Source organism: Humulus lupulus, chromosome 4 (genome assembly GCF_963169125.1).
Source record: "Humulus lupulus chromosome 4, drHumLupu1.1, whole genome shotgun sequence".
In the NCBI taxonomy this organism is placed as follows: Eukaryota; Viridiplantae; Streptophyta; class Magnoliopsida; order Rosales; family Cannabaceae; genus Humulus; species Humulus lupulus.
This window is the reverse complement of record NC_084796.1, coordinates 44,034,316-44,106,404: the sequence shown is the minus strand read 5'-3', so window position 1 is coordinate 44,106,404 and position 72,089 is coordinate 44,034,316. Positions and strand designations below refer to the sequence as shown.

The 72,089-nt window shown below is 40.0% G+C and overlaps 3 protein-coding genes and 1 long non-coding RNA gene across 4 annotated transcripts in view; 2 read left to right on the top strand and 2 right to left on the bottom strand.

The window, feature by feature from the left end:
- LOC133832129 (pentatricopeptide repeat-containing protein At5g66520-like) overlaps positions 1-2,808 on the bottom strand; it is a 3,191-nt gene extending 383 nt beyond the window's left edge. The window contains exon 1 of the mRNA XM_062262513.1: positions 1-2,808. This exon is cut by the window's left edge and continues 383 nt beyond it. Within this exon, the coding sequence (XP_062118497.1) occupies positions 862-2,808 (1,947 nt within the window). The 3' untranslated portion in view covers positions 1-861.
- Positions 2,809-3,168: 360 nt separating this feature from the next.
- Positions 3,169-6,698, top strand: LOC133830375 (uncharacterized). The gene is made up of 2 exons (XR_009892026.1): positions 3,169-4,487; positions 4,679-6,698. It is a non-coding gene; the product is annotated as an uncharacterized LOC133830375 (long non-coding RNA).
- Positions 6,699-13,969: 7,271 nt separating this feature from the next.
- On the top strand, positions 13,970-15,082 carry LOC133832128 (uncharacterized mitochondrial protein AtMg00810-like). Its single transcript, XM_062262511.1, has one exon. The coding sequence runs from the start codon at positions 13,970-13,972 to the stop codon at positions 15,080-15,082; it is 1,113 nt and encodes a 370-aa protein (XP_062118495.1).
- A 632-nt stretch (positions 15,083-15,714) lies between these two features.
- LOC133830373 (LIM domain-containing protein WLIM1-like) lies at positions 15,715-18,072 on the bottom strand. Its single transcript, XM_062260348.1, has 5 exons — positions 17,797-18,072; positions 16,879-16,975; positions 16,732-16,769; positions 16,461-16,550; positions 15,715-16,272 (listed from the first exon to the last, which is right to left on the bottom strand). The coding sequence occupies exons 1-5, from the start codon at positions 17,941-17,943 to the stop codon at positions 16,015-16,017; spliced, it is 630 nt and encodes a 209-aa protein (XP_062116332.1). The 5' UTR covers positions 17,944-18,072; the 3' UTR covers positions 15,715-16,014.
- Positions 18,073-72,089: the final 54,017 nt, after the last annotated feature.

The following is a 72,089-nucleotide window of genomic DNA, read 5'->3' as shown; positions in this document are numbered from 1 at the left end:
TCATGATGGACAAAACGGCAGAGCCCTAAAGAAAAAGTAGTATGAGAATTTATCTTCATAATGCATGATATATAACGCATTCATTAGCACAAAGTATGCTTTTTTTAGCAGAAAAGAGAGCCATAAAATTAGCAAGATTACCTGTAATCAATCATTAGAATTGTAGTACTACTGCTTTTTTGACCTTTTATAGAGTAAGAGAGTGAGAGACACCATCAAAAAGATCTTTTTTTAGTGCGCTGGAAGTAGCAGAAACTTCTCATACCCGTGCCATTTTGTTTTCTCCTTTATAATATTCCTCTTTCTTGCCTTCAGCATCCAGGAGCAAGAAAAACAGAGGCTAACATAGCTAAAGATACCATCTTTTTTGCCTCTATTTCCCTTTTTCCATTTCATTTGTTATTAACTTTATCACTTTAGGAATATTGCTCCACTTAATGGGCAACTTTTTTAGAGTAAGACAATCCAGACCAGCTCACCAGAGAGCTTTTTCTAAGCATGAAACTTCTGTCAATTATGCATTTGGGTCTCTTCAGATTCCAACAATAATACATAATGATCTTTCCTGCGGGCCATCTGATGTTTGCCACTGTTGAACAAACTTATAGCATCACGTAAGAGTTGTCTGTATTCTGAACACATCACCTGAAATTTTAGATCATTGCTTCGAGATGCAGTATATACTTTCTTAATATTCTAGCCTTTACAGTAGTTCCTTTTTATAACCTCAATGGATAAAATCTTATTATTTTCTGAAATAACTTTCCAGCTTGGTACATAAGAAGCAGCCTCAGACATGGTAATTCTCATATCAGTAATAATCATTCAACTTGGATTTGATTATATTACAAAAAGTGAAAACTACCAATAATCATTGCATGAGCATGTCCCCTCTTTGAAAGTGTGGAAACGAGAACGGTCTCTGATGATTAATTCTCTCTTATAAACTAGGGATATGGCCTTCAAAGCTGAATGGCAATCATCACATGTCCTTAGATTTTTAACAATCCTAATTGAAGTCCCAGGCTCGGTACTCATTAGCCCAAAAGCCACGGCTAACTTCTCACTATGGTTTGTGACTGCTTGCTCTTTGTCTTCTTCACTCAAATCAAAGGAAACTTGACTTGTATTAGAATTATAGCCTCCTAATTGAGCCCGTTTCAGAACTTCACTTAACTTTTCTTGAATCTGTGCAATCCGAGGATGTGATCGGTCGGCAACTCGAAACTCGTGAATTACTCCATTGACTTCAATCAAGCTATGCCCCGGGCTGGACTGGTTTCTTTTCTCACCCATCAAATGTCTCAGTTCTGCAACTCTCTCCCATTTACCAAGAGAGGCATTCAAATTTGAGAGAAGCACCTTGCCTTCACTTTGTCCATTATGGTCTAACAGCTCAATCTGCCTTGAAATTCGCTCCCCTAGTTTGACATCACGATGGATTTTACAAGCGCTCAGCAAAGACCTCCATATAACTATGTCAGGTTGCATTGGCATACTCTTGACAACTTCATACGCCCTTTCCAAATGCCCAGCGCGGCCAAGTAAATCAATATAGCACCCATAGTGTTCTATCTTAGGAGTGATTCCCCATGAGCTTTCCATACGGAAGAAAACTGAAGAACCCTCATCTACTAAACCTGAGTGACTACATCCATTTAGTAGTCCTAGAATTGTAATGCCATTGGGCATAACATTTTCCACCAACATTTGAATGAAAACTTGAACAGCATCTTTACCACGTCCGTGAATTGATAAACCATTGATCATGCTTGTATAGTTAAAGACATCCCGTTTGGGAATTCTACAAAAAACCTGGTTTGCTCGGTCTATTTTTCCACACTTTGCATACATATCAATTAGAGCAGTAACTATATTATTGCTAAATGAGATTCCAGTAGCATCTATATATTTGTGTACCCACTTCCCTTGATCTAAAGCACCAAGATGAGCACAAGCAGACAGAACTGAAACAAGGATAGCCTCATTAGGCTTCACCTTGCCTTCATACAACATGTCATGAAAACAATCGAGAGCTTCAATATGCCTCTCACAGCCAACAAAACCGGATATCATAACAGCCCACGACACTTCATTGCGCAATGGCATCCCATCAAACAGTTCACAAGCTTTGCTAATCTCTCCACGTTTCGCATACCCACGTAAAAGACTAGTCCACGTGAAAGCATCTCTCTCAGACATTTCATCAAACACTTTCCGGGCGTCCTCCATTCTTTCAAAAACAGCAAACATGTTAATCACCGCATTGCCCACAAACAAATCAGACTCGAGCCCATTTTTCACCACCAACCCATGAAATATTTCTCCATGGTGTGAAGATATCTGATGCGAACAGGAAGTGAGCACGAATGTGAACGTGTACTTGTCAGGCAAAGAAGAGGTCAGCATTTGACTGAAAAGAAAAATGGATTCTTGGGAGTTGTGTAACTTTGAATAAGCTCTAATCATGAGGTTCCATACAAGAGTGGGGGCCAAAGAAGAAGGGTAGCCATCAAATAGTGTTCTAGCACTATTGAGGTCCTTCAAAGAGAGATAACAGTTAATAAGAGAGGTGGTCAAAGAAGAGTGAGATGAAAGTGCCACGGTGAAAACTCTGCCATGGATTTGCTTAAGCTGAGGGAGTCGAGGACGCTGCTTTAGTAGCTGAAAAAGTGTTTGTGGGATTGGATGGTCAAAAGGGATTCTGATAAGACTTGGTTTGGTTATGGCGGACAATGTAGTTGATGAAGAAGAGAAAGGGAACGAGGGAAAATGTTTGAATTTGGGTCTTGTTGTGATCGCTTTCATTTCAACCTTTTTGAAGGGTAATGAAACACGAATGAGAATGTTATATAGTTACTCCTTTGTAGTAAGAAGAATGCTGTTATATTATATTTTTAAGTTTCTTAATATAAATATTTATTTTTTATAATAAAGAAGGAAAAAACTATGTTAAAATGTGACATAATACAATAAATGTTTATAGTAGATTTCTAAGTGTTAAGGAGTAGCTGCTGAATTAGTTGGTTACTACTGTTTGTATTAGTTAGTTAGTTGTTGCTTAACAACTTAATTCTATTTTCAGTTGTAACTAATTCTTTTCTAGTGCTCGTATATAAGGAGTTGATCCTTCTTTAATCAGTTAAGTCAATAATACACATTCTTTTCAGTTCATACTTCTTTGCTTAGAAACCTATTATGGTACCAGAGCCCTCTCTTTGACCCTTTGTCTTTCTCGATCTTTCTTCTTCTTGTTCTTCCGTGGCTCAAGCTTCAAATTCAACCAATGGCGCCTCTTCACAAACTACTTTCGCTACTGTTTCTCTTCCAAAAATAGGTCTCTTTCAATTCTCCCACACCTTTTCCATTCGATTAGATGATCATAATTTTCTTCCATGGAAACACCAAGTTTTTCATGCCATCCGAGGCAATCGACTGCACAAGTTCTTGGATGATTCCAACATTCCACCAAAGTTCTTGACCGATGCCGATAAAGCTGCAAATCGTCCGAGTATAAAATATCAAGATTGGGAGACACAAGATAGTTTACTCATCACTTGGCTTCTTTCATCGAGGTCTGAGAAAATGACCAATCAAATGATTGGTCGAGACACCACAGCTCAGATCTGGTCTACCCTTTCCGATTATTATACCTCTCAAAATCGAGCCAAGATAAGTCAATTTCGAATTCTTCTTCGCAATACTCTCATTACTAGTTCTTTAAGTGAATATCTTCTCAAGATAAAACCATTGTTGATACTCTTGCCTCCATAGGCCATGTTACTTCTGAACAAGATCATATTGAAGCCATTTTTAATGGCTTACCCAAAGATTATGAAGTTTTTATTACCTCTGTTAACACCCGAACTGATCCCTATACTGTAGTTGATATTGAACTCTCTTGATGGCTCAAGAAGTTCGGATTGATAAAGTAGCTAAGGAACTTGATATTGTTACTGCAAAGGCCAATCTTGCTTCTCAGTCCCGTCCAACTGGTTCTCGTGGAGGGTTCTTGAATGGCAGTTCTTGTGGTGGATACTCCAGAGGCAACTATCCTCAATATGGGTATAATGCTCAACAATTTGGGAATTCCCCGTCATTCCCAAACCAAGGTGGTCGTGGTTCATCCTACACTGCTCGTGGTACTCCTCCTTCTCCATTTGGAAGTGCTCAAAGTTACCCAGGTGCTGATCGTGGTTCTTACAACTCTTGGGGACAAAAACTTCAGTGTTAACTTTGTCACAAGCAAGGTCACAATGTCAAAACTTGCCTCTACTTGTTTGACAAATCATTTCATGGTCCTGAATCTTTCCAGAATTTTTCCCAAAATCCTTCAAGTGGTGATATGCAAGCTATGTTAGCTACGCCTGAAACTGTGTCAGATGGTAGTTGGTACCCTGATTCAGGCGCAACCCATCACCTTACTCCAGACCACAGCAATCTCATTCACACATCTGAATACTTTGGTGAAGAACAAATTCACTTGGGTAATGGTACATGTTTGTATATTAAACATGTTGAGCAATCTTATTTTCATTCTCCCTTGCATCCCAAACCTCTTTACTTACGCAACTTACTTCATGTACCACAAATTACCAAAAGTCTTCTTAGTGTATCTCAATTTGCTCAAGATAACCATGTATTTTTTGAATTTCACTATGATATTTGTTGTGTGAAGGACCAAGCTACATGAAAGATCTTGCTAGTTGGGAGACGCCACAAGGGTCTATATCGATTTAACCCCATTTAACTTGCTCAAATTGCCAAATCTTCACCATTTGCCTCATCTGCTAGTTCTTTTTCACCTCACGCAAACTGTCATGAACTTGATGATGTTACTTGTTTAAGCACTTCATCCTTTGTTTCTCCTAGTGTGTTTACTCTATGGCATAATCGCCTAGGACACCCTTCCACAAAGATTGTAAAGTCTGTACTAAATTCTTGTAACATTCAATTCAGTAATAAAAATGTTTTAGATTTGTGCAATTCTTGTTGCCTTGGTAAACATCATAAGCTGTCATTTCCTCTTTCTACCACTGTCTATACAGAACCTTTACAACTCTTGCATTCAGATTTATGAGGTCCTGCCCATGTAACATCCTCTAATGGCTATAAATACTACATTAGCTTTATTGATGCATTTTCTAGACATACTTGGATCTATTTACTAAGAACCAAAGCTGAAGCTTTACCCACTTTTATCAAGTTTAAAACTCAAGCTGAATTATAACTCAGTTGTCAAATTAAAGCCATTCAATTTGATTAGGGGGGTGAATATCGTTCATTTACACATTTTCTTGAAACTCATGGCATTATGCATAGGCTTTCTTGCCCACATACACGTGAACAAAATGGTATTGTCGAACGTAAACATAGGCATATAGTGGAGAGTGGTCTTACCATGTTAGCTCAGTCATCTATGCCTTTAAAGTATTAGGATGAAGCCTTTAGGATTGTTGTTTTCTTGATTAATCGTATGCCAACACCTGTACTTACTAATGTTTCTCATCTTGAAGTTTTGTTTCAGGTCAAACCCGATTATTCAAAACTTAGAGTGTTTGGCTGCCTTTGTTTCCCTAATCTCAGAACTTATAACAGAAACAACCTCAATTATAGGTCAACCCCGTGTACATTTCTTGGTTAGTGTTTGACTTACAAGGGGTACAAGTGTCTCTCCAAAGAAGGGCGTTTGTATCTCTCTCGGGATATTCTGTTTCAAAAGGATTTGTTTCCCTTTGCCTCCTCACATGTCTCATTGTCTTCGTCATCACCATCATCACCAAAGTTGCCCTCTGCCAAGCCTCCAACTATGTTTGTTGCTCCCCAATCTGAACCTTCATCCAATGCAGCCATAAATCCCTCCCCAAATCACTCTAGTCCTTCCACTCCAATAGTTTATGTCTCATCCCCCCCACCTCAAGCTAACCCATCTATACCTGCTTCCTCGTCCTCACAGCCTCATGTTGATAATGTTGCCTAGCATACTTTAATATCTACTCCTGTCTCCACTGACAATACTACCATGAATACTAATCTTGTTCTTGCAGGCACTAATACACACCAAATGGTCATTAGAGCTTAAGATGGGATCCACAAGCCCAAAGTTTACATTGCTTCAGTTGAACCAGAGAATCTTAAAGATGCTATGCAGACAACTCATTGGCATGATGCTATGACAGCTGAGTTTAATGCTCTCCAAACAAATTATACTTTGTCTTTGGTGGATTTATCTGCTGGAAGAACTCCAATAGGCTGCAAGTGGGTGTACAAAGTAAAAGAGCATCCGGATGGTTCCATTCACAAGTACAAGGATCGACTTGTTGCTAAAGGGTTCCATAAAAAAAAGATTTTGACTATAAAGAAACCTTTAGTCCAATTGTGAAATCGGTTACAATTCGGATTGTGTTGAGTATTGCTCTTTCAAAAGGTTGGTTTATTCGTCAACTAGATGTCAACAACGCTTTCCTCAATGGTGATTTGCAAGAGGAAGTGTATATGACACAACCTCCGGGGTTTGAAGATAAACTTCATCCAACGAAAGTTTGTCAGTTACACAAAGCATTATATGGTCTCAAACAAGCACCACATGCTTGGTTTGACAAGCTTTCTGGTACAGATTTTTCTACCGCAAGTGTACGGTGTATTACAATATAGTTTTAATTTAAAGGATGTCGAACCCACATGGATTCAATATTTAATTCACCAATTACTATAACTTTTTAAGTCTATAATTTTAATTAGAAAATTCCACAAATAACTCAAACAATAAAATAAAGAAAATGAAATAGCAAAATAATGGCAGCTAATGATCTTGGAAATTGATTAGATAAAAGATAAATGTACTAGAGTAATGATTTCACTATATTAATTATGAACCATGGTTTCTTTATTATCCTAATTAGTTCTCCTCATTTGTAATTTCTAGAATTCTAATATAATGCATCTATCTTTCTCAAGCATAAATGCAATTAATCTCAATTAATCAATATGATATCTCTATTCGCTATTAATTAATCAAGAAGTCATTAAGCAAAAATTCTTTTAAGCCAAATTCATAGAGTTCAAGGAATCTCTCAATCTCACAATCACTCTATGTCAAATCTTCCTATGTCCAATCTAAGTTTATCTTTCTCAAGCATAAATCCTAGATCTCAATTCACAATAATGATGGCCAAACATTAATATGAGAAAATTAAATCAAGAAGATATGAACAAACAAGAAGAACTTCATAAAGATAATAATAATAGAAACCTTAATTCAATAATCAAAATAGATCCATCTAATACTATAGCACAAAAGGAATTTAATTCTCCATTACAAACTTAAACACAATAGCAATGTAGTTGTTCATAATTAAAAACTAAAATAAAAGGATGAAGAAAGAAACTAGATGTAATGATGGTGATGTTGATGTTGATGAATTCTAGCCTCCTTTTTCCTTTCCAAGCATGTAATCCCAGGTCTAATCTCCTCCAAAACGTCATTAGAACCCTAATTATGCTTTTCCTTTTATAACCCCTCAAAAAGACCTCTTTTGCCCTTCAAAATTCGTAACTTAAATTTTTCGTACGGATCTAGGCGTTGTTGCGCTACTGGAAGGCCAAATATATGCTCTCTGTAATAGTTAGGCATTGTAGCGCCTGATGATGGCGTTGTAGCCCTAATTTAAGTAAGAAATTGCGCTGCATCCCCTGATGATGGCGCTGCAGCGCCTAGGCAAATTCTGGAATGCTGAATCTTCAAGACAGGGCTACAGCGCTAGAACAAGGGGCTACAACCTTATTTCACTTTTTTTTTCATTTTTCTCCATTTCATTCCCGTTTTGTATGAACTTCGCACCACTTCTCCTTGGACCCTACACATACACAACACAAGCATAAAACCAAACAAAACAACTTAGACACCTACAAATTAGATATAAAATGACACGAATAAGTGAATCTAAAATTCACTTATCAAACTCCCCCAAACTTGACAATTACTCGCCCTCGAGTAACGACTCAAAACATACACTAAATAACAACTAAACACACTCACACAACGCGAATCAAACCAACAATAACCTTCAAGCATCAATTTCTTGAATACCATGCTTACATAAAGCTTCAGAAATTTCCCAACAACACAATCCAGATTTTCAATCTCAACCACTGCCATAATCAACTAATCATCATTCACATCCTTTAACTATTCACCATAGTGATTAAAACTCAAGCAATTGACATAGTTATGCACATCAAATTCTCACAGTCATACCACAATCAATATTATTCCATAAGTTTGCATTACTCGTTATTCTCCACTAATGTAAACAACGCATGCTTAAGAATCAATAGAATTTTAATGGCTTACAATGTATGGCTTAGGTAAGGTAGATAAGAAAGTCATTTAGGCACTAATACCATAAGCATACTAACCTCTCAAACAACCATGTACACATAAATCCTCAACACCCACATTGAACAACCTTGACATGAATGAGATATATATATATTTCTTTTTTTTTTCTCTTCTTCGTTTCTTCTTTATTTATTTTATATATATTTCTTTTTCATCTCTTTTTTTTTCAAAGCTCACTCCCCCAAACTTTGTGTATACAATATATTTCCTTAAGGGAGTGTATCTCCATGATATTTTTTTTTTCTTTTTCTCTTTCAAGAAGAAACTTTCTCTCATTCATCTTTTCTCTCTTGAAAACCCAAAATGCTTTCCATTACAAAACCTCATCCCAAATTATGTTTGTATGCTCATGATATTATTTTGGTTAGGATATTTGATAAGATTTTTGTTAAGTTTCAACAATTTGGGGTTTTAAAAAAAAAATAGGCCTAGGCTTAATTACGGTGACTAAAGATACAAATTTTTTCTCGGGTTGGCTAGAAAGGCTCAAACGGACCAAACAAAATTGCCTACATCTTCTTCTTAAGCACACATTATTTATGATTTCGTCTCAAATAACAAGTAACACAAATTCTAGAGCAATCAACCAAATCTTTCCACAAATCCTATTTAACATGCATAACACAATCAATTAGCACAAATTTAACAATCATGGCAAAAAGTTCAATCATTTCTCATGTATTAGTCAATCATGGCAGCAGAAAAATCAAGCACACGGATGCAAAGTGGTTTTATTTCCTAACTTTATGTACATAGCATTCATTACGTATCCTTAACTTTTATTATTGATTTGACTCAAACACGACTCACAACAACTCGACTCTAATCACATATTGACAAAATGAAAATGAAAATAAAATAAAAAAACTTTCTTAAAGTCCCTCCCCCAAACTTAAATCAAACATTGTCCCCAATGTTTAACTACAAAGAAAAGGAAGGAAACTTACAAACAGTCCATGCTCGCTAATAAGGAGGAGGTGGTGGTGGTGGTTCTTGCATCCCATGAAACAGAGGAGGATAAGCGAAATAATTATTCTGTCCTCTGTTCAATGTCCACTGAGCCACCAAAAAATTTAGCTGATCAACCTGATTATGCTCATATTCCCCCCAAGCAGCCAAATAATTATGAGTTATTGTGTTTTGTTGAACAATATAGCGCATCATGTCATGCGAGTATTGCATATTAAGATCAACTGGACCACCAATAGCCAAAGGAACATCCATATTCATTGGCCCCTCTTCATTCTCCGGAACATGGTCATCCTTTTGATTCTCAGGTACAACTTGCATAGGACTAACCCAACTACTATCAGAAATAGCATAAATAATCCCAGCATTCAACAACTTCAAAACTTCTGCCCTCACCACTTCTTTCATGGCTGGGTTCAATCTTCTTTGATGCTCAATGGAGGGCTTGTAATTCTCTTCAAACAAAATCTTTTGCATACAAACAACTAGGCTTATTCCCTTCAGATATGAAATTGCTCATCCTATTGCAGATTTATATTTCCTCAAAACTCTTAGCAATTTTTCAGTTTCACATTCCAAGAGTTTTGATGAAGTGATCACTGGGCAAGTGAAATTCTCTCCTAGATACTCATAGCGCAAATGATCTGGGAGTTGTTTCAAATCTTGCTTACCCACTACTTCCTTCTCAACTTCACCTTCTTTAACTTGACAAAGAGTTTCTTCAACATGAATACCAATAGCACTGGGAATAGCACTAAGAGCCATCACACATTCAACCACTTCATCACCCACAAACTCACCATTCACCTTCTCCAAATCAGATTGAGTAATACTATAATGAAGACAATGTTGTAAATGATCAGCACATAATTCTTTTCTCATTGTCTCTTCTGCTACTACCTCGATAGAATCCACACGGTGACATGTGCTTGTATTGTCATGCTGCTTTAGTGCTTGATATATGTTGAATTTAACCTCTTCATTATTAACCCTCAGTGTTAGATGACCACCTTGTACATCAATAAGAGCTCTTCCAGTAGCCAAGAATGGACGACCAAGAATAATGGGGATTTCATGGTCCTCCTCCATATCCAATACCACGAAATCAGCGGGAAAAATAAATTTGTCCACCTTAACCAATACGTCTTCAATCACTCTCCTAGGATAAGTAAGTGACCGATCTGCTAATTGAAGAGTAATGGTTGTGGGCTTCACCTCTCCTACCCCCAACTTCTTAAAAACTGAAAGTGGCATCAAATTAATACTCGCTCCAAGATCACATAATGCCTTGTCAAAGGATGACCCTCCAATAGTGCATGGTATAGTAAAGCTACCAGGGTCTTTCACCTTTTAAGGAAACTTTTTCTGTAAAATGGCGCTGCATTCTTCTGTTAGCTTCACAATTTCAAAGTCTTATAATCTTCTTTTCTTTGACATGACTTCTTTCATGAATTTCACATAATTTGGCATTTGCTCAAGAGCATCTGCAAATGGAATGTTTATGTGAATTCTTTTGAATATTTATAGAAACTTTGCAAACTGTTCATCTAATTTTTTCTTCTGAAATCGTTGAGGGTAAGGAATGGGAGGTTGATACATTGGAAGGCCATCTTTCTTAATGTCAGTCTTGTCACTTCCACTCTGCTTCTTGGCTTGCTCTTCCTTGTCTACCTCTCGTACCACTGGCTTAACTTTCTCCTTTGAACATGACCCTCATCAAGCACCTTACCACTTCTCAAAGAAACTACTTGGCATGATTCCTTTGGATTTACCACAGTGTCACTAGGAAAACTTCCCTTCTTATTAGAATTCACAGCAATAGCTAATTGGCCCACTTGAGTCTCAATTTTCTTCATTGAAGCACCCATGTTAGTCATATGGGTTTCTATATTGTCGAGTCTTGCTTCATTTTTTCCAAACCTCTTGTTAGACTCCATAATAAAAGTGCCCAAAATGTCTTCCAATGATTGCTTTTTCTCTTGTTGCTATTGAGAATTGAATCCCGGAGGTGGTTGCAGCACATTTTTGTTATTAGCATAAGAGAAATTTTCATGGTTGCGCAATCCTGGATGATAATAATTAGGCATGTTGTTGCTTCTGCAGTTATTGGTGAAGGAGCAGTTTGCCATAAACTGGGCTTGTTCTGGACTCGTATCTTGCCCCTGCATTGCAGCAGCCGCTGCTATACTCTCCATAACCGTTGGATTATTTTCCGCTGACAGAGCAACCATTTGGGTTTGTAAAGCAGCAATTTGGGCATGCATGACTGTCATCTGATCAACTTCATATAACCCATCAACTTTCCTTGGGCCTGACCTCTCATTGGGCCATTGATAACTGTTGGTAGCCATTTCCTCCATCAAAGTGAAGGCTTCATCAGCTGTCTTGGCTAATAGAGCACCCCCAGCAGCAGCATCAACTATTGTTCGTGTTGGAGCATTTAACCCTTGATAGAAAATTTGAACTTGCATCCAAATTTGATAACCATGCCATGGGCAACGTCTAGTCCTTAAACCTTTCCCAAGCCTCATAGAATGGTTCTTTCTCTAACTGTCGAAATTGCCCAATATCACTGCGTAATTAGGCTGACTTGGAAGGAGGGAATAACTTAATCAGGAAATTTCTTGCCATCTCATCCCATGTTGTAATTGTTCCAGGCTGCAAAGATTTCAACCAACTCCTGGTTCTATCCCTTAAGGAGAAAGGGAAGAGACGCAATCTGATGGCATCATCAGTAACGCCATTCATCTTCATTGTGGCACATACCTCCAGAAATATGGCCAAGTGAATGTTAGGGTCTTCAGTAGCTAAACTCCCAAACTGATTTTGCTGCACCATGTTGATTAGTGCAGGTTTCAATTCAAAGTTGTTGGCAGCAATGGCTGGATTTGCTATTCTAGTGAGATTTTCATTCACAATGGGCATGCAAAAGTCACGCAATGCCCGCTGCGTTGGATTAAGTGGAGCCCCACCAACTGCTGGTTGATTATTATTAATGCCATTGTCACCATTGTTGTTCACCCCGTTGTTGTCCATATTAAGCCCTTCAGTCCTTTTTTTAGTTCTCAACTGACAGAGTGTGTGCTCAATTTCAGGATTCAGAGGCTCAACAGGTGTATAACTCCTATTCCTTCACATACTGAGAATACAAGCACAATCTATAACGTTAGTAACAAAACAAATTAAAATCTAATTTAAAATCAAGACTTAAAGTTTCAATATTAGTAAAATTAATTTTAATCCCCAGCAACGACGCCAAAAACTTGATACAGATTTTTCTACCGCAAGTGTACAGCGTATTACAATATAGTTTTAATTTAAAGGATGTCGAACCCACATGGATTCAATATTTAATTCACCAATTACTATAACTTTTTAAGTCTATAATTTTAATTAGAAAATTCCACAAATAACTCAAACAATAAAATAAAGAAAATGAAATAGCAAAATAATGGAAACTAATGATCTTGGAAATTGATTAGATAAAAGATAAATGTACTAGAGTAATGATTTCACTATATTAATTATGAACCATGGTTTCTTTATTATCCTAATTAGTTCTCCTCATTTGTAATTTCTAGAATTATAATATAATGCATCTTTCTTTCTTAAGCACGAATGCACTTAATCTCAATTAATCAATGTGATATCTCTATTCACTATTAATTAATCAAGAAGTCATTAAGCGAAAATTCTTTTAAGCCAAATTCATAGAGTTCAAGGAATCTCTCAATCTCACAATCACTCTATGTCAAATCTTCCTATGTCCAATCTAAGTTTATCTTTCTCAAGCATAAATCCTAGATCTCAATTCACAATAATGATGGTCAAACATTAATATGAGAAAATTAAATCAAGAAGATATGAACAAACAAGAAGAACTTCATAAAGATAACAATAGAAACCTTAATTCAATAATCAAAATAGATCCATCTAATACTCTAGCACAAAAGGAATTTAATTCTCCATTACAAACTTAAACACAATAGCAATGTAGTTGTTCATAATTAAAAACTAAAATAAAAGGATGAAGAAAGAAACTAGATGTAATGATGGTGATGGTGATGTTGATGAATTCTAGCCTCCTTTTTCCTTTCCAAGCATGTAATCCTAGGTCTAATCTCCTCCAAAATGTCATTAGAACCCTAATTATGCTTTTCCTTTTATAACTCCTCAAAAAGACCTCTTTTGCCCTTCAAAATTCGTAACTTAAATTTTTCGTACGGATCCAGGCGCTGTTGCCCCTCGAACGGGCGTTGTTGCGCTACTGGAAGGCCAAATACATGCTCTCTGTATCAGTCAGGCACTGCAGTGCCTGATGATGACGTTGTAGCCCTAATTCAAGTAAGAAATTGCGCTGCATCTCCTGATGATGGCGCTGCAGCGCCTAGGCGAATTTTGGAATACTGAATCTTCAGGACAGGGCTACAGCGCTAGAACAAGAGGCTGCAGCCCTATTTCACAATTTTTTTTCATTTTTTCTCCGTTTCACTCTCGTTTTGTACGAACTTCGCACCACTTCTCCTTGGACCCTACACATACACAACACAAGCATAAAACTAAACAAAACAACCTAGACACCTACAAATTAGATGTAAAATGACACTAATAAGTGAATCTAAAATTCACTTATCACTTTCTAATGCACTATTCAGCTATGGTTTCGTCTCTACAAATGCTGACTCTTCCCTCTTTTTTTGTGCTACATCCACTCATTGCACCTATGTTCTTGTTTATGTTGATGAAATTTTGATAATGGGCAGCTCTAACAACTATGTTTCTCAACTCATTGTTGGTCTGAATTCATTGTTTGCTCTAAAGGATTTGGGCCGTGTCAACTACTTTCTGGGTATTCATGTAACTCATACCACTAATGGTTTTCACTTGTCTCAGAAAAAGTATCTCCAAGATTTTATTTGTAGAGCAAAAATGCAAGGTGATAAGAAGATTGCAACTCCAATGAATGCAACTTTGAAACTCTCCAACTATGGTAGTGATCCTGTCCAAGATGCCACTTTTTATAGGTCTATCGTTGGTGCTCTTCAATATGCCGCAATCACAAGGCCCAACATTGCATACTGTGTAAACAAGGTAGCTCAATTTATGCACAATCCCCTTACTTCACATTGGATTGTTGTCAAAAGAATATTGAGATATCTTGCTGGCACCCTTGATCATGGAATACATATGCAAAAGTCTTTCCATTTTACACTTGAAGCCTTTAGTGATGCAGATTGGGCATCGAACCCTGAAGATCGTTGGTCCACTACTGGTTTTTGTGTATACTTTGGAGGTAATCTTATTGGTTGGCAGTCCAAGAAACAAACCAACATCTCTTGGTCTTCCATAGAAGCTGAGTTTCGCAGCTTAGCTAGTGTTGTCACTGAACTAACTTGGATTCAATCCTTACTGCGTGAGCTTCATGTTTCACTTCGAGCACCACCAACCGTCTGGTGTGACAATTTAAGCTCTGTTATGCTTGCTTCAAACTTGGTTCTTCATGCTAGAACAAGGCACATCGAAATTGACCTCTACTTTGTGAGGGACAAAGTACTACATCATCAGCTTTTGGTCAAACATGTTCCAGCTCTTGATTTGGTTGCGAATTGTCTCACTAAGCCAGTTTCTTGCAATCGCTTCTCAGATTTAAAGGACAAACTTACTGTGGTCTCCTTATCCACATTGAGTTTGAGGGGGCCTGTTAAGGAGTAGTTGTTGTATTAGTTGGTTACTATTGTTTGTATTAGTTAGTTAGTTGTTGCTTATCAACTTAATTCTGTTTTCAGTTGTAACTAATTCTTTTCTACTGCTTGTATATAAGGAGTTGATCCTTCTTTAATCAATTAAGTCAATATTACACATTCTTTTCAGTTCATAATTCTGTGCTTAGAAACCTATTACTAAGTTTCATTAAAAAAAAGCAATAAATGAATATTGCATTTTGGACCACCATAGAAAAGATAAACCATAAGGCCTGTGATTGTGCTTGAAATGTAAATTGTCTACATGTTTTAAAGCCAAAAGAAAAATTAGCAATTTGTGTGGTATACAAACATATAATGTCAGAAAAATTCTCAAATTCTCTGACCCATGTTTGATGCAGACAAAGAATAAAGACATTATTCAGCCTCATATAACATTATTCCTTTGGTAAAGATGGAACATACCCATCAAAAAACACATTCTTGACACCCTAACACAAAACATGGACAAACTAGCTTTCATTCCATTCACAACAAGAACCACAAAAATCCCTGAAAAACCAGTTCATCTGTCAAGGGACTCTAGACATGAAAACTCTTTGCCCCCTTGGTTGAGATATCATTATGTTTTTGGATCCATCATTCAGAAATTTCTGTCCAAGATTTCAATTTTTTTGTAATGTATAAAAGTTATACATTAAAAAACAAGAAATGATTACAGACAGAAGACTTAAACTTTATAACAAGCCTCAAATCCGAAACGCATAAAACATTTGCCTAACACAGTTTTATTAAAACTCACTCATCAACGCATTCAAAATTTAACAGCAAAATGAAAAGAAAAGCTCAAACAAAGACTATTCTTGTATACTAGAAACAATTTGCTTTTGTTTTAGGTCGAGAAAATCCTATGATCAGAAGCAGATCATAGTATGGAATCAATTACTCGGCCACCACGGGAACTGTGTTAACTCTGTTCTCAGTCATCCCTTTCACATCTTCTATCTTCACATCTTGTATTTTCACATCTTCATGCTTGTCAAGTTGACTGAAGTTTCCCTTTGCCTTGAAGAGTTGGTTATGGTGATGCTTACAGTAGAGACGCTGCTCGTGCGCTACATAGTTCGATGGACTGATCACACAACCACCATGTGTACATCTGAAACAGGCTTTATGGTATGATGTACCATCCACAGCAACCTGAAAGCACACACACACCTCAGCTGTAGAAGCTCACTGACACAATTGCAGGGCCAAAAGTTACACAATTTCTTTTTCATCTCCATTGGTTGTAGCTTCTGGAAAATTAGGGTTGATTTTCCTAGAAAACAAAATTGGCAAAACATATCTCTTATTTATGTACAGACATCAAAGGATGAACTCTTTACCTTCTCAATGGGATAAACAGTTTTCTTGCAAGCAACACACTTTTCTTGTGTACCAGCAAACATGCGCGAAACTTTGCTGTTAGTTTGGACCTGAAAAGTTACTCACAATTAGTTACAACTAAAAAAATGGAAAATAGAAAAATTAAATATAAAAGATTTATAGAATAGGAGCAACCATCATCAAGCAAGTACTAAAAATGCTTTATTTCAACTACCAAATGTGATTTGGACAATTGAAAGAGATAACTTAGCATATAACAAGACTTGGTACCTGATCTGCTGATCTGTCTCTAACAGTTTTAGGAGTACCTACAGATAAATAAAACACAAAGAAAAAGAAAAAAACACAGATAGGATTAAGCTTCAGCATGAAGGATTCGATTGGTTGAAAATGCTTCAAGGGAAAGCGACTTATCACCTTCGAAACTTTTATCCAAACTACCAGTCCTCTTAAAGAGTTGGTCAAAGTGAGGTTTGCAGTATAGAACACCCTCAAAAGAGGAATAATCACTCAGCTGAAAAAACCAGAAGACAAAATGATAAGTTCTAAATTCAGAATGTAGCACTAGCAGCAGCAAGAACACAAATCCAAACCAAATTGCAGGTCTATCTTAAGAGACCAGGAAAATAGTGTTTTAATCTTTGTTTCCAGATATAAAGCTGATTGATTGAGCCAGGAGTTTTCACTTAGATTGGTAATATCTATCAGCTGAACAGTAATTAATAATACTGAGGAATGATATGATAGAAGTCCTTAAAAATGACACTTTTTTTAAACATTTTCTATTTACATGTCTCAAGGATCATTTGAAGACTTCTAAATTTACTGTTTCTTTATAAACCATCCTTTTAAGCTTAAAGAGGAAACTGAAAAAAATCGTATTAATTTATTTTTTCAGTTTTATAAAAATAAAAACTGAAACCGTACAATTATAAATACACCATTTATTGATAAATTGCTTTTCTAGAAAAAATAAAAATAAAAATGAAGAGAAACATTTGATATTTAATATACAATCAATGACACCAGAGACGATGCAGGACATTTATAATTCCATACTAATAAAATCCTCTTTCTTGTTTGAATGGTTATTCATTGAATCAAAAGTCCCTTTTTTATTTTCTTCTCTAAAGAGATCATACCAGTCATCCACAAATACAAAAGTTAAGCACTACGATCCATATCTCTAAACAAAACCCAGATAGAAAAGGCCATGATTGAGCTCAGTTTATACATGATCTCAAATAACAATCAAGATACACATAGATATACAAACAAATATATGATCAAAATAGACAGAAACCATGTTTACGATTATGATTGCTTTTGGGGTACCTTGAGGGTGCGTTTGCAGTGGTGACATCTGAAGCAGGCCTTATGGTAGACTCTATTGTCAGCAGTAAGCTCATCAACCAAATATACAGTCTTCTCACAAGCCTTACACTTCTGGGTAGTCCCTCCAAAGGTTGCCATCCTTACCATTCCCAAACCCAAAAAAAAAAAAAAAACAGGTTTATTGTAGTTGTATTGAAGAAAAAGACTTTCTTTTTTTGTCTCTCTCTTTCAAAATTTCAGCCTGAGGTTTACAGCTCAGACATAGTCAGAGGAAATATATATATGTGAAAAGAAAAAGAAAGCACTTTCATTTCATTACTGAAATTGTGTGATGGGCTTATTATTGTTTTCAAAGTTTAGACCAATGAAAGGAGCTAGCTGTACATGTCTGGGACAGTATGGTAATTTCACTAATAGGGTCTTAAAGTCATGTTGACTTTGGAGACAACCAACAAGTTGTCCAATTACCTTGAGGCCCTTAGGGTGACACGTGTCGTGTGTATATTCTTTGTGCTGTACGTTGTTAGTGGCTATATACTAATCGAGAAAATTCTTTACTTGATAGATTCGAACACGCCGCGGTTTTGTTGTAATAGGATATTTTATACCACTCGATATCGTAGCGCGTGTGTTTCGTTCTAATTTTCTGCTTCAAAAGTTTTCACCTGATTTTATTTTAAATTTATTAATGCTACTTAACATTCTCAATTGAAATCTTCTACTCCAATTTGTTACTGAGACGATATAGAAACTTTTTTTTTACAAAAAAGACAACTGTTTATTGATAAAAAATTTAATCAAATAAATTTATTATCAGTAGTAAGTATATATTTAATTCATAAAATATAAGATATGTTATAGAATTATACTTGAAATGAGAGATAATAAATTTCCAATATCACTCAAAAGATGATTTAAAAATATTATTTAAAATAGTTAAACAAAATTATTTAAAAAGTGTGCATTTAAAAGAAAAATCGAAACCCCCGGACAAAATAAAAAATCGAAACCTTCATATTCTATAGAAAGGCATTATTAAGAATATAGAAAGGCATTATTAAGAAAATAAAAAATAGTAAGTGTTTATTTATTAATTTGACAAATAATTGTATATTTAAATTGTAATAATGATATAAGTTAGTTGGTACACACCTTATTAATTTAAATTTTTCTGTAAAATTTATTCAGAAAATTCATAAATTATTTTTATTTCAATATAAGATTCTACTATTCAAAATTGTTATTATTATTTAAAAAATATACTATTTAAAAATGGTGTTATAAAAAATGAAATGTATTTAATCTTAAATTTTGGGAAATTGAGGATATAAAAGAGAGCATATAATATTATAATTTGGGAGGAAGTGAATGTGACGGTCGAGTGTAGCGAGTGTAGAAATGTTGAGGGGAGGCATGAAGTTGAAGATGACTATGAGTTTTATGATGATAATGATATTGATGATGATATTGGGTAAGAATATGATGCGCTTTTGGAGTTATGTTTTGTCACTATTTTATAAATACAAAATGGACTTGGGATCATGAGAGAGAGTAATGGACAAGTGTTGTTCTCTGCCTTTTTTTTTTTTTTTAAATTAAAGTTAAAAGAAATCAATATTTACATTCAATCTGCTCATGTTGAAGATTTATACAGCATGAAAACGAGCTCGCCACTCCCACACTCTCCTCTTCATTATTAGCATAGAAAAATAGAAAAAAAAACCCAACCTATCCCAACACCATGTTGAGTATTTAATGCTCGAGAGAAATTTGAGACTTTATGTTTTCTATTATTCCTTGTTAAAAAAAAGATACGTCAATTTTAATAATTATTGAAAAAATATGCATTTCTTTAAGGGAAATTTGACTTTTACTGCATGTAAGGGGATTGTATTTAAAAAATATTCTATTACTATATGAGTCTCATTTTGGTCCTACTAATTACCTTAGTACCAAAAATATCCATGATATTTGTTTCCTACAGACTCTCTGTATTTTCTCGGTCTCTCTCTCACTTTCTTAGTCTCAAAGGAAAAAACACTTAAACCCAATTTAATTCGTTAGAACCCAAGCAAATTGGAGAAGCATTGTCTTCCACGATCACGACCAAGCATCTGTGGCTCGGACATTGTCGGAGTTGACGATCGGAGAAGGCAAATGAGAAGAACGTCGAGAAAACAGACCAAACTTTAAGGAAACAACCCCAAAGAAAGCGAAGGTGAGGGATTTCCTTTTTAAACTGCAATATGTGTATGTGTCTGGTTTTTTTGTTGATTTTTGTTCATAGGATAGATCGGGGCTGGGGAATGAAGAAATATGGGTTTATTTTCGAGATTTTTTATGCACCTCGATAGAAATCGATAGGACTCGATAGTATATGTTAGGGTCTGGATTTCACTGTGCCTCGATAGGCCTCGATAAGACTCGGTGATATTTTAAGAATATAGAAATTTTTTAGCATATACCTCGATAGGACTCGATGCTATTGGCTATATGGCTGATTTAGCCTTTGCCTCGATAGGACTCGATGATATGGGGTACATGGTTGATTTTAGCACCTGCCCTGATAGGCCTCGATAGTAACAAGATGATATCATGCATATGGTTGATTTTAACACATGCCTCGATAGGCCTCGATAAGACTCGATAGTAACAAGATGATATCACACATATGGCTGATTTTAGCACCTGCCTTGATAGGACTCGATAGTAACCAGATGAGATTATGCATATGGTTGATCTTAGCGCCTGCCTCGATAGGTCTCGATAGGACTCGATAGTAACTAGATGATATTAAGCATATGACTGATCTTATCACATGCCTCGATAGTTACTAGATTGTTTTACATTTTTAACATTTTTTTTGTTTTTTTTTTCAGATGCCTGAATTGATTGTGCCATTGGAGAATCACTTTCCTAGTCGTGTCACTTATAGGGGTACTGCTTACTTGGAAACCCTTATAGAGCAATTTAAGAGGCATGGGCTAATTGAACAGGCACAGGCATGCCCGTTGGGACAATTCTTCAAGGCTAAGTCGTTTAATTTTTCTGGGGTTCTGCTGCATCAATTTATGTTGCGGAAGGTGGAAAGCAAGAAGGCTGAAGAGGGCCACTTCTACTTGGGCAACATTCTTTGCAAATTTGGAATTGCAGAGTTTGCCCTAGTCACTGGGCTGAATTTTGGGAACACCCCGTCCCTAGACGAGTTGAGAGAGCATCTTTCAAGTGATCGGATCATCCATGAATACTTTAATGGTGATTCGAAGGTTAGTTTTGGCCAATTAGAAGATGCTTTGAAGGCCTCGACAAACCCAGAAGATGCATTTAAGCTGAGTTTGTGCTATTTGATAGAGGGGGTACTGAATGCCCCAGAGAAGACAACGACGATATGGGGTGATTCCCTGAAGATGGTTGAGGATCTTGATTACTTTTCAAGTATCCATGGGGGAAGTTTTCATTTAAGAAGGTTATCAGAGGAGGTCAGAAGGACATGAAGAAGAAATTGAAACACTACGAGGAGAAGAAGAAAGAGGGTTCAAGCAAAAAACAGAAGGAGGCGAAGTATAGTTTCTATGGCTATGCACCCGTACTGGGCTTTTGAGGCCATGCCAGCTCTCAGGAGTAAATTCGGTGAGAACAGTGGGAACCAGATTCCGAGGGTGCTGAACTGGGCTACGAAGACCGATATCACTATTTCGACAGCTCAGTTGGTTCCTATATTCGCCAATCTTCGAGTAAGTTCCATTTTATCTTGTTAAATGTCACAAATTAATTGATTAATGATATATTTTATTAAATTTTTTCTGACACATGTTATTCAACCATGCAGTTAGTGGTATTTTCCATGCTGAAGCCACGTCTTGGTGAGGTAGTCTACTATTATAGCCTCCCAGAAGTTGATTCCAGGTTATTCCCTGAGTTGGAATCAACTGTGGGGGAGGTTGGGACTGCAACGGAGGAAGTAGTAGTACCTGAGAAGGAGGCAGAGAAGCTGGCAAAAGTTGCAAAGGAAGCCTCTATTTTTTACGAGGAATTCCCGAGGGTTGAGGAGGGCACTTCATAGGTCTGTGCACCTTTCACTAGTCAGGTTGCCCAACTTGATTATGAGCAATTAATGCAGAGGCTCAAGAGGGTTGAGGAGGGCCAGGCAACCTTACTTCAGAATCAGACTACGATCATGGCTCAGTTGGCGCAGCTGCTTTCAGTGGTCTCAGGTCGATCCACCAACGTAAAATCAGATACAGAGTTTGATATCTTGCCTGCGGACTATGAGCCCGGTGATCAACCCTCCACTCCACAGGCCCAAACATCTGTAGTTGCCAGTGATGCTGATAGTCCTAGTGTACGAGTACTACAGCCTGAGGAGGCAGCTGGCCTTGAATTTGTCAGGAAGAAATGCAGGCCCAAGCGTTTTGATGACTTCACCGACCCAACGAAGAGGATGAGACAAGATAAACATGGGCTAGTTGCAGAACCTTTGAGGAAGTGCGACCCGCAACAGGAGAAGAGCTTCCATAAGTGGATCATCGGGAAGATCGACAACAAGAGAGATCAAAATGTCCATACTGGGACACACGATGTAACGCCCTGGATAACCAAGACCGTTACACTGTGTGTTTAAAATAGTGCAAGACTTGCTAACCAAGTCATTCAGACAAAGTGCAAATTCTATACCATTATCAGAGTAAGAATAAAAATATTTTGGTCACAAACAGGCTATTTTCATTAAAAATGATGGTTTAATACACAGAGATTCAAAACAGGGTTTAGGTGTCTTAGTTACAACAAATTCTAGAAGTTACAAATAGTTCAAGCCACTCTAATGGCAAAATATACATTTTAGGTTTCCGTTCCTGTACAATTTCCTCGACCGTGGCGGCCGAGCAGCTGACAATGTACACCTCGCCCCTAGAGCTCTCCAACTCATGGTTGATTCAGCCTACCCTTGCCTTTACCTGCACCACGTAGCACCCGTGAGCCAAGGCCCAGCAAGAAAGCATAATAACATAGCAAGACCAGCAACACTTATCTAATATTACACAATGCTCAACTAAGAATTCGATATTTCATAACACTTATCTAATCAGTAATAACAGATTGTCATCCAAACAGTCAACCAACTATACTCATAACACAATATTCACATTCATAACCAATAGATTGTCATAACCATCAAATAACAATTCAGGGTTGGCGCCCTTAGTCGCACCCTCTATTTAACACACTGTCTTCGGCTCATTAGGGCCGCCCCCAGTGTAATACTCACTGACTCCGGCCAGCTTAACCGAGCTCAGTGATAAGTAAGCTGCCTCAGCTACCAGTGGCCGAGCCGCGCCCCAGTGCGCAAATATTGATTCCGACACCCTTAGGCCGGTAATCGCATGTCCCATGGCATAATAACACCATCACACGACATGATATACAAATGGAGGGAGCTCTTAGTCCCATCGCGTTCACATGGTTAATCACATTCACATAGCAATGCATACAAGCATAGGGAACACATAGTCCCTACCTAACCACATAATCAGGTGCAGCTTTCTTACCTTTCAATTCACTAGCTTTGATCCCTCGACTCCTTCAGCCCGATCCCTCTCGAGCCCTAGCGCTTACCTAATCACAATCATGGCCAAAGTCATTATAAATCCCCAAGCTTAAAACCTATACCCGGGGCCAATCCCGAGCCCCCGGGAAGTCCTAGTTCCACCAAACAAGGTGGTGGAACCAAACCCCAAACCCTAGGTCAAAAACCCTTGCAAACAACCCAAAAATCCCCTTCAGAAAGCAGGGTAGCGCTACAGCGCTCTTGGGAGGGCGGTACAGCGCTACAGACAGAAGCCAAAGTCCCCTCAGCAAAATGGCCTAGCGCTACAGCGCCCAAAGGCTAGCGCTGCAGCGCTAGTCACAGACAGCCCAGCACCATTTTACTCTTCTGCGATTTTTCTCAAACCAACTCGAACCAAAACCCTTCCAACTCTTTCCCAAACTCAAAAACAACCACATGACCATACTCCACTCATCCCAAGCACCCCAAACATCTAGAACTTAAGCACATGCATCCACAACCTCAGAATTCACCATAGCCACTCCTAAGCTCTAAAACTCAGTCAAAACCAGCTGAACTACAAAGTTAGAGTTTAGGCTTTATACCTTTGATAGAATCTCGACCACAAGCTGTCTCTAAACCTTCTTGGCTTGCCTCTCCTCAGTCTTAAGCCTGAATTCCTAAAGTTCCATCCAATTCAACTTAAGCACCATAGCTTAAAAACCAGAAACAAAACCAAACCAGCAACTGAAGAGATTACAGAACCTTACCTCAAGTGATGGCCTAATCCTGCTAAACCCTTGCCAAATCCTCAATCTTTGTTCAGTAACCTTGTGGCTTAATTGGACCAACTTCCCTCTGAGTTTTTCTCCAGAACTCCTCAAGAAATTGGTGAAGAAAACATAAACCGACTTAAAGAACCCTCTCTGTTTTCCCTTCTTTCTTTTCCCTTCCTTTTCTTTCTTTTTCAGACTTCTCCAATATTCTACAAATCCCACTAACATAAAGCCCTGGTATTATTTAACTTCTGTAAGCTAAATGACTAGTATGCCCTCCCCATTAAGTCTAAACCCTCTAATCCACTTAAGGGCATTTTAGTCATTTTACCCAATTCCCGCTAATTCCTCGAGTGTCTCTATTATTTCCCGCTTAATTCCCGATACCTAATTAGTTATCAATATTATTCCTCAATGTCATAATAGACTCCAGTATATTCGCTAAATTCCCATTTATACCCCTAAGCTCACCCCGAGCCAGGTATAAATCCCCGCCATGACTTTTCGCCACTTTGCTCGCTAGGATCGTCTCGAGTCACAGATCACGAATATATCCACATAATAATGTGGTCTCAACATTAGCCTACCAATATACGCACAAATACACAATTACGCTCTCAATGAGCCAAATTACCATAATACCCTCACAGCAGAGTATATAGTTCCATGCATGCCTTTATCATCATATAATAATATGACCCACACAATCATGCATATAATCATATAATAATACAATAAATCAATTATGGCCCTCCCGGCCTCCTAATCAATGTCCTAAACCTTATTAGGAAATTTGGGTCGTTACAACTATCCCCTCCTTATAGAAATTTCGTCCTCGAAATTTTATCTGTACTGCCCGGAATATAGATTCTGCATAACTGACTCTAGTTACTCTGGTCATTCCTTGACCTTACTGTTCTAGAACGTTACCCTAACTCAAGGTACAACCCCGTTCCTCAAAACCCTGTTCTTTCTATCTCATAGCTGAACTGGTCACCTCACATGGAATAACTTCATCTTTATTTGCAGATTTCTATCAATCAATGCATGAGTTTCTCCAATCCATGTCCTCAACACGGAGTACAGAATACACCACGTACGGCCAACAGTGCTCAAAACTGTGATCAACTTACAAAAAAAAAAAACTATCTCACTGATCCTTTCCTGGATCTAAACAGTTTTAATACTCTGGAGTTCAACTAGCTCTTCACCCCTTTATCTCTGGTGATGTCCTAAGGAAGATACCATCTTCCACTTGGAGCTCCATACTCTTGTTTCCCAATTCAGTAAAGCTTTTCCATTTACTTTAAAAAGTGAGTTTCCATGCTATAACCTTTTAATAATCCCGATGATCCCCTGAACTACCTCCGGATCCAAATACAACATCTCACTTATCTCATTCCAACAAATGAATGATATGCAATCCTTATTATTCTCTATCTGATCAAGTGTTCTTCCAATAGCTGGGTAACTCCTTTTTCTCTCTGATTTACCATCAGTCTAAAAAAAAATAATAAAATTCATCAGATACCGATTATCTACTCATCGCCTTTCTTAATCCTCCCAAGACCTGAGGGTAAAATAAAGTCCTTACTCAATGAAATTAATCCCTGAATTCCATGGAGGCTTACCATCCATCTCGCTTAGAGTTCTGAATACTGGTCAGCTGTATAAATTATCCTTACTGATAAAAGCAAGTTCTTCCCAGATGCTAGTCCATAATGACCCAACCGTCTTGGCAGCCTCTCTGCGATACCTATCACGATATTTCCTTATTCCCATTATAACACACTCAAAGGCTGCGATGTTTAGCACGAACTGCTATCAGGTTAAGAATTTTGTTCCTCATTCGTTATATTCCTCTCTACCTAGGCCTCCAATACAAAACCTTCAAATTACGGTACCTTTTTCCTAACGTCTCGATGAAAAGACCAAGAGAGTAGTACGAGATTCATCCAGAATTTCCATGTAATTTCGGTATCCACCCGAGTCTAGATTTGATCCTTATATCACGATATACTTATTCATAACACTGCAAAACCCTTATCTAACTCAACTAAGACTTGCCTTTAATTCCTTTCATCTGGGATTTCCTTAACTGCCTTTCCTGACCCTTCATGGGATACTAATTCCAGATATCAACTAGCTATCAAGCCCACTAGAAATTCCATTCTAGTTTTCGTCGGATCCTTTAACCAACATCATGCATAGACCATCATTTTCCTCCTGTCTTGGAGTGTCATACCAACTCAGCAATTGATTCTAATCTGTAAAAAGACGCAGAACTTGGCTCAGACATATGCACCATCGTGCTTTCCCAAGGAAACTCCTACCTCCAAGGCATTCCTTAACCTTGACAAGGTTCCAATCAAAATACACCGCTATGCCGCCAATCAAGACAATCTCGAGTCTAATTCAGATAATCTTTGAATACTCCTTTCGTCTATTTCACAAAAATAGTTTGGCATTGACCAAACCCTCAACACATAGCTCAGCATCCTCTGTGTCCTTATCTAATATAGTAGCAACCTCCTGCCTATCCTCTTCCCTCTGATCTCCTACTGGTAATAACCAGATCAAAGATCCCTAACTGTCCCCGATCTTTAGCTGGTAATAACCAGATCAAAGACCCTTAACTATTCCTGATCTCTAGCTGGTAATAACCAGATCAAAGATCCTCCCTGAAGAATATCATCGTACTCAACAATTGAGACCTTAATTCTCTCTGCCTTGTTAAACCGTTCAATATAGCGTCTTAAATCTGATTCCATTACTGACACAAATCTTATCACCATTCCATCTCTTTACGCAGACGTAATCCCTGACAAATTTCTTGGATACTCATCTGGAATCCCACAAACTAATCCAGTCTATCTTAACCCACTGATACAACTCAAGTAGTGTTCATCATACTAGCTAAGGTTCTAATCTTTCCCCTGCAACAGATTTCCCACTCCAGGTACAACTGCTAATCACTGCGAGGATCTCCCCTTTTAAACTCAAGAGTTACTGCTCCTTTCTTACAACCCATCACTATTCCCTGTACTTGACCAACTCTTCATACTCAAAATCCTTACGTTATGATTGTCTTCGAGGATACTTCAAGTAGTAGCTGATATGTTCATTGATCTTAGCATGCTTTCAATCAAATCCCTTCGTACCTGTTCTCTTCTCTTCCTGTAGCTTAACCTTGAATACCTTTGAAGAGTGAAGTTAAAACCCTCTGAAACCTTACCTCTGACCCTGCTGCTTCAGCCGTGATATCATCAATGTAGTAGTCGTTCACGTTCCACCTCTAGCTGGGGAGTAGTTAGCCCTATCCCAGTGAATCTGAATACAACCCATCCATGTCATTTCTCTATTCTCTGCCTAATTCACTTGTAAGTCGCATCCTTCTTCAGGCGACTCCATAATTCCGTAAGCCAACCTAATATCATTCCTCATAGCGTCCCTGATACCAAATCCTTCCATACCCAAGCTCCAAACCGTGCCCAAAAGCTGCATTCTCATCTGCGTCCCTACTGATCAATTTAAGTTCCATTCAATCTAATCAATATACCTCAAGAGATGCTCTTGACTGTCCAGGGTTGTCCCTTATATAACACATTAACTTCCCTCTGCAAATACTCGTCCGAATCCTTCCTAATAGACACTCAGCACCAAGTCCTTCCAGTTTTTTTTTCCAACCTGAGCAAAAGCTACCTGTTGCGATAATTTTTTGCTATGCAAGTGCACACAGTCGCAAACTCGTAATAAAATGGTAAAACCAAGTATCGTCCTCAAGGACTGAGTTATCAATTACCAGTCAATTAATCTCTTGTTCTATTTGATGACTTAAAATTCTTGATTTTTGTAAAATACAGCAAAAGAACCAATAAAGTGCAGAAATAATAATAATCGACAATTAAATAGAATAATAACTAATAGTAAGACTTTTAATTTAATCACTGAGAAACAATTAGGATATTCAATCTCATCAACTATTCTTCCTATTATTCCCTAATGCAAAGTATGAATTCTTCTTATTTTTTTACCTAATTCAATTAACAAGTTGAAACAGCAGCCTATAATCATACTATGAATTATAAACTCAACCTAGGTGACAATTTCCTATATTTCTATGGTAAATTGAACCACAAAGGTAGCATTAAATTCCACAACTTAATAACAGTTACACAATTAATTCAGATACTTTCGTTCTAAATTAGAATTATGTCCAATATAACCAAGGCATAATTAAATCTCACTTCTCAGATTTTGACTTAAAAACATATGAATATGACTAAAGATGGCCAATCAATAATCACTCTATAAGAACAGATTATATGGAATTGAAGAAGATTGAAGAAGAGGAAATTAAAATTGCATTAGGTCATAACAGAAATTCAAGAGATTCAATTGAACATCCTAAACAGAAAATTAGTTCATAGTCATAGTGCTAATCACAACAGAAATTAAAAATAACATCAGGAAGAAAAACATGTAAAAATACTCTAAGCTTGAGCCTTCAAAACCAGAACTCCTCCCTTCGTCCGTACGTACTCCTCTCTTCTTTTTCGTCATTTAAAACCTAGGATTTCAGATTTTTAATGAGGCGGGCCGCGGCCCTACATACACTATGCCGCGGCCCGTGTCAAAATTTCTGGGCAGAATATCCTTTCAATGCCGCGGCTCTCTGAAGCCATGCCGCGGCCCGCATCGTTGTTTTCTGGGCAGAGTGCCCATCCATGCCGCGACTCTATCTAGCCATGCCGCGGCCCGAAGATGTCCTCAAAAACCATGCTTCTGTTTCTCCCCCTAGCCGCGGCTCTACTTTGATCATGCCGTGGCTCTTAAGGAATTTTTCAATTCTTCAAGTTTTCATCCCAAAATTTCACCAACACTTCCAAATTGTGTTGAGAACCATTCTTGATCAAAATATGATGAAAAACTCGGTTATTTCTTTCCTTTCTTTGGCATTTTCTTCCACATGCTCAATTCTTCCTGATATTCACAAAAACAACCAAACAAAGCGTAAACCCGCGCTAAAACAAGGAAAAACAAAATAAAAGACTACTAAAAACATCACCAAAACATAATAAAAACTAGACTCATCACTACCCAATCCACTGGCCACTTCCGAGGAACTAACCCTGGGCTCTAATTGAGTAAGATATCCCAATCTTCCCTATCCAAACCAGGAGCCATAAAACCACCAAAGGTTCTCATTCTGTCGATCACTGAGTAACCACACTTACTAAATTTCCACAAACGAAAATATCATCACCTGTATTCCTTTCATCTTAGGTAATGAGGCCCTCTCTCTACTGCCCAAACACAGACACCATCTCAGAGTTTAACTCACAAATGACCGATTATCTCCGGCTACATCCATTTGTATCATAACCCAAAGTAGATCGACCAACCCATCAAACTCAACAATATATACTACCGCTATCTTGCCACTTTCGACATTCTTTTACCACAAATGCCTAGTACGGCTACTCTGTCCCAATTTATCCTTCTCATATCACTAAGAACGGAATTAGCCACATCCATTCATTAATTGATTCCTGAACAACCCAAACCCTCCTCGAAACTAGAGGATAATACTTCCATTCAATAATTTTTGTCTGTTCCTCCTCAGTAACTTGCCTTTTTAATCCATCCAATCCATTCTATCAGACCTCACAACCTGACTCATATATCAGCAAACATCTGCTGCGAACCTCCAGGGCAGGTGGAGGATTCCAACCCCCAATTGTCATCTTCTATCCTTAACAAAACCAAAACTGAATCTGATTGACCATTCTCAATACATACACCCTGAATTAATCTGTCTTTGCCGACTAAACTTCTCAGCCCTGACGTTTATACCCAAAACCATCTCAAGGCAGATCCAAATAACCATAACAATTAAACACATATAAAGCATATCAAACATCAATATTACGCATAAATTATCAAATTTCTTTATCACTAGATGCATTCATACCTATTATGCCCTCCATGCCAATAAACAAGTATAGCATATAAGTTCAATTTAAACATGTAATAACCCGCAATCCATATATCATCATTATCCATGTATTCATCCACATGCAGGAGCAATGCTAATCAGCATGCCTTACTATCATCACACAGCAGTCAAGGGCCAGGCCCTATCAGTATCTCATGCTCCCTATTAATCATACCAATTAATACACTCATATTTTACTCAAGCACTTACGCACACAATTTCATGTATTCACTACAAACCCCTGAGTCGAGCTTGTCTTTAGCGGCGAGTGTACATGTCCAGCTAATCTTCAGGAACCCATAAACCCAGACGGCTCTGATACCAAGTTGTAACGCCCTGGATAACCAAGACCGTTACACTGTGTGTTTAAAATAGTGCAAGACTTGCTAACCAAGTCATTCAGACAAAGTGAGCAAGATTGCTAAACATTCATTATGTTATCAATGTTCACATTTAAACATCCAACATGCATCAAGAATAACCATGCATGTCACATATGTGGTGAAGTTTTCTTACCTCGGGTTCGAGCAAGAATTAGTAAAAGAACGACCCTTGAGAATGATCAATCCTTTAATCCTTTAGCGGTCACCTAGTCATAACCAAATATGGAATCCCATCAATAAAATAAATCATAAAAAGGTTTATAATCTAAAACATCACTCCCGGGATCCATCCCACACTCTCGGGACTCTCGATCTACCCAAATGGGGTAAAGGAACCAACCCCTGAGCCTTAAAAGTCATCTCAAGCCCTAAAATAAGCTTGCTGGAAAATACACTAGCGCTGGGGCACTGCCTAGTGGCGCTGGGGCGTTGCCCCAAAGTCAAAGAAGCCCAAAACCTGCCCTGCCTAGCACTGGGGCGCCAGGAATGGCGCTGGGGCGCCATCAACAGACCGTAAACTTTTCTGGCTTCCCTCCTTGCGATTTCCCCCTGAAACCAAGCCTCCAAACCAATCCCAAACATCACCCAATCATCCAATTCAACCCCTAAACTTCATCTACAACACACCCTCATCAAAACCCAAACAATCAAACTCAAAAACTTCCATGAATTCTCACAACTAACACCTCAAATTCTCAGATGAAAACTTACTTGAAAAAAACAGAGTATAGCTTAAATTCGTGGATGTTATCTAATCTCAAGCTTGATTTAGACCACCTTCAATGGCTGAACCAAGGTCCTAAGCCCTCAAGCCTTGCTCTCCTAGCTTGGATCCTCAAATTGGCTCTCAAAAATCAAAAGGAATAAGGAGAGAAGAACATGTACGGGAGGGAGAGATGAGGATGATGATGCTCTGTTTTTCTCTAACTTTCTACAACATTAAGGATTGATATATATCCTTAGGGTGAAAAGACCTAAATGCCCCTAGGCTTATATTCTTTCCTTAACAGCCCTCAAGGGCAAAACCCTCATTTCTCGCCTATCTCGTTAATTATAATTAACACCCTCCAATTCCCGCTATTCTCGATATTCTCAAATACCAATAATTCATATCCCGTTACCCTCTAATTCCCGACAACGTTCTAATCACCAAATTATCCCGAGACTCACTCCGAGCCTCGAACTTAATCCCGTTATGACTAGACCGAAAACTTGCATTCCATGATCGTCTCATGCCGAATGGCTCGAACCAATCAACATATAATGTGGTATTATTTATAATTCACCCACATGCATGAAATTACACAATCACACCCTTAACGGGCCAAATTACCAAAATGCCCTTATAATTAAAAATGAACCCATATGCATGCATTTACCATCATATAATGATATAATTCACATAAACATGCATATAATCATTAAATATCATAATAAATCAATTATGGCCCTCCCGGCCTCCTAATCAGGGTCTTAAACCTCATTAGGAAATTTGGGGCATTACAACTATCCATTCCTTACAGAAATTTCATCATCGAAATTTATCTGACTTGCCCAGAATAAGAATTCCGCACCACTGATTCCAGTTTCTCAGGTCATTTCCTTGACCTCGCTGTTTTTGTAACATACCTTAACCCAAGGTATAATTTTGCTCCTCAGAACCTTATTCTTTCTGTCTCTTTACAGGATAACTTAGCTTTAATTCCCAGATTCATATATCTCAACTCATGAGTTTCTTTTAACCCATGTCCTTAGCATGGAAATACATAACACTTTATACAACTGACAGTGCCAAAGATAAGGCTAATCCAAAGTCAACCTGACCGATCCTATCCAGGATTCAAAGTGTCATACTACTCTAGGGCTCATCTTGCCCTTAACCTCTCACCCCTTTCCATGGTGATACTTTAAGGAAGATTCAATCTTCTACTTGGAACTCCTTGTTCCTACTTTTCAATTCAGTAAAACTTTTCTATTTACTCTGAGAAGTGAGCATCCAAGCTCCAACCTCTAATAATCTCAATGATCCCCTGAACCACCTCAGGATCCAGATATAACATCTCACCCATCACATTCTAATGAATGGGTGACAAGCATGCTCTACCATACCTTATTTTATAAGGTACCTTCCCAATACTGGATAACTCTCTTTCTCTCTCTGATTTATCATCAGTCTGAGAATAATAAACTGTACTGAATTCCATCTATATAATTATTTCCTTCCATAACTTCTCCAAGACCTGGAGATAACAATAGAGTCTTCATCTGATAAGATAGACCTTGAATTCCATGAAGGCACACTATCTCTTTCACATAGAGATCTGAATACCGACAAGCTGCATTACTCATCCTTACTGACAGAAGCGAACTCACTTCAAATACTGGTCCATAAGGACCCCAAACCAACTCATACTGACCCACTATCCTGGGCAGCCCCACCGCAAAACCCATCGCGATGTTTTCTTATTTCCATTATATAATACTCAAAGGCTACAATGGCCTCACCGATTTCTGATACTCTGTCTTGACCTGCTAACAGGTTAAGAACTTTACCACACATTCCATTACATCCCTCTCCATCTCAGGCCATCACTATAAAGCTTTCATATCCTGTTACATTTCCATGATGCCTGAATGAAGAAAATAAGAGAGTAGCATGAGATTCATCCAGAATCTCCCAAAAAATCTTAAAGCCCATCGGATTTCAAATCCAACCCTATACCACAATAAATTCATATCTGACACTGCAAAACCCTTAGCTAATCCAGCTAAGACATTCCACTCAATCTTTCTTATTTGTGGTTCACTTAATCGTTTTCCTTTTGATTCTTCTATAAGATAGTATCAAGCATAAAACTTGCCACCTGACCCACCAGAAACCCTACTCCAGTTCTGGCCAGATCCTTTAACCAACATGTTGCATAAGCAATCCTTTTTCCCTATCACTGAGGTGTCATAACCACCTACTAACTGATTTTGATCTGCAAGAAGACTCAGAACTATTTCCCAAGGCACCTGTAATATCCTGCCCATCCAAGGAAACTCTTGCCTACCGAGGCCATCCTTGACCTTGGAAAATTTCCACAGAAAATACACCACAATACCATCGTCCAAGGCAATCACAAATCCCATTCAAATAAACCTTTGAATGCTCTGTCCATCTAATTCATTAAGACAACTAAACATTAGTCACACTCTCAAATCATAGCTCAACACTCCCAGTGCCCTTATCTGATATAAAATAGTATTGTACATATCCTTCTCCCTGACTCTAGCTAGTAATAACCAGATCAAAAATCAACTTTTGAGATTTCCCTCTTACTCTAAATCTAAGCCTCGAGTTCTTACAACCCTGCTGAAACATTCAATACAATACTCTAAAACCTAATTCCATTCCTGGCACCAATCAAATCACCATTCTATCTCTTCACATAAAGAAAACCCTGGCAGATCCCTGGAAGCACATCCAGAAACTCTCAGACTAGTCCAGTCTATCCTGACCCCGCTAGCACAATCTAAGTGGTATCCACCACACTAGCTAAGAGTTCTATGCATCCCCCTGCAATAAAACTCTAGCTCTCACTACAAATGTCATAAGCATACCAAATCCACGCACAGTGCCAACTGTCACAAGGCTTTCCACTCTCAAGCTCAAGGATTACTATACTTTCATTGCCATTTATAATTACCCCACACTTACTTAACCAATCCATATCCTGAATCATCTGAAGTCAGTCATAACCAACTTAATCAAAATCACTGATGAGTCTCTTCTTATCATAACCCTTCTTATCATCTGAAGTCTCATCTCTTAAATCACTACCACAATATCACCTTCTCATCACAACATAACCATGTGATCTGTATAACAACTCCATGTTTTCTCTAGATGCAACAAGCAAAGAACAACATGATACTAAAACCAATCAGCATAACCCAAAAATCAGAACTAGAAAACTGACCTGCCACCCCTGAGGAACTAGTCTCAGTTTCAGACTCTAACTGCCTTGGAATAAACACTCGAGCTAGAGTCGAGCTATCCATCCCCTTTTGTTCATCCTCTCTTAGCCCTGGGAAATTATTCATGATATGTCCAACCATATCACATGCAAAACATGCCTTTGGTCAACATTCTCCCAGATGACGCCTCGTGCATCGACTACATATTGGACGAGTCTTCCAGCTTTCCTTCTTACTTACTCCAATAAGTGGAGATACCACTATCTGAGCTCCGTGCTCCCTAGCACTCTTCTTCTCATTCCTTATGCTCTCAACAACAAGAGCCTTCTCTACCATTTGAGCATAGGTAGAGACTTCATGCACTGGGGCAACTCTAATGCCCTGAACTATTATGAGATTCAATCCCTGAACAAACCTTTCCTTCCGAGCTACATCTGTGGGTACCATGTCAAAAGTGAACTTGGCCAACCTATCAAATCTGTTAACATACTCGGTTACTGTTGCCTTTCCCTGAACGAGATTCAGAAACTCATTCATCTTAGCAGTCTTGGCTACATCACAGTAATATCTTTCGTTGAACAACTGCCTAAATTATTTCCAATCCATTACAGCTGTATCTCGTGCCTGGGATACCACTTCCCACCACGTCCGGTCATCATCCAACAATACAAATGTCGCACAAGCCACCCTATCGTGACCTACCAACCCCATATTGTCTAGAATGGAACTGATCATGCCCATCCATTGCTTAGCTCTAAATGGATCTAGGCCTCCCTCGAAGACTGGAGGGTAAAACTCCTGGAATCTTCCACAGAGAAATTCCCACCTGCTCTCAACCTTAGGCTGAGCCAAAGCTGATGCCACTCCTGGCATAACTAAGGAAGAAGTGCCCCCAAACAGATTCTGCTGTTGCTTCAGACACCTGATCTCTTCCTCATGTCTCTACAATCTTGATTGCAAATATGTGAACATCTGCTGAAAATTCATAGGAGCAGATGAAGAACTAAAACCTTGGCTGTAACTCCCAGCCTCTGTATAACCACCACTAGGCCTCATTATCTGCCTTGGATATAAACCTACTAATTGAATTTGCAGTCAATAACTTGACCCATTAATCATGATGAGCATATCAAGAGTTTTCCCCACGGGATCAATCTTACCACACCACAATCTCAAACCACTGCAGTGCTAAAAAAATGCCCATGGCATTCATACACCAATCATAATCCCTGCTCTTCCAACATTCATACCATGCCTCCAACTCCAGCATACAAATATCACAATTATATATTCATAGAGCAGGTAATCATATGATCACATTCATATATATATATTCACGGAGCATATAATCATTTAGTCAAGAGCCAGGCTCTATCAGAATCTCATGCTCCCTAATACAATGTGCAGGTAAAGCATTTACATTCTATTTAAGCAATTAAGCACATAACTACAGAAATAGATACCATTCCTTGAGTGAAGCTATCTTCAGTGATGAGTGTACATGCCCAGCTTGTCTTCAGGAATCATAAACCTTGGCTCGCTCTGATACCAAGTTGTAACGCCCTAAACTCCAGGGACTGTTACGGTGTGCCTTGTAAATAGTGCTAAACTCGCTAATCGAGTCATTTGGCCAAAATCGTGTAACTAAGTATGATTAGCGGTTCAGGGATTAAAAATTTTGGTTAAGATATAACATTTCACTAGAACGTTTACTATATACATTGGGATCCCAAAAATATAATTTAAAGGTCTATTACAAGAAAATATTTACAACCAGCCGATGTTCCTCTCCTTCAAACCTCGGCCGTGGCGGTCGAGCAGCTGCATATGTACACATCGTCACCTAAGCTCTCCAACTCAAGGATGGTCCAGCTTTCTTTTGCCTTTACCTGCACCACATAGCACCCGTGAGCCGAAGCTCAGCAAGAAAACTCAATATGCTCATGAACAGTCATATCATGATATCAAATCATATCTGGCATGCCTAGCAAACATGACTCTATTCAAGCATGCAAATAAATTCAGATAACGATGGGGAATCTAGGATAAGAAATCCTGTCCTCCTGATTGGACGACTATCAAGTCAATCCTAATCAGATGAGTGATTTAACACTTGAGGTTCTGGTAAACCATACTGAGTGACCGACAAGCAAGTCACTACGGGGCTCAGTACCCCAAAGCCAAGCAAATGATGATCAAAATGATCATACAGAGCTTATAGCCCTGAACAGATGAGTGAATATCACTTTGAGGTTCTGTTAAATCATAATGAGTGACTGACAAGCAAGTCACTATGGGGCTCGGTGCCCATAGTCGTGTAACGAAATCGTTACCTGGGCTTTCCTGCAATGGCTCTAATCAGATGAGTGACTGATGGGTAGTCACTAGCTTAAATAGATGAGTGACTGATGGGTAAGTCACACAAGCGCTTTTAGTTTTCATCGAACTTGAGGTCGGTCCGGCATTAATGCTCTTGTTGAGTCATCTAATGCAGATGTCGATTAGATCTAATCTTTTATCAACTCTGCGTTCATGACGCTTATGCCGTTTCTGGCTCCCAGGTCAGTAACACACGACCAATGCCAAATCTGAATGCTCAGGGTCATGCACAAGTAAGCAATGCTACCAAACATATATCATATGTAAAATATCCAAATACAGGGCATTCAACATGCTTACTTAACAATTGCTAGCATAATTGGAATCACGCATAAGCACAGAGACTCAAGCTTTGAACAGTCTTACATTCAATATTCATGGCATGCCCTAATCACATGTTTATCGTGCATCACATGCATCACACTTAAACATCCAACATGCCTCAATAATAACCATATACAAGTGAGCAAGATTGCTAAGCATTCATTATGTTATCAATGTTTAGATTTAAACATCCAACATGCATCAAGAATAACCATGCATGTCACATATGGGGTGCATTTTTCTTACCTCGGGTTCGAGCAAGAATTAGTAAAAGAACGACCCTTGAGAACGATCAATCCTCTAATCCTATAGCAGTCACCTAGTCATAACCAAATATGGAATCCCATCAATAAAATAAATCATAAAAAGGTTTATAATCTAAAACCTCACTCCCGGGATCCATCCCACATTCTCGGGACTCTCAATCTACCCAAACGGGGTAAAGGAACCAACCCCCGAGCCTTAAAAGTCATCCCGAGCCCTAAAATAAGCTTTCTGGAAAATACACTAGCGCTGGGGAACTGCCTAGTGGAACTGGGGCGTGCCCCAAAGTCAGAGAAGCCTAAAACCTGCCCTGCCTAGCGCTGGGGCGCCATCAGCAGACCAGAAACTTTTCTGGCTTCCCTCCTTGCGATTTCCCCCTGAAACCAAGCCTCCAAACCAATCCCAAACATCACCTAATCATCCAATTCAACCCTTAAACTTCATCTATAACACACCCTCATCAAAACCCAAGCAATCAAACTCAAAAACTTCCATGAATTCTCAAAACTAACACCTCAAATTCTCAACTGAAAACTTACTTGAAAAAAACAGAGTATAGCTTAAATTCATGGATGTTATCTTACCTCAAGCTTGATTTAGACCCCCTTAAATGGTTGAACCAAGGTCCTAAGCCCTCAAGCCTTGCTCTCCTAGCTTGGATCCTCAAATTGGCTCTCAAAAATCAAAAGGAATAAGGAGAGAAGAACATGTACGGGAGGAAGAGATGAGGATGACGATGCTATATTTTTCTGTAACTTTTTAAAGCATTAAGGATTGATATATATCCTTAGGGTGTAAAGACCTAAATGCCCCTAGGCTTATATTCTTTCCTTAACAGCCCTCAAGGGCAAAACCGTCCTTTCCTGCCTATCTCGTTAATTATAATTACCACCCTCCAATTCTCGCTATTCTAAAATACCAATAATTCATATCCCGTTACCCTCTAATTCCCGGCAACGTTCTAATCGCCAAATTATCCCGAGACTCACTCCGAGCCCCGAACTTAATCACGTTATGACTAGACCGAAAACTTGCATTCCATGATCGTCTCATGCCGAATGGCTCGAACCAATCCACATATAATGTGGTATTATTTATAATTCACCCACATGCATGAAAATACACAATCACACCCTCAATGGGCCAAATTACCAAAATGCCCTTATAATTAAAAATGAACCCATATGTGCATTTACCATCATATAATAATATAATTCACATAAACATGAATACAATCATTAAATATCATAATAATCAATTATGGCCCTCTCGGCCTCCTAATCAAGGTCTTAAACCTCATTAGGAAATTTGGGGAATTACAACTATGCTAATGTTCTGGAAAGAACATAACACTGTAATGTGTAAGTAGATCATATCGTAGATTGGCAAGTTAGTGTAAATCCTGTGCACTGACTAATCTTAGGACTAACTTATTTTGAACATATAATCATATTTATATTCCACTGTGATTACGTCACTATAAATAAGATTAGCTATATGCTCGGGATTTAATAGAAGTTTATATTAAACAAATAATCATGAAAATAAAACATGTGAGTAAAGTGATTGACCAAGTCAAAAAATGATTTCTATTCTTTTATTGATAATAAAATGAGATTACAAAGAATTTGAGTTTTAATTAGAGCATAAAACCCCAACATATACTAGATACAATAAATGTGCAATGTATATTTGCTTGATTTTATTTATAGAATTTATTAATTATTTTTATTAAATTTTTGTGATTGTTATATAAATTTCAAATAAATAAAAAATATTATTGTTGTCCATATTTTCTACCAAGAACACGTGGCATTGTCAAATGGGCTTCATGAACTCTCTGGAGAGGCCCGAGCCCAACCAGGGCCCAACGAACACTAAGTAACCAAAGGCATGAAGATCCAAACCCATTCTAGGTCCAATAACTGGAAAACAACCCAAGTATAACGAGAACCCGAACCTGAGATGAAGGCCTGAACTAACTTCATGAGTGCACACAATCTCCATCCTCCAAGATGTAGATCATTATGGTGGACATTCCAGTCCAAGGGACGAACCCCACCATGTGGGATCCAGATGGAGTTTCCAGGTCCATCCTAACATTTCAACTCGCTACCAGGGTATACCCTTCGTTCTGTCATCACTAACTGATGTCCACCTTGGTAAATGAACCTGGACCATATGTCCTGGTAGAACAAGACCAATATGTCATCCAGCAGACGTGTCCCTGAGAAATCCAACAGTTGGTTTCCTTAACTAACCTACAAAAGGGATACACACGGAACGTACAATGTTCCTAGGGATCGGTACTGCCACTACTCTGACAGGTCCTGTCCCCAGAATCCCCCTGACAGCTCACACGCACCCGTCCGTATCAACGTATAAGGGACAATTGTAGTGCTCAACCACGCTTAAGCCGCCTCAGTGGGCCTAGATTAAACACTCTGTATTCACATCATTCACTTGTATTATACCTCTATTTGAGGGTAATTATGCTTATATCTTTATTGGGCCCGGATTAGTTCGGCCCAAACTACATGGCCACCTACAAATAGGGCCATTAGTGCACTGTAGCAATAATTCGACTTTTTCATGCATGCAAAAACACTGCTGAACTGGCTAAAATCCTCCATTGTTAAACTCTCTAAAGCTCAATAAAATTGACTCTTGGACTAAGGCTCATTAATGCCCCAACCACATAAAAACTTTGGCCTTGTTTATTTTTTTCCTTTCTTATTAGCTCTGATTTCTTAATATATTTATAGCTTCTGAAAAAATCGGTAAACATTTTGGTGCTTTCATTGAGAGCTAGAAGAAAGCTTGAACTAGTCTTTGTCATCTACGAAGATGGTGAATACCAGACACATTGTGTTTGATCCCACTCAACAGCAGCAGCAACAAGACAATGGAGAACAATTGCAAGACCAACAACTTCCTCAAGACCAACCAGAGGATATACCTTATTATGGGCCCCTGCCTGATGACTCCCAGAACTTCAAAGAAGGGGGTGAATACGACGAAGAGTATTGCGAAGAAGACGGGGAGGGGTACTGTAACGCCCCAAAATCTCTAATGCGGTTTAATGGTTGGATTAGTAGGCCGGGAGGGCCATAATTGTTTTATTATGCCATTAAACTTTTATATACTGTTTATGTGAATTATATTATAATATGATGTTAAATGCATGCATGTGGGCCCGCATTTCATCACAGGGATATTTTGGTAATTTGGCCCGTTGAGGGCGTAATTGTGTATTTGTATGCATGTCGGTGATCTATTGTTGAGGCCACATTATAATGTGGATTTTTTCAAGCTATTCGGCATGAGACGATCTTTGAGTGCAGATTAGCGGTTTAGTCATAACGGGATTAGGTTCGGGGCTCGGGGGTGAGTCTCGGGGTGATTTTAATGATTAGAGCATTGCCAGGAATCAAAGGGTAACGGGATATGAATTATTGGTATTTGAGAATTTCGAGAATAACATGAATTTGAGGGTGTTAATTATGATTAATGAAATAGGTGGAAAAGGACGGCTTTACCCTTGGGAGTCTTTAGAAACCTTTAAATGACCTAGGGGAAAAAGGGTCTTTTCACCATGTGATATGTTTAAAGCCATTGAAGGCTGTAGAAGGTTGGAAAAAATAGAGTATTAAGTTTCTCTCCCGTACCTCTTTTCTCTCCCTTTTTCTTTTGGATTTTGAAGCATTTCTTGAGGATTCAAGCTAGGGAAGTGTATCTTGAGGGCTTAGGATTGTGTTCCACCATTGAAGAGGATCCTAATATGAGCTTGAGGTAAGTTTCTAGCCATTGAAACTCTAGCTTTGCCCTGATTTTGATTTGGTTTTCAACTTGGTTTTCTAGGTTGGTTGAAGGGAATTGATGGGAGGTTTTGGCTAGGGTTACTTGGGTTGTGATGCCTAGGACATGTGTAGATGGTTTTTTGGTTCAATTGAGACTCAAAATGAGGTTTGGAAGCTTTTGGTTAAGATTGGAAATGGTGGGGTCGAAGGGGGAAAGTTTCAGGGTGTTTCTGTCTGGGTGTAGTGCTACAACACCCACTAGGGGATGCTACAACGCTACTCTGGGGGTGGTTCATGCTGAATTGAGCGCTGGGGCGCTAGTGGGGTAGTGCTACAACACTACCCTGCTCCTTCTGATTTTGGTTTTGGGCATTTTTAAGGGTTTTTGGCTCGGGGTTTCAATCCTTAAGGCTCGGGAACGAATCTACACACCGTTTGGGTACAATTCGGGGTCCCGAGAGTGAGGTTTAGGTCAAGACCCTATTATTGTTGATTTTCATTAATGGAAGTTATAATTGGTTATGGCTAGGTAATCGCTAAGGAATCAAAATGTCGATCGTTCTCAAGGGTCGTTCTTTTACTAATTCTCGCTCGAACCAGAGGTAAGAAAACTGCACCCCATATGTGATATGCATGGTTATTATTGAGGCATGTTGAGTGTTTAAATGTGGACATAGATTGCATATAAAATGCTTAGCAAATCTTGCTTACTTGTGAATGGCATTGACTTACTAGTCAGAATCGGTAATGGTGTCAGAACTAGCTGTGAAGTTGTGACTTACTAGTCAAGTTCGACAGTAGCTTTGAGCACTAGTCATATGTTACTGACCTAAGAGTCAGTAGTAGCATAAGCGTCACGAACGTAGAGCCGATGAAAGATTATATCTAATCGACATCTGCATTGAATGACTCATCATGAGCATTAATGCCGGACCGACCCCAAATTCGATGAAAACTAAAAGCGCTTGTCTAATTCTATGACTAGTTACTCAGAGCCAGGGCCAGAAGGCCCAAGTGACCGTATCGTCACATGGCTAAGGGTACGAAACCCACAGTAGTGACTCCATGGTCACTCACTTGGTTTACATTGGTGACTCGCACATCAGTCACATATCCTGTTAAAGCTAGTGACTCGATCACTCACTTGTAAAGGGTGCAGAACCCATGTTAGTGACTTATACGTCCGTCACTCATCAGTTTAGGACTATAAGTCCTGGATGATTATCATGATCATCGTTTGATATTATTTATATGCAGTATTGAGTTTTCTTGTTGGGCTTTGGCTCATTGGTGCTATGTGGTGCAGGCAAAGGGAAAGTAAAGCTCACCCAGCCTTGAATGGAGAGCTTAGGTGGTGATGTGTACATATGTGGCCGCTTGATCACCACGGCCAAGGAGTTTCTCTGAGGAACTAGGGGTTAACCTTATTTTTGCTGCTTAGGTCGGCGGGTTGTAATTTTAAACTGTAATGGCCATTTTGGATTGTAAATAACTTGTAAATGTTTTTGTGGGCCCATGAACAGTTTTATGTTTTAAATAAAATATATCATTTCCTTTTGATTGGTTTTTCACCTTAACCTATTAATAACACCTAGATGCATGTTTATAACCAAAGAACTCGATTAGCGAGTTAAGCACGGTTCAAAGATCACAGTAACAGTCTTGGAGTAACCAGGGCGTTATAACTTGGTATTAGAGTGTGCCAAGGTTTAGGGTTCTTGTAGACTGGCTGGGCATGTACACTTGTCACTGAAGTCAAGCTCGACCCATGGTTTGGTAACTATTTATGTGGTTATATATTTAACTACTTAAATATATTATAAATGCTTAACCTGTATACATGAGATACCTTGATAAGGTTGTGCCTTGAATACTGAATCTTCAGCAAAAGTGTTCTAAATAGTACTGATATTGCTGGAACATACTCATTAGTGTTGTTCATTGTGAATTATTATTTGATACATGTTAAGTACTAAACGCTATAATCATGTATCCATTTGTATAATTGTATAACTGTGGAATATGATAGTTATCTACTTGTTCTTGGAATGTGAGGCGGCAAGAGGTTTAGTTATCACAGCCTGACTAGCTGTATTGACTGTTGTAGTAAGGTTTAAGTTGATAAGAATGATTCCAGGATAGACAGATTCATTAGCTGGCCAGGATGATCAAGGCCAGAATAATAATCAGGGTAAGGAGAATGACTAGAGTCAGATTCCACAGGTAGCTCCTGAGAACTGGTAGTAGTTATTTAATGATCTGCAGGCCACAGTATTGAGGCAGGGAGAAGAACTCCACCTCCTGAGACAACAGCAGGTTCCTGCAGTAGCCAGTGTATCTGAGGCACCTCCTGTATCAGTGCCAGTAATTGAGCAGCTGCCTGAGGTTGGAAACAAATGGGAGCCTCTTTATGAAAGGTTCAGGAAATAGCAACCTCCAGTATTTGAGGGCAGTACAAATCCTGCTAAAGCTGAGCAATGGATGAGCATGATTACCACCATTCTTGACATCATGAGGGTATCTGGTAATGAGAAAGTGGCCTGTGCCACTTATATGTTTCAGGAGGATGCTCGAATTTGGTGGGAAGTTATATCCAAAACCAGAAACATCAATGCCCTGAATTGGGAAGAGTTTTAGACTCTGTTCAACGAGAAGTATTATAATGATGCCATCAGGGCGGCGAAAGCTGATGAATTTATTAGGTTACTTCAGGGGAGTTTATCAGTGACTGAGTATGTAACGACCTAAAATCACTAATGTGGCTTAAGGGCCTTGGTTAGTGTGTCGGGAGGGCATAATTGGTTTATGTGTGAATCTATTAAATTAACGTGTGATTATGTGATAAACATGTTATATGGCTATGTGAATGTAAATGTAAATGTGGTTGTATGTTATATTTGTGAGAACCACTTTATTATGTGGGTAAATCTGCAGCGTGTGACTCAAGGCGATCCTAGGGAGCTAGTTAGCGGGAAGTCACAACTGGGTTTAATATTTGACTTGGGACAAGTCAAGGGGTATCTCGGGTGTTAGATGGTTATTTGGGTTATCGGGTTATGGGAATAAATATATGGAGATATATTTGAGGTTGGAAAGCCTAGGCGGGAATATTGGGGAATTTTACCATTTTGCCCTCGGGGACATTTCCGGTACCCTGAGCCCCGGGATTGACTTAATTGGCTAAGATTAGACTAAGTTAATAGAAAGCAGTAGAACAAAAGACACAAATCGACCCTTTAACATTTCTTCTCCTCCTTCTCTTCTCTCTCTCTCCTCTCTTAAGAAAACTACATAAATCTAAGTAAAACTCAACTGGAAATTCTGTGTTTGAGCTGAATTTATGAAGGATTAGCCTAGTTCTGACTAAGGGATACTCAACCAGGATCAAAGGCTGAATTGAAGCTGAGAAGTTTGGGTTTTAGCTTAGAAGTTGTTGAGGAAGTGGTTCATCAAGTAAGGTAAGCTTCAATTCGTAATTTAGAATCTAAAATCTGAGTTTGCATGACTGGTTCTTGAGTTCTTTAGTTGCTGGGTTTCAGAAATCAAATTAGATTTTTGATGAGTTTTTAAGCTGGATTTCTGTTGGATTATGCTGTTAGAATCATGTTAAAAGTCTTGTGATCAATGGGTATTGGAATTAGGATGCTTTGAGGTGATTTTGAATAAGGTTAGGATGTTAGAAGTGGTGGATTTTCTGGGCACGAAGGGTTGGGCCGCGACTCTGTTCTAGAGCCTGCGACCTTGCGAAGCAAGGAAGAGCCAAGGAGGCTCTGCAGTGGGGAAGCGCCGCAGCGCCTTAGGGCAGGGCCGCGGCGCGTGTCTATCTTTAGAGAGGCTTAGCCCCTGTTTCAGGGGCGGGCCGCGGCTAGGTTTCAAGGGCCACAGCCCTTGAGGGAATCTTTGATCTTTTAGGGGTTTTAAGAGCGAACCTAACCTAGGGTGCTCGGGATCGATTCCAGCACTGTATTTGTTGGAATTCGATGTCCTGGAAGATAGAACTCCACCCAGAAATATTAACGTAATTATTAATGGTGCTCCCTATCTTGGTTGTGACTAGGTGTTAAACTAAAGCTTAGGAAGCGGATCATGCTTGAGAGGCGTCGCTCGTAATCAATGAACTTGGAAATTAAAGGTAAGAAAACTGCACCCAGTCGTGGTATTATAATGGGACTAAGGGTTCCCTATTTTGTATGCTCTGTAAATGATGGTATTATGCCATGTAAACAGTAAACCAATGACCTAAGAGTGCTGAAGTTTACACTAGGGCATAGGGCGCGGCTCGGCCACTGGTAGCCGAGGACAGCTTGTTATGCAATGAGCTCGGTTTAAGCGGGCCGGAGTCAGTGGGGTAAGCAGAGGGTGCGACCTTAAGTGTCTACCCTGATTGTAATTTGATTTGTTTGCTATTATTGTTTGTTGGGTTGTTATGCTGAATAGTTGGGTGATGGTTAGCTGACTATTTGGTTGAATCTCTATGCTTTGTGAATATTGTGGTATGTTAAATGTATGAGCGTGCTTAAAGGGGTTACCAAATATTATTATTGCTTGTTATGTCATATGATATGTTTTCTTATTGGGCCTTGGCTCACGGGTGCTACGTGGTGTAGGTAAAGGCAAGGGCAAGCTTGATCAACCCTGATTTGGAGAGCTCTGAGAGCAGATTGCACATGAACAGCTGCTCAGCCGCCACAGTTGAGGGGAGACAGGGACAGGAAAACCATAACCTTCTATTTTTCCTTTAGAGAGGCTGGTGGTTGTCTATACACTGTCTATTTTGTAAATAGACTTTTAAACGCTATTTCTTTTGGGATCCCATATGTAAATATTTAATTATATGATAAGCATCTTTTGAGACCAAAACCTTTTAACCCTAGCACTTTAAAGACTTTAGAATTCACATTTTTAACTGTTTGACTTGATTAGCAAGTCCTGCCCCTTTATAAATACACAGTGTAGCGGTCCTGGCTATCCAGGGCGTTATAACTTGGTATCAGAGCGTCCTAGGTTTAAGGGTTCCTGAAGACCGGCTGGACATGTATATTCGCTGCTAGGGACAAGCTCGATTCAAGGTTTGGTAATGTGTATGTATGCTTATATGCTTGGAATGAATTATGAATGCTGTTGTTCATTGGATTAATAGGATGTATGAGATACTGATAGGGCCTGACCCTTGACTGCTGTATGAAAACATTATGGCATGCTTATTAGCATTGATGTGCATGTAGATGAATGTTTGGATGATTTACTGCACATTGTGTATGGGTGAACGCTGTTATCTTAACTGTTGTGTGGTAATGTTGGGGCATGCTTATTAGCAGCCGGTGCATGTGGATAAATGCCTAGATTTTAAATTTTTGTGATTGGTTATGCTCATTTGATGGATTTTGGAGAAGCTTTTACCCTGTCATCATGGTCTGATTGCCGAGTCATTGATTGCAGATTGACTTGGATAGCTATGCGTCTAAGAAAATCTACACGACTAGCCGGCACTAGGTCTGGGACCGAGGGTGATGACCAGGGCCAGATTCCTCCGCCAGTCCTTGATAACTGGCAGCAACTTATGGCAGATATGCAAGCGCGATTACAGAGTCAAGATGAGTAGATTCACTTATTGAGACAGCAGGCTCCATCAGGGAGTGCTGCCCCTATGTACCACCTGTAGTGGTACCAGTTGTACAGTTTGGGGAGGTTGGGAACAGGTGGGAGCCGTTATGTGAGCAGTTCAGGAAGCAACAGCCCCCAATCTTTGAGGGAGAACCTGATCCATTGAAGACTGAGTAATGGCTGACTATGATTACTACTATCCTGGATTTCATGAGGATAGAGGGACATGACAGAGTGGCTTGTGCCACGTATATGTTGAGAGAGGATAACCGCATTTGGTGGGAAGTGGCCTCGCAGACCAGGGATGTTACTGCATTGAGTTGGGAAGGATTTAAAGATCTGTTCAGGCAGAAGTATTATAATGTTGCCATCAGGGTAGCGAAGGTTAATGAGTTCGTAGGATTAGTTCAGGGTAGCATGACAGTTACAGAATATGCCCTGAAGTTTGACAGGCTCGCGAAGTTCGCACTAGATCTTATGCCTACAGAAGCAGCCAAGCAAGACAGGTTTACTCGGGGGCTTAATGCTATGATAACCCGGGATGTTAGGATTACAACGGTACCTGGAGGGACAACTTATGCCTAGGCCGTTGAGAAGGCTCTTACCGCTGAGGAAGCGGAGAATAAAATTTGGAAGGAAAGTGCGGTGAGGCGCAAGGGTCGCAGGGTGGTACCTTCTTATTCTGGGTCAGGTAGCGGCGGAGGCCCCAGTGATTTCAAGAGAAAGACCCTTGACACTTCGACTGCTGCTGGTCCTGATAGGAGGGGTCAGGGTGGTGAGGGCGGCCGCTAGGGCAGCGGAGAACCATGGAGGAGTTATCCAGAGTGCCCAAGGTGTAGAAGACGTCATCAGGACGAATGTCGGGCCAAGGCTTGCTATGTATGTGGCACGGTGGGACACCTCAAGAAGAATTTCCCAACAGTGAAGAAAGGAGAAGCAGGAAAGGTGGACAGCTTGACTCCAGCTCGAGTGTTCACCTTGAAGCAGGCGGAGGCCGAGGCTAGTCCCTCGGTAGTGACAGGTCAGCTTTCAAGCGCTGGCTCTCCTTTTTCTGTATTGATTGATTCTGGTGCTACACATTCCTTTGTTTCTAGTAAAGTGATTGATAGACTGTGTAGACCTAGTGAGTATCGGACTGCGGGGTTTGGGACTTTATTTCCTACTGGGGAACTGGTAGTTTCTAGGAGATGGATTAGGGCACTGCCAATGATGGTTGATAGTAGGGAGCTTTCAGTTGACTTGATTGAGCTAGATATGGAGGATTTTGATATGATCTTAGGGATGGACTGGTTGGTCAGCTATGGGGCTACTATTGACTGTAGGAAGAAGATAGTGACTTTTGACCTTGAGGGCAAGGACCCTTTCGTCTTTGTGGGTGCGGTGTGTGGACCCCGCGTACCCATGATTTTTGCATTGAGAGTCAGAGACTTGTTACAGGGTGGATGTATAGGTTTTCTGGCTAGTGTGGTGGACACTGCCAAGATGTTGCCAGCAGGGCCGGGAGAGACCAGAGTGGTTTGTGAATTTTTGGATGTATTTCCTGAGGAGCTAGCGGGATTGCCGCCACGCAGGGAGATTTAGTTTGTCATTGAGTTAGCACCACAGACAGAACCAGTATCAAGGGCACCATACAGGATGGCACCAGCAGAGTTGAAGGAACTGAAGAAACAACTGCAGAAACTTCTGGATTTGGGATTCATCAAACCTAGTTACTCACCATGGGCGCTCCAGTCTTGTTTGTTAAGAAGAAGGACAGGACTTTGAGGATGTGTATAGATTATAGGGAATTGAACAAGTTGACTATTAAGAATAAATACCCCCTACCAAGGATTGCTGACTTGTTTGATCAGCTGCAGGGAAAGATGGTGTTCTCAAAGATTGATCTTCGATCTGGTTATCACCAGCTGAGGATCAAGGATGAAGACATACTGAAGACGGCCTTCCGAATGCAGTATGGACACTATGAATTTTTGGTCATGTCTTTTGGTTTGACCAACGCCCCAGCAGCTTTCATGGATCTAATGAACAGGGTGTTCAAGGATTTCTTGGATTAGTTCGTCATTGTCTTCATCAACGACATCTTGGTGTACTCCAGTTCGGAGGCAGAGCACGAGCGACATCTTCGACAGGTTTTACAGAGATTAAGGGAACACCAGTTATATGCTAAGTTTAAGAAGTGTGAGTTTTGGTTGTCAGAGGTGACTTTCCTTGGGCATATAGTTGGTGCAGATGGGATTAAGGTGGATCCGTCCAAGGTATAAGTAGTGAGGGATTAGCCGAGGCCGAGGAATGCCTCAGAGGTGCGGAGTTTCCTTGGGTTGACAGGCTATTACAGGCGGTTTGTAGAGGGGTTTTCAAAGATTTCTTCACAAATGACAGAGTTGACAAGAAAGAACCAGAAGTTCATTTGGTTAGAGAAGTGTGAGGACAGTTTCCAGGAGTTGAAACGATGACTTATTTCTGCACCTATAGTGAGTCTTCCTTTGGAAAAAGGAAAGTTTGTAATATATTGCGATGCATCAAGGATGGGTTTGGGCTATGTGCTGATGCAGAATGAGAAGGTTATAGCTTATGCATCGCGACAGCTGAAGGAGTATGAACAACGGTATCCTACTCATGATTTAGAGCTGGCGGCAGTGGTATTCGCACTGAAGGTTTGGTGGCATTATTTGTATGGGGAGAAGTGCGAGATATACACTGACCATAAGAGTTTGAAGTACTTTTTCAGTCAGAAGGATCTGAATATGAGGCAAAGGCGTTGGCTGGAGTTGGTTAAGGATTATGATTGTGATATTCTTTATCACCCAGGAAAAGCCAATGTTGTGGCAAATGCATTGAGCTGGAGGGGCTCGGGGCTGTTATTTAGTTCTATTAAGGTCTCTAGGGAATTTGCTGATGAGATGGCCAAAGTAGAGATAGAGCTGGTTGTGGGCCGGTTTGCCAATATTACCTTGCAATCGACCCTGCTAGAGCGGATCAAGGAGGGGCAATTAATAGATGCACAGCTTCAAGAGGTTAGGCAGAATGTCTTAGTAGGGATAACTAAGGATTATTCTATTTCTGAGGCTGGTATGCTTCGATATCAGGGGCAGATTTGTGTTCCGGCAGACGAGGGGATCAGACGAGAGATACTAGATGAGTCTCACACTACGCCATACTCACTTCATCTGGGTACCACAAAGATGTATCAAGATCTACAGACATTATATTGGTGGCCTGGGATGAAGAAGGATGTGGTAGAATATGTGGCCAGGTGTTTGACATGTCAACAGGTGAAGGCTGAGCATCAGCGGCCAGCAGGGTTGCTTCAGCCTTTGGGTATTCCTGAATGGAAGTTGGAAGATATTACGATGGATTTTGTGGGAGGTCTACCCAGAACAATGGGACTTTGTGACTCGGCGTGGGTAATAGTGGACAGATACACCAAGTCAGCTCATTTTCTACCAGTAAAGTCAACTTACACACTGGAGCAGTAAGCTGAGTTGTATGTAAGGGAGATAGTTAATCTCCATGGGGTTCCCAAGTCTATTGTATCTGATCGAGGCCCTATCTTTACCTCCAAGTTCTGGGGAGCTCTACAGAAAGCTATGAGGACTCAGCTGAAGTTTAGCACGACCTTTCATCCTCAGACTGATGGGTAGTCTGAGAGGATAATCCAGGTGTTAGAGGACATGCTTAGAGCGTGTGTGGTTGATTTCGAGGGGTCCTGGAGTAAGTATCTTCCGCTGATTGTGTTCTTGTATAACAACAGTTATCAGTCCATGATTGGAATGACTCCTTATGAGTTGCTATATGGAAGGAAATGTAGGTCTCCCATTCATTGGGACGAGATGGGTGAGAGAAATTATTTGGGGCTAGATATGGTTCAGAAGCCAAGTGAGGCTATTGAGAAGATTCAAGCCAGAATGCTCGCTTCGCAGTGTAGCAGAAAAGCTACGCTGATCCTAAGCGTAGAAATGTGGAGTTCCAAGTTGGGGACCACGTGTTTTTGCGAGTTTCACCACAGCGAGGGGTGAGGAGATTTGGAGTAAAGGGCAAGCTAAGCCCTCAGTTTGTTGGACCTTTCAAGATTTTAGAAAGGATTGGACAGGTGGCTTACAGGTTCGCCTTGCCACCGTCATTGTTGGGAGTTCATAATGTTTTCCATGTCTCTATGTTGCGAAAGTATGTCTCAGATCCGACGCATGTATTGAGGTATGAGGATTTAGAGTTGCAGACAGATTTGTCCTACGAGGAGTGACCGGTACAGATTTTAGACTGGAAGGATAAAGGTTTATGGAAAAAGATGATTCCGTTAGTTAAAGTGTTGTGGAGAAATAACAAGGTCGAGGAAGCAACCTGGGAACTAGAGACGATGATGCAGGATCAGTATCCTGAGCTATTCAGGTAAATTTCGAGGATGAAATTCTCAGTAGGAGGGGATAGTTGTAACGACCCAAAATCACTAATGTGGCTTAAAGGCCTTGGTTAGTGTGCCGGGAGGGCATAATTGCTTTATGTGTGAATTTATTAAATTAACATGTGATTATGTGATAAACATGTTATATGGCTATGTGAATGTAAATGTAAATGTAAATGTGGTTGTATGTTATATTTGTGAGAACCACATTATTATGTCGGTAAATCTGCAACGTGTGACTCGAGGCGATCCTAGGGAGCTATTTAGCGGGAAGTCGCAACGGGGTTTAATATTTGACTTGGGACAAGTCAAGGGGTATCTTGGGTGTTAGATGGTTATTTGGGTTATCAGGTTATGGGAATAAATATATGGAGATATATTTGAGGTTGGAAAGCCTAGGCGGGAATATTGGGGAATTTTACCATTTTTGCCCTCAGGGACGTTTTTGGTACCCCGAGCTTGGCTTAACTGGCTAAGATTAGACTAAGTTAATAGAAAGCAGTAGAACAAAAGACACAAACCGACCCTTTAACATTTCTTCTCCTCCTTCTCTTCTCTCTCTCTCTCTCCTCTCTTAAGAAAACTATAGAAATCTAAGGAAAACTTAATTGAAAATTCTGTGTTTGAGCTGAATTTATGAAGGATTAGCCTAGTTCTGACTAAGGGACACTCAACCAGGATCAAGGGCTGAATTGAAGCTGAGAAGTTTGGGTTTTAGCTTAGAAGTTGTTGAGGAAGTGGTTCATCAAGGAAGGTAAGCTTCAATTCGTAATTTAGAATCTAAAATCTGAGTTTGCATGACTGGTTCTTGAGTTCTTTAGTTGCTGGGTTTCAAAAATCAAAGTGGAGTTTTGATGAGCTTTTAAGCTGGATTTCTGTTGGATTATGCTGTTAGAATCATGTTAAAAGTCTTGTGATCAATGGGTTTTGGAATTAGGATGCTTTTAGGTGATTGTGAATGAGGTTAGGATGTTAGAAGTGGTGGATTTTCTTGGCACGAAGGGTTGGGCCGCGGCTCTGTTCTAGAGCCTGCGGCCCTGCGAAGCAAGGAAGAGCCAAGGAGACTCTGCAGTGGGGAAGCACCGTGGCGCCTCAGGGCAGGGCCGCGACGCGTGTCTGTCTTTAGAGAGGCTTAGCCTTTGTTTCAGGGGCGGGCCGCGGCTAGGTTTCAAGGGCTGCAACCCTTGAGGGCATCTTTAATCTTTTGGGGGTTTTAAGAGCGGGAACCTAACCTAGGGTGCTCGGGATTGATTCCACCACCGTGTTTGGTTGAATTCGATGTCCCGGAAGCTAGAACTCCACCCGGAAATATTAACACGATTATTAATGGTGCTCCCTATCTTGGTTGTGACTAGGTGTTAAGCTAAAGCTCGGGAAGCGGATCGTGCTCGAGAGGCGTCGCTCGTAATCAGTGAACTTGGAAATTAAAGGAAAGAAAACTACACCCGGTCGTGGTATTATAATGGGACTAAGGGTTCCCTATTTTGTATGCTTTGTAAAGGACCGTATTATGCCATGTAAACAGTAAACCAACGGCCTAAGAGTGTCGAAGTTTACACTAGCGCATAGGGCGCGGCTCGGCCACTGGTAGCCGAGGACAGCTTGTTATACACTGAGCTCGGTTTAAACGGGCCGGAGTTAGTGGGGTAAGCAGAGGGTGCGACCTTAAGTGTCGACCCTGATTATAATTTGATTTGTTTGCTATTATTGTTTGGTGGGTTGTTATGCTGAATAGTTGGGTGATGGTTAGTTGACTATTTGGTTGAATCTCTATGCTTTGTGAATATTGTGGTATGTTAAATGTATGAGCGTGCTTAAAGGGGTTATCCAAATATTATTATTGCTTGTTATGTCATATGATATGTTTTCTTGCTGGGCCTTGGCTCACGGGTGTTACGTGGTGCAGGTAAAGGCAAGGGCAAGCTTGATCAGCCCTGATTTGGAGAGCTCTGAGAGCAGAATGTACATGAACAGCTGCTCAGCCGCCACAGTTGAGGGGAGACAGGGACAGGAAAACCATAAACTTCTGTTTTTCCTTTAGAGAGGCTGGTGGTTATCTGTACACTGTCTATTTTGTAAATAGACTTTTAAATGCTATTTCTTTTGGGATCCCATATGTAAATATTTAATTATATGATAAGCATCTTTTGAGATCCAAAACCTTTTAACCCTAGCACTTTAAAGACTTTAGAATTCACGTTTTTAACTGTTTGACTTGATTAGCAAGTCATGCACCTTTATAAATACACAGTGTAGCGGTCCTGGCTATCCAGGGCGTTACAGAGTATGCCCTGAAGTTTGATCGATTGGCAAAGTTTTCCAGGGATTCTGTACCCACTGATGGGACCAGGAGGGAGAGATTTCTCTAGGGGCTACAACCTAGATTAGCCCAAGATGTTCGCATTACCATTGTGGCAGGGGGTACTACCTATGCACAAGTGGTCGAGAAGGCACTCACAGCTAAGAGTGTAGAGAACAAGATTTTGTGAGACAATGCCACCAGAAAAGAGTTCAGGAGAACAGGTTCTCCATTTTTGGGTTCTGGTAGGGGTGGAGGCCCCAGTGATCAGAAGAGGAAGGTTCCTGACACCTTCCCAGCTCCAGGTCCTGACAGGTGACCCCGTGGTATTTCAATGGGCCACCAGAGTGGTAGTTAGGCCTGGAAGACTTATCCTGAATGCCCTAGATGCAAGAGGCGTCATTTGGGAGAGTGTAGGGCAAGGGCCTGCTTTTTGTGTGGAGTAGTGGGCCATCTCAAGAAATATTGCCCTAAGGCAAGAAAAGAAGAACCCAGGAAAGCGGATAACTCAGCCCCAACTCGAGTGTTTGCATTGACACAAGCAGAGGCTGAGGTTTCACCCTCAGTAGTTATAGGTCAGATTCTTAGTGCTGGAATCCCTTACAATGTTTTGATTGATTCTGGTGCTACACATTCTTTTCTTTCTAGTAGAATTATTGATAGACTGTGTATACCCTGTGATTATTATGCTGTGGGGTTTACAACTTTATTACCCACATGGGAGTTGGTAGTATCCAGAAGGTGGGTTAGATCTTTGCCAGTGATAGTGGAGGGCAGAGAGTTGTCAGTGGATTTGATAGAGTTGGTTATGACTGACTTCGACATGATTCTGGGTCTGGATTGGTTAGTGAAGTATGGGGCAACCATTGATTGCAGAAGGAAGATGGTCACCTTTGAGCCTGAAGGTGAGGGTCCTTTTGTGTTTGTTGGTACTGTACATGGACCCCGCATATCTATGATTTCTGTATTGAGGGCTAGAGATCTATTGCAAGGAGGTTGCATTGGATTCTTAGCCAGTGTTGTTGACACCACTCAGGTCATGCCAGAAGAGACTAGATTAGTTTGTGAATTCCTGGATGTGTTTCCAGAAGATTTGTTAGGGTTGCCACCACACAGAGAGATTGCGTTTGTGATAGAACTGGCACTAGGGACGAAGCCAGTGTCTAGAGCACCTTATAGAATGGCCCCAGCTGAGTTGAAAGAATTGAAAGTACAGTTGCAAGAGCTGTTGGATTTGGGTTTTATCAGACCTAGTTTCTCACCTTGGGGTGCACTAGTTCTGTTTGTAAAGAAGAAAGATGGTTCTCTGAGGATGTGCATTGATTACAGAGAACTAAATAAGTTAACAATCAAGAACAAGTATCCTTTGCCAAGGATAGATGATCTGTTTGATCAGTTGCAAGGTTATAAGGTATTCTCAAAGATCGACCTTCATTCTGGTTATCATCAGTTGAGGGTCAAGGAGGGAGATATACCGAACACTGCTTTTCGCACCACATATGGGCATTATGAGTTCTTAGTCATGTCTTTTGGATTGACTAATACCCTAGTTGCTTTTATGGATCTGATGAACCGAGTGTTCAAGGATTATCTGGACCAGTTTGTGATCGTCTTCATCGACGATATCTTGGTTTATTATCAGTCAGAGTCAGAGCATGAGCAACATTTGAGGTTGGTTCTATAGAGACTGAGGGAGCATAGAATATTTGCTAAGGCCAAAGAAGGGGATTAAGGTAGATCGAGGCAGTCAAAGATTGGCCAAGGCCAAAGAATGCTTCTGAGGTTAGAAGTTTCCTTGGATTGGCAGGTTATTATAGGCGTTTCTTGGAAGGGTTCTCAAAGATTTCTACTTCATTGACTGAGCTGACACGCAAGAATCATAAATTTGTGTGGTCAGACAAGTGTGAGAACAAATTCCAGGAACTGAAGCAGAGGTTGATTACAGCTCCGATTCTGAGTCTTCCAATAGATCAGGAGAAGTTTGTGATTTATTGCGATTCTTCACATCAAGGTTTAGGCTGTGTTTTGATGCAGTCAGGGAAAGTAATTGCTTATGCCTCACGTTAGCTGAAGGAGTATGAAGAGAGATATCCCACTCATGATTTAGAGGTGGCGGATGTGGTATTTGCTTTAAAGGTATGGAGGCATTACTTTATGGGGAGAAGTGTGAGATTTATACAGACCACAAGAGCCTGAAATACTTCTTCACGCAGAAAGATTTAAATATGAGACAAAGGTGTTGGCTAGAGTTAGTAAAATATTATGATTGTGATATTTTGTATCATCTAGGAAAGGCCAACATGGTAGCTGATGCTTTAAGCCGGAAGGGTCCTGGGCAGATTTATGGTGCGAGGCTGATAGCTAGAGAATTAGCAAATTATATGACCAGAGCTGGTATAGAGTTGTTGGTGGTCCAGTTGGCCAATATTACGCTTCAGTCTACACTGTTGGAGAGAATCAAGGAGGGTCAGTTGAATGATCCCCAGCTGATCAAGATCAGAGAGGATGTTTTAGCTGGAGCATCCAGAGATTATACAGTGTCTGATTTGGGCTTGTTGAGATACATGGGTCGGATATGTGTTCCGTTAGACACTGCGTTGAGGCGAGAGATTCTAGATGAATCTGATACTACATCTTACTCTTTGCATCTAGGCACCATGAAGATGTACCATAATGTGAGATCGTTGTATTGGTGGCCTGGGATGAAGAGGGATGTAGTGGAATATGTGGCTAAGTGCTTAACATGTCAACAGGTCAAGGCTGAGCATCAGAGGCCGGCAAGGTTATTGCAGCCTCTGGATATCTCAGAGTGGAAATGGGAGGACATCATGATGGATTTCATGGTGGGATTACCCAGGACTGCTGGTCAGCATGATTCTATTTGGGTTATAGTGGATCACTATACCAAGTCAGCTCACTTCTTCCCAGTGAGGACTACTTATACAGTTGACCAGTATGCAGATCTCTATGTGAGAGAGATTGTGCGCCTCCATGGAGCACCGAGGTCGATTGTGCCAGATCAAGACCCCACTTTTACTTCCAAGTTATTTGGGAGTTTACAGAAATCCATGGGAACGCAATTGAAGTTCAGTAGTACTTATCATCCTCAGACAGATGGGCAATCTGAGAGGACAATTCAGATATTAGAAGACATGTTGTGAGCATGTGTGCTGGACTTTGGTGGATCTTGGAGTAAGTATCTACCTTTGATAGAGTTTTCCTACAACAACAGTTATCAGTCTACCATTGGAGTTGCACCTTATGAGATCTTGTATGGTAGGAAGTGTAGATCTCCCGTTCATTGGGATGAGACATGTGAAAGGAGATACTTGGGTCCTGAGGTAGTTCAGAGGACCAGTGAGACCATTGAGAAGATTAGAGCTCAGATGCTCGCTTCTTAGAGTAGACAGAAAAGTTATGCAGATCCCAAGCGCAGGAACGTGGAGTTCCAAGTGGGAGACTACGTCTTCCTTAGAGTCTCACCATGGAAAGGGGTGAGGAGATTTGGGAAGAAGGGCAAGTTGAGCCCTAGATTTGTAGGTCCATTTGAAATCCTGGAGAGGAATGGTCAAGTGGCTTACAGGTTGGCCTTACCTCTGGCATTGTCAGCGGTGCATAACGTGTTTCATGTTTTAGCTCTTCAGAGGTATGTATCTAATGTGACTCATGTTTTGAGCTATGAAGATCTGAAGCTTAAGGAAGATCTCTCCTATGAGGAACAACTAGTCTAGATACTTGACAGAAAGGACAAGGTCCTCAGGAATAAGACGATACCTTTGGTTAAGGTATTGTGGAGGAATAGCAAGGTCGAGGAAGCGACCTGGGAGCTGGAATCAGATATGCAGAGCCAGCATCCCGAGCTGTTTAGGTAAATTTCGAGGACAAAATTTCTGTAAGGAGGGGATAGTTGTAACGCTCCAAAATCCCTAATGCGGTTTAATGGTTGGATTAGTAGGCCGGGAGGGCCATAATTGTCTTATTATACCATTAAACTATTATATGCATGTTTATGTGAATTATATTATAATATGATGTTAAATGCATGCATGTGGGTCCACATTTCATCACAGGGATATTTCGGTAATTTGGCCCGTTGAGAGCGTAATTGTGTATTTGTATGCATGTCGGTGATCTATTGTTGAGGCCACATTATAATGTCGATTTGTTCGAGCTATTCGGCATGAGACGATCTTTGAGTGCAGATTAGCGGTTTAGTCATAACGGGATATGGTTCGGGGCTCGGGGTGAGTCTCGGGGTGATTTTAATGATTAGAGTGTTGCTGAGAATTAAAGGGTGACGAGATATGAATTATTGGTATTTGAGAATTTTGAGAATAATGGGAATTTGAGGGTGTTAATTATGATTAACGAAATAGGTGGAAAAAGACGGTTTTACCCTTGGGAGTCTTTAAAAACGTTTAAATGACCTTGGGGCAAAAGGGTCTTTTCACCATATGATATGTTTAAAGCCATTGAAGGCTGTAGAAGGTTGGCAAAAACAGAGTATTAAGTTTCTCTCCTGTACCTCTTTTCTCTCCCTTTTTCTTTTGGAATTTGGAGCTTTTCTTGAGGATTCAAGCTAGGGAAGTGGATCTTGAGGGCTTAGGATTGTGTTCCACCATTGAAGAGGATCCTAATCTGAGCTTGAGGTAAGTTTCTAGCCATTGATACTTTAGCTTTGCCTTGTTTTTGGTTTGGTTTTCAGCTTGGTTTTCTAGATTGGTTGAAGGGAGTTGATGGGGGTTTTTGGCTAGGGTTACTTGGGTTGTGATGCCTAGGACTTGTGTAGATGGTTTTTGGGTTCAATTAGGACTCAAAATGAGGTTTGGAAGCTTTTGTTTCAGGTTGGAAATGGTGGAGTCAAAGGGGGAAAGTTTCAGGGTGTTTCAGTTTGGGTGTAGCGCTATAGCGCCCACTACGGGGTGCTACAACGCTACTATGGGGGTGGTTCATGCTGACTTGAGCATTGGGGCGCTAGTGGGGTAGTGCTACAGCGCTACCCTGCTCTTTCAGATTTTGGTTTTGGGCATTTTTAAGGGTTTTTGGCTCGGGGGTTCAATCCTTAAGGCTCGGGATCGAATCTACTCACCGTTTGGGTACAATTCTGGGTCCTGGGAGTGAGGTTTAATTCAATACCCTATTATTGTTGATTATCATTAATGGAAGTTATAATTGCTTATGGATAGGTAATCGCTAAGGAATCAAAAGTTCGATCATTCTCAAGGGTCGTTCTTTTACTATTTCTCGCTAGAACCAGCGGTAAGAAAATTGCACCCCATGTGTGACATGCATGATTATTATTGAGGCATGTTGAGTGTTTAAATGTGTACATGGATTGCATGTCAAATGCTTAGCAAATCTTGCTTACTTGTGAATGGCACTGACTTACTAGTCAGAATCGGCAATGGTGTCAGAACTAGCTGTAACTTACTAGTTAAGTTCGACAATAGTTTTGAGCACTAATCGTATGTTACTGACCTAAGAGTCAGGAGCAGCATAAGCGTCATGAACACAGAACCGATGAAAGATTAGATCTAATTGACATCTGCATTGAATGACTCATCATGAGCATTAATGCCGGACCAACCCCAAGTTCGATGAAAACTAAAAGCGCTTGTCTAGTTCTATGACTAGTTACTCAGAGCCAGGGCCAGAAGGCCCAGGTGACCGTATCGTCACATGGCTAAGGGTACGGTGTTGGTTTTTCTTGATCAAATAAGAGATTATACGCAGCGGAACAACAATCAAATTGTTAATTTAATCCCATAAGATTTCTAGATCTACTTCTTCACATGCATGTATATATTGAATCCAAGACATGAATAGAAAAAAATACCTCAAATCCTTCCTTGCTGCTATCTTTTTGTATGGAAAAATCCTTGAGATCTCACACCAAGATCTTCCAAAATTTTCTCCGCACACAAAGAACGAGTGTGGGCTCTCTATACAAATAATAGGCAAAATCTATTTATCAGATGTTCTCAACACATGAGATCTGATAAAGTTTGGACCTAGGTTTTGTGAAGAATAATGAATTTTGTATGTATCACTGTTATCTTTCTCTGAGAGAGATTTCAAGATATTTTTCTATCCTTGAAAAGTTACGTTCTGGAAAAACTGATATCCTATATTTAATATATCCAATATATTAAAATAAAATCTTAGTTATTTTAAACAATTTGAAAATCACTAATCAGTTATCAGATTTTTGTTTAAATAATAATATTTTAATTAGTTCGAAAAAAGGGCGTGAGATTTTCTCTCTAGTTTCTCCATGGCAAGACGCAAGAAGGTACACCAGAAGCCTGTTACTATAGACACTGTGAGTGAAGCACCATTGATTCAGGGTTCGTGTGAAGAGAAGCTGACTAATGTTGATGAAGAGCCATCGGCTAAGATGGAGGAGATTTTCAAAGATACTTTGGTCGATTTTCCTGAGATTGGAGGGTCGATATCTTTGGATTTGAGTGCGGGAAAGGCTGGGGTGAAAGATATTGGTCTGAAATGGAGTGATCAAGAAGAGAATTGCAGTGATTTTCAAAATCTGGCAAAAGATAAGTGGTCTAATTTTCAAGCAATGTTACTGAACCAAGGAGGAGCTCAACTTCAGTTTGAAGAACCATTAATTCGAGATGGCCAACGAATTGCTCAGGTGGATGTGGAGGAAATTGAAGTTGAGACGTCTTTCTGGAATTCAGCCGTGGCATGTATGGTTCTAGGTGCCAATCCCCCATTTGCAGTGTTTGAGGGCTTCATTAAGAGAATGTGGGGTAAGCTTGGTATTGAGAGAATTGCGAGATTAAATGCGAGGTATACACTTGTTAAATTCAGAGATGAAGTTACCAGAGATTTAGTGTTAGAAGCTGGTGTTATTCATTTTGATAGGAAGTCAGTCATTGTGAGACTGTGGACCACTAATTTAGCTGATATGAGGTTAGTAAAATCTGTTCCTGTTTATGTGAGATTACCTGGTTTGGGGGTACAATACTGGGGTACTAAATGTTTGAGTGCTTTGGTGAGTACTATTGGGAAACCAGTACTTGTAGATAAAGTAACAAAAGATCGATCCATGATGCAATTTGCTAGGGTGTTAGTGGAGATTGAAATATCAGATGAGATTTCTAAGTCCATTCAATTTTTGAATGAAAGAGGTCAATTAATGGAACAATTTGTGGAATTTGAATGGCTTCCAACACAGTGTAAGCATTGTAGAGTTTATGGTCATACTGAGGCTTTGTGTAACAGGAAAAAGGGTGAGGTTTGGAGACCGAAAGAAAGGAAATCTGAAGGAGAAAATAAGGAAAATTCTTCTGAGCTGACTAAGGTAACAATTACTACAGGGTTAGCTGCTGAGGTAATATCCAAGGACAAACAGAAAGAGGTTACTAAGGAGAGTACTGATGTTCCTTTGAAAATAGGTTCTTCTGAAGCAGATATTGGTCAAGTGTCCAAAAAATTTCAGGTAGATGTGGGCAAGGAGAGATGTGACATTAATGAAGCTCAAGAGGTGGACTGGATCACTCCTAAAAAACTAGGTGGGGTGAAGCACTTAGCTACTAATGCTCTGAATAAGCTGAGGAACACATATAATGTTTTGTAAGATAAGAGAATGGAGGTTGCAAATTTGGCTTTCACTACAGAAAAGAGGTTAAATGGAGGAGTTCAACATTCTTAGCTGGAATGTTCAAGTCTTAAATAAGAGGGAAAAACAAAGATCCCTTCGTGCTTTCTGTAGGCTAAATAAAAATTGGTATAGGTGCTTTTCTTGAGACCAAGTTACGTGGTAATAAACTGGAGGAGATGATGGTTAGACAATTTGATGGCTGGAGCTTTTATAAAGGGATTGCTAATGAAGGTAGAATATTGATTGTTTGGCAGTGTAGTGTTTTGTCAGTGGAAGTCTTACAAGACAGTGACCAATTTATACATGCTTATGTTAAAGAGTTAAGTTCGAGTAGGGAATTCTGTGTGACATTTGTGCATGGCAGAAACAAGATTCAGGAGAGGATTCAGTTATGGCAGGACTTATCTCGTCTGACCTTTCCAGTTACACCTTAGCTAGTGGCAGGAGACTTTAACTCAGTGTTTGAGTTTGATGATAGGCTAGGAGGGCGTACTGTTTCTGCAGCAGAAATGGCAGATGCTCAAAGATGGAAATCTATGGGGTTGGTGGATGAACTTCGGTCTATTGGTTCTCATTACACTTGGACCAATAACCAAGCTGATGGGGCTCGAATTTTCTCTAAATTGGACCGTATTTTTAAGAATGAAGTGTGGATGGATCTATTTCCTGATTCGATAACATTTATAAAGTGGGATATAATATCTGATCACTGTTTTTGTATTGTTAAGGCAATGTTAGCCGTGAACTTAGGTTTTAAACCTTTCAGGTTCTTCAATATGTGGACAGAGCATAAAGGATTCAAAGATGCAGTTATGCAAAGCTGGAACAAGTCTATATCTGCTCATGGTTTAGAGGGAATTATGAGGAAGTTGAGGAGACTAACACATGTCCTTCGACAGTTTAATAAACGGGAGATTGGTGATGTTGAGCACAAGTTTAATCTTGCCGAAGAGGCTTACAATACTGCTCAAAACCAGCTTTAGCAGGACCCTCATTCAGCTGAGTTTCAAACTGAGGAACAAAATTCTTTTGAAAATTTGGTTCAGAAAACCAGATACTATGATATTTATCTTAGGCAGAGGAGCAAAGTCAACTGGCTTAGGTTTGGAGATGATAATACAACCTATTTTCATGCTTGTTTGAAGCAGAGGAAGGCGTCAAATCGAATAACTTCGTTTATTAATGATGCTGGACAAATTAATGAGAAATTTGAGGATGTAGTGGCTCACTTCTTAAATCATTTTCAGAGTATCATGGGTAGTCAAAGTAAGGCTTCAGTTCCTATTCAAAATGAGTGTTTTATTCATAGAAGCATCTTATCTTTAGATCAACAGCTGGAATTAACAAAGCCTTTCACCAAGAAGGGTGCTAAAAATGCTATGTTCAGTATTAGTTCGATTAAGAGCCCGGGTCCAGATGGATATGGTTCGGGTTTTTCAAAGTAATGTGGGAAGAGATAGGAGATGACATTTCAGATGCTATTTTGGGTTTCTTTCATCAGGGATCACTACCTAATGCTCTCAATAATGCAACTCTTTCTTTGATACCAAAGGTTAAGAATCCTACTAAGGCAGTGGATTATAGGCCCATAGCTTGTTGTAATACATTGTATAAATGTATTTCAAAAATGCTATGTGGTAGATTGAATATGATCCTTCCTTTGTTAATCAACCAAAATCAAGGAGCTTTTGTTAGAGATAGATTGTTGGCTCATAATATCCTTATTTTTCAAGATATTATTAAAGGCTACAAGAGGAAACATATCTCCCCTAGATGTGTGATATAAGTTGATCTAGGCAAGGCTTATGATACAATCGATTGGCAATTTTTGGAGGATATTCTTTCAGCCTTCTGTTTCCCGGGTTAGTTTATTAGATGGGTTATGGTTTGTTTAAAGGACTCATCTTACTCAATATTGATGAATGGTAGAGTCCAAGGTAACTTTCTTGGGAGGAAGGGTCTTAGACAAGGGGACTCGATTTCTCCTTTGCCTTTTGTTCTTGTTATGGAGTATTTTACTAGGCTTTTCATTCAAGCTACTCAGAATAAGGATTTCAGATATCACCCTAGTTGTAAGAAGCTGAAGTTGGTGAGCCTTTGTTTTGCTGATGATTTGGTGCTGTTTTGTAAGGGAGCTAATGCATCTATTCAGATTATTAAAGATTGTTTCAAGTCTTTTAGTCTTGCTTCTGGTTTAACAGCCAATCTACATAAATCTCGGGTTTATTTTGGGGGTATGGCAGAGAAAGAGACCAAGAGTATTCTGGAGCGACTTCACTTTACTGAAGGTACTTCCCTTTAAAATATCTTGGAATTCCTCTTAGACCTATGAAGTGGAAAGCAGGGGACTGTGCAGCAATAATAAAAAAGATCCACATGAAGCTTCATCATTGGTCCAGTTGGCATTTGTCCTTTGCTAGGAGAGCTCAGCTTATCCACTCTGTTTTATTGGGGGTAAGAGAATTTCGGATGAGTATTTTCCTTCTCACAAAGAGTGTTATTAATGAGATTGATCAGCTTTGTAGAAGATTTCTGTGGGGGACTAGCAGCAGTAATGAAACACAGGAGTAAAGTTCATCTCACAGCCTGGGATCAAGTTTTCCTACCTAAAAGCTTGGGTGGTATTGGGTTTAAGGAAGGGTCTAAATGGAATAAGGTGCTATTAGCTAAGTTCCTTTGGGCTATTTCCTCTAAACAAGATATACTTTGGGTGAAATGGATAGATGCCATTTATCTTAAAGGGCAAAGTTTCTGGGATTACAAAATTCATTCTGATGTGAGCTGGTACTGGCGTAAGTTGATTAATCTGAAATCTGTTATCACTGCAGAGATGCTGGAAAAGGTAGTTAAGAACAACAAAGTTAATGTTAGCAATCTTATGTTCAGCTGCTAAACAAGGAAAGGGTTCCATTTGCTCATGTGGTTTGGTGCAATCTGACTTTGCCCAAGCACATATTTATCTTATGGCAAGCTACTTTGGGTCATTTACTGACTAGAGACAACCTGGTGCGGTGCCACATGCAATTGAATTCTGTTATGTGCCCGACTTGTGATATGCAGCAGGAAAGCCATGGTCATCTGTTCTTTCAGTGCCAGTTTTCTCAGCTGGTGAGAATTCGAATTGCTGAATGGCTGGGGAATGCTATCTGGCCAGTTCAGTTTAAAGAATGGTCTTCTCGGATGATGGGGAAGCCTAAGGGTCTGAAGCAAAAGCTGGCAGCAGCTGCTTTAGCTGCTTCAGTCTATCTGATTTGGTGGAATAGGAACAATTGTCTATTTAATTTTTGTTCTATAACTGTGGATAAAGTTGTTTATTTGTTAAAAGTTTACTTGAAAGCTAGAGTTGCTAATCTGTCTAGGACAAAGTTGAAGAGCAAAGATTTAGCTTTCCTTGAGAAATTAAGTTTCATGTAAATCCTCTGTTAGAGGGGGCTCTTTTTGAGCTTGTTTTGTAATTGGCTTGTGGTTCAATATATTCTTTGTTTCATCAAATTTTTTTTTTTTTTAATCATATTACAATATCTCATTATTTATTTAATATTTAAATAACTAAAATTGTGGAACCAAGAATGTGTTCTGAGTCTCTTATGCGTGTAGCACAGTGACTGTGCACTGTGCTACACGTGTACCACATGCCAGTGATGGCATGTGATTTTTCCCAATTTTTATTATTATTTAAATACCAACAATCCCAAAAATAAATTAATTCAAAATTAATTATATATTTTTTAAATCAAATAATTAATTAATTACACATAATTATACAATAATTATGTTTGATACATAGAAAAATATTTTACTTATCAAATAAGTCTTTTTTTTGCCCATTTTTGTATTTACCTTTGTCAATGTTTATTTGAGCCAATTCGGGGACCATGGACCTATAACATTAAGCTCCAATAAATTGAAACTAAATAATTAAACTCTTTAATTATAATAGTTAATTTATTAATTCTGATATTTCTCCACTATAAATTCAGAATTGCACTCTTTATGTTATAGGTATACTTTTACAGAAATCTTATCTTAAGTCGTCCATTGATATAACCATCTTACAATAGTTCAACCCTCTAATTAATTAGTTCATAAATTAGAATGGAAGAATTACCAGTTTACCTTTCTAATTTACTTCTTATTCCTTAAGTATCATTAATTCACTAGTGAATAATTAATCTATAATCTAATTATAGATTTGAGCTCAAAATCATTCAGTTCTAGAATTAACCCTTAAGGGAACTAATATACGATCCGTTAGGAAAGAATAGATTCCGTATTGTTGATACATGTTCCCAGCCATCCATGATATTAAATCTCCAAAAAAAAAGTCATTAGCCTCATTCTTTGAAGAGACCTTAACGAATGAATCAAAAGATTTAATAAACATGAACAGGAGTTCACGAACACTCTGGATTTAGGTTGATCTATAAATGATCATCAGTTATGATATGAATTACAAGTATTTATTGTTAAATAGTTTTTGGATAAAGACTTTAATTCATATCTGTCCATGTCATATATAATCATATTATATAAAGCACCTTTACCGAGATGTCTTACCACATCAATAATCCGAATCTAGATTATTTGTATCATTATGATACTCCGTAAACCGTACTTCCAACTCCAATTAAAGAATTCCATAACTTGAATTTGTTGTTGTTAACTATTTTTATTCATTCATGTGATCTTAATTCTCTTGTACTTATACAAGATCACACCCTCAATAATAAATATGGAATTTTTGTAATATTTACAAAATTATTCAAACAATAATTTAACAATCTAAATATAACAATAATAATAAACTATTGTATTTATTTATTCACAGAAAAAACAAATGTCTTTTACATGCTTTTAGGACACACTCCTAACATACGGAACCCACAGTAGTGACTCCATGGTCACTCACTTGGTTTACATTGGTGACTCGCTCATCAATCACATATCCTGTTTAAACTAGTGACTCGTTCACTCACTTGTAAAGGGTGTGGAACCCGTGTTAGTGACTTATACATCTGTCACTCATCAGTTTAGGATTATAAGTCGTGGATGATTATCATGATCATCGTTTGATATTATTTATATGCAGTATTGAGTTTTCTTGTTGGGCTTTGGCTTATGGGTGCTATGTGGTGCAGGTAAAGGGAAAGAAAAGCTCACCCAGCCTTGAGTGGAGAGCTTAGGTGGCGATGTGTACATATGCGGCCGCTTGACCACCATGGCCAAGGAGTTTCTCTGAGGAACTAGGGGTTAACCCTATTTTTGCCGCTTAGGTCGGCGGGTTGTAATTTTAAACTGTAATAACCATTTTGGATTGTAAATAACTTGTAAATGTTTTTGTGGGCCCATGAACATTTTTATGTTTTAAATAAAATATATCATTTCCTTTTGATTGGTTTTTCATCTTAACCTATTAATAACACCTAGATGCACGTTTATAACCAAAGAGCTCGATTAGCGAGTTAAGCACGGTTCAAAGATCACAGTAACGGTCTTGGAGTAACCAGGGCGTTACAGGTACGAAGACCATGAGGCTAAAAATCCCATCGACCCCGAAGAGAATGATGGGGGACCTGAACTACAAGACTCGGAAGTGGTTCGTTTAAAACGACAGGTCCTTGAACAAGAGGCAAAGATGGCAAAACAATAAGATACCACTTGCTAGATGCAAGAATCCCTTCTGCCTCTTCAAGCATTTATTGCTGTTGATGGCTTTATAGTTGATCCCACAACAGTTCCTCTCACAAGAACTCATCCAGCTGTCCCATTTACAGGGACTAGTTCTCCCAACAATACAACCCATATTTTTCCTCCGGGACGATTCAATCATCACAGAGCCGTTCCTTCTAACCTAATTCAAGACAAAGGGAAGGCCAAAGCGGCTGATCCCGTAGAAAAAAAAAACCCCCAAAAGAAGACTCCTCCAGCTCCTCCCGCTCCGAAGACTAGGTTGGACCCCAGGAAAGAACGAGTGAATCCTGTCCTAGGACGGAATCACCTGAACAATCCATAGGGGAAACGCCTGCAGGGTACCATGCCTCGGAATGCTACAAGACATGATGCCCAGGGAAGTCAGTTTTATCCTAGTGCATCCATGAACAAGGATCACGGGGGACATAAGCACACGGAGGATCCAGAAGCCGTTAGTTCAGGAGATGACACATCTCGCGTAGATTTGCGAGACGACCTCAATGCTCGAAAGGAGCAAGCCCGTAGATAGAAGATTCACCCTCGGGGAGGTGACTTAAGGAATAACATTAACGATAGAAGAAATGAGAAAGTTTCTATCGATGATAGAATGGCTAGGCAATTCATGGAGTAGCTGGTTGATCTTAAAAAGGTCATAGATCTCCTTGTCTAGAAACAAGAGGGCGGAGGTTCTGATTCGAAAGATGAAGAAAAAGAACCATGTGCAAAACACATCCTGGACGTTGTATTACCCAAGGGGTTCAAGATGTTAGATATACCCGCCTACGCCGAGACCACTGACCCTAGAGCCCATGTCTGCGACAATGGCAAATGCCTGTGTTTTTTGATCACCTTGGCCGGATCTGTTGAAGAATGATGGAAAAGGCTCAAGACAAGATCAATCCAGTCTTGGTCTCATTTTCAGTCGGCCTTCTGTAAGCAATTCGTGGCCACCAAGAAAATTGACATGGAGGTCAGTGCACTGGCCAACATCAAGCAACATCCCACTGAGACCCTTAGGGCTTACATCCAACACTTCACAGAGGAAGCTTCAAAAACTAAGGTGGATGATGGGCAATGTTTAGTAGTCCTCCAATCCGGAATTAGAAATGGAACCCCTCTCTGGAATGACAAGCAACGCAATAAGGCAGACACTGTAGAAGAGTTTATAAGAAGATCTCAAGGCTTCATCAATTGGGAAGAAGCTGGAATCCAAGCTTTTGGATGGCCTCCGGCACCACAGGCGACAACACAGACCATTCCTGGATACAGGACGCAATATCTGACAAACACTTATCCGGCACCACCAGCAATGTCTAGAACTGATGGAACTCCCGAAATGTAGTTTAGGACCCCGATCGTCTATGCTCTTGCTTCATCAAGACATGCTTCAACATCTTCAGCCTCTTTTTCTGGGTACGGAGTGGCACCAATTAGATATAGTGTCGCTCCCAGAGAAGTTCAACCATCCTAGATGAAAGCAGCAGAAGCGAACATAAATCATTCTCGAGGAAAATGTTCTAGTAAGAATCAAAGTTGGACCAAGTTCGCGAAGAAGGGAAAGAGAGGGTACGAGCCCCAATACACAGAATACACTAACTTGGTGGATACTCGGGAAAATATCTACCTCGCAATAAGCAACATTGTTCATTACTGGAAACCAAGCCCCATGTTTAAAGGGGGAAAGAACCCAAGGGACGCAAATAAAAGGTGTGCCTATCACAAGGACATAGGATACAACTGAAGAATGTCGTCAGCTGAAGGACGAGATTGAGAATCTGATTAAGCAGGGGCACCTCCACCAATGGGTCGAGATGCCAGCTGGAATTCCGGGACAACCTATAGCTCTCAGACAACCTTTTGTCCAGGGAGAACCAGGACAGTTCAAACCCCCTCAGGGAGGATATGCTCTAGGACCGGGAGCATAGGCCCCTCAGGGGGCCCCAATTTTGCGACCTCCTGGAGGCCCTATGGTTTCTAGACTCAGAATGTCGTATCCACCCGGAACTGTGCCACCTCGAGTAGATGGCCATGTAGCCACGTCCCCATCTAGGATGTAACGACCCAAATTTGCTAATAAGGCTTAGGGCCTCGATTAGTGTGTCTGGAGGGAAATAAGTGAATTACAATTATAATATGTGAATATGTGATAGAAATACATGTTTAGTTGAATTCAATATGCATGTGGACCCCGTTTGGATATTAGGGGCATGTTTGTAATTTTAGACCATTGAGGGTATAAATGAGATATGCTTGTGACATATTTGTGTAGCACGATTCGAGACAGTCCTAGGGAGCCGTTAGCCAGGAAGTCACAACGGGGTTGAATATCTGACTTGGGGTGAGTCGAGGGGTATTTCGGGTATTAGATCTCTTATGGGGTTATCGGGTTATGGAAATAAATATTTGGAGATATATTTGAGGTTAGAATGTTTAGGAGGGAATATTGGAAAAATTTACCATTTTGTCCTCGGGGACGTTTTTGGTACCCCGAGCCTTGAGGTAACCACATAGATTTAAGTTAAATAAAACAAAATATAGGAAACCCCTGGACTTTTTTTCTAAACCGACCCACTCCCTCTTCTTTGCTCTGGTTTTCTTACTCTCTTGAAGGCCTAGAGACATTTTGGAGAAAACCAGCCAAAACTAAGGAATTGAAGCTAGGAATCAAGCTAGAGTTTTGGAAGCTTGGAGCTTAGGGAGCTGAGTTGTGGATTCAATTCTGTACAAGGGTTTTGGCGAGGCTCTGACTAGGGAACTATGCTCAGGACATCGGTGCCTAGAAAGCTCGGCACACAGGTAAGAAAACTACTGTTCCCATAGAGCTTGTGTTGCAGGGCTCGACTCTATATGATTGAGTTGCAGGGTTCGACCCTATATGACTGTGTTGCGGGGCATGGCCCTTTGATTGAATTTATATGTGTTTAGATTTCTGCTTAGCTTTATCATATGGGTATGTAAATTATGGAACGGCAAAGGCCGGGAACGGCGAAGGCCGAGAATGGCAAGGGCCCGAGTGCAGCGTTTAGCACGCGGAGTGCGAGCTGCCAGGGTGAGACCCCAAGGGATACCTGGGATATCCTTATGGTCTAGACCGCGAACCCAGGGCCTGGTAAAGCGCCTGGGACGTTATGGTCGTACATGTATGACCTGGTGTCGGCTTGATTTTATATTAAGTGTTTGTTATGCGTTTATTATCTGCTCGTGAGGGTTTTCTTGCTGGGCTTCGGCTCACGGGTGCTCTATGGTGCAGGTAAAGGCAAAGGGAGAGTTAATCAACCTTGAGTGTGGCGAGCGGGACGAGCAGTGCGTACATGTCCGGTCTGTCTGGCTGCCACGGCCAGGGGTGTTTTTGGGAGATGTTTGTACAAAACCTGAATTTTGTCGTTTAGTCGACTCTAATTACATTTTGAGTTGTAAATATTTCTGAACAATACTTTTGGGATCCCAAATGTTAAATGTCTTATAAATTTTCATTAAAAGGTTTATTCTCAAGTTTATGACTCTGATTATGATTTAATTACACTTTTGTCTTAAAACCTCGATTAGCGAATTAATTGCACATTTTAAACTCACTTAGTAGCGGCTCTAAGGCAGTAGGGACTTACAACTTGGTATCAGAGTGAGCCAAGGTTTATCGTTTCTAGAGAATGACCGAACATGTATGTTCACTGTTAGTGGCAAGCTCGACTCAGGGTTGGTGGTATTATTGACTTATATGTTGAAATATGTGTTTAAATGCCTTGTTTGCCTGCTTATTTCTTGTAAAGCATGATGAATGAGTTAACATATGCATGATGCTAGGGCATGGCCCGTTGTGTGCTACATGTTATTCGAGTGTTAGGTGGATTGTTGCTTATGGTTGACTGATGTGATTGGGAGGTGGTTTTGGATGTTGTTATCATGCCTGATGAGCGGCATCATTGATTGCAGGCATAATGTTTGAGATGCCTTGTCAATCATCTAGACTCTGCGGCAGTCAGGCCGAGGATGATAACCAGGGTCAGGACCCTCCACCTGCCCCACAAAATTGGCAACATATGTTTGCCGAAATGGAAGCAAGAGTGCAAGGAACAGAGGAAGAACTCCGCCAGTTGAGGCAACAGGCCCCTCCACAGGTTACCGGGTTGCCTATTCAGCATGTTATGGTGCCAGCGCTAGTCCAACCTTTTGTGGAAAACAAATGGGAACCTTTGTATGAGAGGTTCAGGAAACAGCATCCTCCCACCTTTGAGGGTGGACCAGACCCACTGCGGGCAGAGCAGTGGATGAATATGATCTCCTCTATTCTTGATTTTATGAGGGTTAAGGGGAATGAGAGGGTAGCTTATGCAAGCTACTTGTTCAGAGAGGATGCTCGCATCTGGTGGATGTAGTGGTCCAGAGGAGGAATGTGACAGTTATGACCTGGGAAGAGTTCAAGAACATTTTCAACGAGAAGTATTACAGTGTGGCAGTCCGAGCTGCGAAGATTGATGAGTTTATCAACCTGACTCAGAACTGGATGACCGTGACAGAGTATGCTATGAAGTTCGATCATTTGGCGAAGTTTGCGCCAGATCTAGTGCCAACAGATGCGGCAAGAAGGGATAGGTTTGTACGAGGATTGAATGTTATGATCGCCCGTGATGTGAAGATCACTTCAGATCCAGAGACTACTGCCTACGCTCAGGTTGTGGACAAGGCCCTTACAGCTGAGGGGGTCGAGGACCAGATTTAGAGAGAGAGCGCTGTTAGGCGCAATGCCAAGAGAACAGTGCCTCATTCTATTGGATTCAGTCGGGGTAGTGACTCCAATGAGTAGAAGAGGAACGCCCCAGATACCCTTATTCTTCCCAGTTCTGATAGGAGGGCACGGGGTGGTTTTAGTGGCCGTCAGGGCGGAAGTGACAACTGGAGGAGCTTTCCAGTGTGTCCTCGGTGCAGACGACGACATCAGGGTGAGTGCAGGATTAGGGCCTGCTTTATTTGTGGGAGTTCCAATCATTTGAAGAAGGACTACCCACAAGCCAGGAAGGAGAAGCCAAAGCAGGGCGACAGTCTCGCTCCTGCCAGGGTGTTCACTTTGACTCAAACGGAGGCAGAGGCTAGCCCCTCAGTTGTGACAGGTCACATTTCTAGTGCTGGATCTTCTTATACTGCATTGTTTGATTTGGGAGCTACTCATTCGTTTGTGTCTGCTAGAGTGATAGATTAGCTGTGTAGACCTAGTGTTTTGTATGCTAGGGGTTTTCAGACTGTGTTGCCGAC

Excerpts from the sequence above, each read along its gene's own strand:
- LOC133830373 (XM_062260348.1), bottom strand. The coding sequence starts at position 17,943 with ATGGTAAGGATGGCAACCTTTGGAGGGACTACCCAGAAGTGTAAGGCT. Across the intron at positions 16,770-16,878 it reads TTTGGATAAAAGTTTCGAAG|GTACTCCTAAAACTGTTAGA; the intron begins GTGATAAGTCGC and ends ATTTATCTGTAG. Across the intron at positions 16,551-16,731 it reads GAGACAGATCAGCAGATCAG|GTCCAAACTAACAGCAAAGT; the intron begins GTACCAAGTCTT and ends GTAACTTTTCAG.
- LOC133832128 (XM_062262511.1), top strand. The coding sequence starts at position 13,970 with ATGACACTAATAAGTGAATCTAAAATTCACTTATCACTTTCTAATGCA.